Here is a 72,089-nt window from a genome sequence, read left to right on the forward strand (position 1 = left end):
AAGCAATTCCGCCGACCTTTTTTATGTCAACGGATGTCGAAGAAATTCGCTGGGTACGTTCCTCACAACACTTCCGTCATGTCCTCCGAAAAGCAGGTTCGAGAGTTGACATATTTATTACAAATGAATTTAATTAATTGTTTCCCTATCTTGCCTCCTGCTCAGTTACAAGTTTCTAGATCGAAAAGTTTCCAGATTATCTTCAAGTTTTCAGATGCATCTGTACACAACGACGGTCAAGGCGCCTCTGCAGCTTTTTACTGCCCTTCAACTCAAGTACGACGTACCTTTCAAATACCTCATCCAACTTCGTCAACAACTGCGGAACTAGCAGCGATTAATGTTGCACTGAAATACGTGCAAGATGAGTTAATTACATCGAAGGTTGTCATCTTTACGGACTCCCGTGTTGCCCTTAGCAGGTTACAACGCAGTGAGCTTGATTGTCCACTTGTGCGCAGCATTAATGACTCTGCGAGCAAAATTACATCACGTGGGGTATCTATCGTTGCTCAATGGATACCTTCACACGTAGGAATCGCCGGAAATGAAGAGGCTGATCGGCTCGCTTGAAGTTGCGTTCATAACAACTGTGACTGCCCAGAAATTTTGTGCAAGCTTGATGACGCTCGTCTGCTGATTCGTCGCCACCTACTCAAGCAGCATCCAGATCAGCGCGTCGCAAATGGAACGTTCCCGCCCCGTGTTCGTGGTCGAGGCTTGCCTCGTCGCGCTAGAGCACAACCACTCAAGCTGAGGGTTGGTTGCGTGAACGTGCACGACAAGGCCGTGCGGAAAGTTCATTGTGTACGTCTTGTGGCTGCTACGAGACACTTCAGCTCCTTATATTTGAGTGTCCCGCTTTCAGTGCCCAGCGCATGTCGCTAGTGAGAAACCATCATCTCCTTGGCCTGCGGTGTGCGGCACTCGAGGAATGTTTATACCCCAGTGGCTGTGCATCTAAACGTGATCAGGCCCATCGCGCCCTACTAACCTTTATAGAACTAACTAACTTAGGTTCACGTTTGTAGCATGAACATTCGATATTCCGTAGTAGCGTGTCCTTCAGTGACCGGTCCTACTGTGTGTGATCAGTACTGTACCCTAACGCTTCTTCCTTCGAAGATGGGAGGTGGCGGGTTCAAACACCTTATAGTGTACGTTGTGAACCGACTACCGGTGAAACGGTGATTACGTGCAGCTTTACTTGGCGTCTCATCATGGAGAACACAATTAGCCGCATAGCGAACTAGCCACGGATGTGGTTGACAATTGTGGAGGCTGTTCGACGCGGCGTCACTTTAATTCCGGCTGCAGAGTTCTACTTTAGTCTTTAGATTTGTCCTGTTGCAGTGTTCTACTTTGGTCTTTAGATTTGTCCTGTTGCTCTCCTTTCCTCTTTGCTTTTTCCTCCCCTCCTTTCTATCTTCCATTTCTGTGTTGCTGTCACCTCCCTTCAGAAGAGTAGGCAGGCGTTGTGCCCCTTCCGGTGGCAGTTGCCAGTCTGCTCCTCGCTTTCCCTTTCCTGTTACCTGTGTATATGTGTATATGTGTTCAAAACAAATAATAATAATAATTGTGTATGCCGTCAGGAGTGTTCCATGCAAAGCATGCGGGGATCATAAAGACGACAGCGACGAGAGCGTCGAGGTGTCGACGATCGTGAGCTGGTGAGAAGTTTCTGCATAGCATAGCGTGAGAAGTTTCTGTCGCAAGTAGTTGCGTTCCCTGTAGACTCGCAACAAATGGGAGGCAAGTGGTGTTGCTTTGTTGGCTGCACGCACCTCAGCCCTCGCCATCCGCACACACAGCGTGAGCCGATGCCGATTGCAATCAGCCGAGGTTGAGCCTATATATCACTGTCACGTAGTTCATGCATCTGCTTTTGGCGGACCTGAGTGACTGACATGAAGTTAGTTAAGCCATCAGGATGAAGAAAACTCCTTCTGTAGTTCTGTTTTGACCATACGGATTTGGAATAAACCATTTCTCATTTCGTACAGTGCACACAAAGAAAGCGAGAAGCGACGACACGGAGCAGTATCGACATCAGTAGGTTGCCGTTTTCGACGGAAAGCTGCCCGCCGCACACATCGGCACTTCGCTTAATTAAATGCGACTACGAACACGGGCGTATTTTTATGTATTGTCATGTAGACTCATTATTTAGCTACCGAGGCGCACTGCTAGCCTCGTATCCCAAATGGACAGCAAGCGTGGGCCCCTCAATACAGCAGCGTAAACAACCGCCTAGTTCAGCTGCCAACGGTGTCTATACTGGCATCGGCGGTCCCGCGAGAAAACTATGCGTTCTCTAACTGAACGATCATACGCGCAAAGTCCTCAACTATGTACACTTTGCAGAACATATTGTGTGCACGAAGATAATACGATGAAGATTTTGGTGCCTATAGATGTAGCCGTCTGCTGCTTTTCTTAGGCATGATGATAATTGTGCACAGAACAATGCAAATGTTAGGAAGAAAGATTAAGAAGAAAGGCAGTATCACCAGTTTTACTTGCGTAAACAATTTTGATCTGAGAATAAGCTGGCAATAATGAAAGCATAACATTGCTGACTTAAAATCGAAGAAAGTAGTTATGTAGGTAGTACGGCAGCATAACAACGTTCCCGTACTACGGTCTCCCGCTCGCTGTTTTCGAAGATGAGTGGTCGCTATATCAGCGCGATTCAGAGTGATACAACGGTGCTCACATGCACAAAATCTACCTGTTTTGATATGTTCTGACATTAATTGATGTCACCGATGAGCGGCTATCATTATATCTCAATCGAACGACGAGTGGTCGCTGTACCTGCCAATGTAAACAAATGCACCTTCGGTGCTTTGGACTGTCAGCGGCATTCTTGCGGGATACAAATGCGGAAAGTCGTGCTCCAGATCTTGCAGTGAGCATGCGAAGCGCTTCCCTGAAAAGGGGTAAATTACCTAAAATAAAAAGCAGCATATATCAAATCACTAGTTAGGGCTACCCTTGGTCTTCATGTCGCAGGGCCAGCACGATATGCAGCGCATGGGCGCTGGCTCTCGTGGTGGCGGGTCGAATGCGAACGGCGATTCGTGGCTATTGAATTCGTTAGAATCATAACTGTCAATACTTGAAAGATACGAAGAGCTGGTGCAGCTTACGTTATCACCCGAAGGTCCGGCGCGGCCATGATTCAGCCGAGCGACTGCTCTTCGCTGCCAGCGGGCGAGACCAGCATGCCTTGCGCGCCTTTCCCGGAGGGGACACTGGTTGCGTCTCACGAAGAGGCTCGCTCGGCTGCTTGATCAGGTTCCAGTTTCGTTTTCGCACTTCTTTGCTTATTCAAAATTATTTTCGAATTTGTGTACCAATTCTGCTATCAGCTGGACGCGTGACAGGGGCGTCTCAGGGACCTAACTGTTCCATTACCTTGACATGGTCAAAATATGGCCGGAGTTCCACTTTGATATGACATCAGGCGGCCGTGCAAGCGCTACTGCGCTTCTTGACATCAACCGGCGTGTGTGAAAGCCTGTGATTGGAACGCGTTTTCTGTCACCTGTTCTTTTTTGCAGCGAAGCTGTTAAAGGCTAGTTCCGCCAGGTTCGTGTCCATATGTAGACACAAAACTATCATCACCAAGATTGGCTCCAGCCTCTTCTTCTCCCGCAGCTGGCTCGTTGGCGCCTCTCGGCGCTGCTACGTGAACGTGCTCGTGCCATTGTTATTGAGTTAGTCGTCGTCATTAAATATAATTTATAAAAAAAAAGCAGACGTAATCAATTTTATAGCGAAGTTCTTAAGGGCCAGTTCCGGGATCGCATTCGTGTGTAGACAGAAAACCACTCATACGTTGGCTGATCCCGAAGATTGTGCAATGCCGGGCCAAACGGCAGCGGAGGTGAAGCAGGCGTTCAGCACTCGCCATACATGGGCCGATCTCCAAGGTACTGCAATCTCGGCCTTGCAACCCCTATATCTCCCACCCCAGTGCAGGGTAGCAAACCGCGAACTCGCCCTTGGTTAAGCTCCATGCCTTTGCACTTTCTCTCTCCCCCCCTCTCTCTCTCTCTCTTCGAGTACAGAAAAGACCTGCTCTCATCTCAGATTTTCAGGCGAGCACAGGCTTTGCTTAGAGCAGCAGAAGCTTGATGTGGGCGAGTTGGTTGAGCATACTTGACGAAAAAAAGAGAGCGCTACGAAGACGAGGACGAAAGAACAACAAGTACGACAGACAAGGCGCTATCCTTTCTCAGACTTCATTATCCTGTGCATCCTTTTGACGTGTCCCCAAGAAGGTTCCAGGCCACCCAGGAAGACTTGAACTTCGGGAGCAACAATTCCCTGTTTGAGGTAGTGTGTCACTATCCGAGACTGACAGGAGTTGATTGCGATGAGGTTGATGCACGTGGCGATGGGACATGGTTGAACTTGTGAAGACAGGAAAGAGCCCAATGTAGAAGAAATCTGAAGCAGCAGAAGCTTGATGTGGGCGAGTTGGTTGAGCATACTTGACGAAAAAAAGAGAGCGCTACGAAGACGAGGACGAAAGAACAACAAGTACGACAGACAAGGTGCTAACTTCATTATCCTGTACATCCTTTTGACGTGTCCCCAAGAAGGTTCCAGGCCACCCAGGAAGACTTGAACTTCGGGAGCAACAATTCCCTGTTTGAGGTAGTGTGTCACTATCCTGACAGGAGTTGATTGCGATGAGGTTGATGCACGTGGCGATGGGACATGGTTGAACTTGTGAAGACAGAAAAGAGCCCAATGTAGAAGAAATCTGAAGCAGCAGAAGCTTGATGTGGGCGAGTTGGTTGAGCATACTTGACGAAAAAAAAGAGAGCGCTACGAAGACGAGGACGAAAGAACAACAAGTACGACAGACAAGGCGCCTTGTCTGTCGTACTTATTGTTCTTTCGTCCTCGTCTTCGTAGCGCTCTTTTTTTCGTCAAGTTTGCTTAGAGCGCTGGGTGTCGTCCTTCGTTGAGGGCTAATTTTCTCATACAGCCCTTCCCGCAGTGGCTGCCGCCCGCTGTGCAGATTGTGTTTACTTGAGCTTCTGACCGCATGCAGCTTGGCAGCATTGGTCGCCATCGCCGACAAAGTGTGTGAGGTCGCAGCGCCGCAGGATTTGGTTTTCTGAGTGAACCATTGGCTGCACGCGCAGTCCTGTGCATCAGCTCGCGGCTTTTAACACGGCGACCCAAACCATGACTTGATTTCTGGTCTTCCGTATGACTATCCGACATGATGTCCAACACCCTGGGCCATGCGAGACGATAGCGGCCAGATGCGGCGTCTCGCCAACACTCCATGGTTCTACGCCAGTCTTCCATACGTTTCGTAGATTAATTTACGCCTTCACCCGTGACCTTACCTTTGTTTTTGCGGACGTCAGAGACACACAAATCACCAGAGACTCCCTGGAATCTCACCTGGCGCACATTCGGCATCTTTTAAAGTGGATTCAAGTGCACGGAGTTGTGATTTTTCCAAATAATTCAAAGTTTCATCTGTAAAATCTCTAGAATACCACGCGAACAGCGAAACCATCGAACTGTCACAATCTATGGGGACAGGTACTACCAGCCTTGGTTCCATTTGGCCAGTTCAGCGAATTATTGGCGTGGTGAACTTTTACAGACACTTCCTTCCTTACTGCATTTCTAGGCTATTACGCCAGCGTCTTCAGAAAACATTCTTGCGAAGGCGAGGTTCGCGGTGTAAGGATTGGGGTCGGGCATGAAATAGATGGTAGCTGGCCCATGCCGTCGTCCAACTCATCCACGCTGAGGACGTTGTTGAAGGGAAGGACTTGTTCTCATCGAGAACAAGGAATATGGGATTAATTTAAAATTTCTACATGAAAATGTTACAGCTCATCAGCCTAGCATGACTGAAAAGAGAATGCACACAGCAGCTGCGCAACAGCTGCTTATAAACACTTTGTCCTCCCTTGATCCCTAGTTGAGGGAAAACGGCCGTTCGACCTTCGACCTGGGAGCGTCCAATGTCATCGTAGCCGACCGGCCTTTGAGGGGGAGGGTTTACACACTCACTTCCGCACAGGTTTCACTGAACACACCGAGGCGAGAGGGTTCCACTCGCAGACAGAGGTCTTGACCCGAGCAGGCGCCTCTTTGATCCCAGAGCTCTCCTCGCAGACAGGGGCCGCCGCGTCTGGCCATTAACTGACCACTTCTAGGGCCCTTGAGACCCCACCGCAAAACATCTTCCAGGAGTTCCCCCGCTCCAAACAAACCGAGACGGCGACGGCGGACCCACTAACAATACTTGGTCCACCCACCGCTTGTAGTCATGGTGGCGCCGACGGGCTGTTGATGCGGCGCATTGTCGTCTTTACAAAGCGAGTCGTCGCACCGGGGTGGGAAGGCTCGGAGGTCGCTTCTCCTCTAGATTGCCAACCCCGCAGCTGCGGCGGGCTGGGAGAATTTGGTAGGTCGGTACCTCTACAGGCCGATCGTAACAGCGGTCGCAGCACCGATATGGACAAATCAGGCAGAGGAATCCTTTTTCACGATTCAAAGACTGCTTGCACAGGCAATTATCTTCGTGCACCTGTAGCACAACGCCCCCACTAATGTCATGGTAGGCGTTTCCGGTGTTTGAATACTTTGTTGGTGAAGCATCACAGTGACTGGGGTTCCTTTTCAAGGTACTATTGGACATGGAGACCCGATACAGCGTTTTTTGGCATAAGTATCTCGCAGTATTCCTTTCCGGAAAGCGCTGGCGCTACTTCCTCGAAGGACGGCGCTTCGAACGAATTACAGGCTGTCTCTTGTGCTCTGAGTCAAATTCCTAATTTTACTGGGTGCACTTATGTCATCGAATAAAATGTGAGGAGATTCAGACTGTATCGCATTTGATAAGAGTGCCTCAGGAGCAATTGCATGAGTCTTTTGCAAGGCTAGATCGGCCTGCAGCAAGCAGTGCTCCTTCTCTTTTTTCTCCATTTCTGTTCTGACGACAAACCTCTTATTTCCACACTTGGCTCGGGAAGAATGCCTTGTTCCCCGAGAGACACCATTCACCTTAGGCATTTATTACAACCCTGACTTCATGCCGAACATGTCAACGACGCTTGAAATGTGCCGGCAGTCTGCTGAGTCACGTACAATCGTCGTACTATGCAACTGTCGCACGAGAAGAATGAGAAGTGTCACAATGCCACGATGATGTGCTAAGACATCTAAGATCCACTTCAATAAACCCCGAATCTTCAGGACATTAGGCAGTTTTAGAATAGCGCTTGTCGCCTTACTGACGTGAAACGTAAGCGACTTTTCCGGACGCCATGGTGCGCGTCCTTTCAAGACTTTAAGTTTGCCGCACGGGAACGCAAACGTAAGGAAGAAGTTATAAAGGAAAGCTTCGTCTACTGCCTCGTGCCTAACGTATCTAAGCTAAGACGATCCATTAGCAATCATCCTGTTGCTATGCGGACGCGTTTCGTTAGGCCTACAGGTGTCGGAATCTTCGAATGGTCTCAGAAAGTGGACGCGCTATGCGCTCATAAATAATATTTTAGAGGAGTTTAGAGAAAGCAAAAGCTCTTTCTAATAGTTACTCGCGATCAACGCTAGTGAGAGCGCAGCCATCATGAGAATTCACGCAGAAGGGGGAGCCGTGGTTGCCGCCATGTTCGACAACGCTATTTCTTAACGTCCATAAATATTGCGAACGTTAAACTCACCAAATAACCTAGGTTATCATAGCACATGCAAAGTACAGAATCCCAATAACGTTCAGAGCATGGGAAGTGAGGGGGACGCTATTTACGTACGTAATGCGTTTACGTTTGGGTGGAAACGCAATCCTAAAAATTGTTCGAAGCTGCACATCATTAAAGATCACGTGCTATTTCTCTTCCGGCTATTCAGGACCTTACGTACTGGTGTAACTTCGGCAACGTATTTTCCAAAACTTTCTCAGCTTTTCTTTTTCCGGTGGTAAAGCTTCGGAAAATCTTGTCTGAGTAGTATGAGCACGGACTGGCAAAACTGAGCACCGGTATGTCTTCTATGTCAGAGAGTCTATATCTAATGTCACACCAAAAGTAAGCATCAGAACTCTTACCACAAGTTGAATGGTTCATGCAGGTACACATTAGACCCCTCCATTCGCGTTCGCCTTGGGCCCCTCTTTAAATGAAGAAGTTATGTCGTCGTGATCGTTGACCAGTATATAAGGTGGACAGTGGCCACGTCTACAAGTGCCATCACTGATGAAACCTTCGCCAAAGCTTCTGTCAGCGCTTGGGTCTCGCGTTTTCGATTTCTGGAATTGACTGCCGTAGAAAGTTGGCATTACTCTGCCACCTTTTCAGTATATCCTGCGTACGCCATGTGCTCACTGCGACCTACCAACCGCAAGCAAGCGGACTGATAAAACGTTTCTATAGCCACCTGAAAATAACTCCAAGCCTAGTGCTAAGCCATTGCACCGAGTCCATGCACTCTCCCTCGTTCTGTTTGGCTTACGGGCTTCTGTCAAGTAGGACCCACTATGTTCACCTCATTTAATCTACAAGAACACTATTTTTTTTGCCAGCAGATACACTTGGTACTCCACAACGCATAGAGTAAACTGGTTATGGACATTTTCGCTTCCGTACGACCACTCTAGACTCGTCACAAATAACCAAAGATGCCATTCGTGCTCAAGGGCTTGGCCACCATGGCTAATGTGTTCGTGCGCACAGACGCCGTTCACCAGTCGCCACAACCACTATATTCCGGCCCGAATTTAGTCGTGCGTCGGTCATTTGGTCATTCACGTAAGCCCTAAGGAGTAGTCTATATTAACAGGCTGAAGCCCGAGAACACGCATGAAGAAACTCGTGGTCGCTTCCACATTCCCGAATTTTACCGCGACTGCCATCATTTCGCGTTAGTTCAGTTCAGTTCAGTTTATTGTCCTTAAAGACCCCCAGAGGGGGTATACATAAGGGGTGGGTTTAACATAAGTTCCACATTTGGTACACTTTATTAGTTATATTCAAAGTGATCAATCACACGCTGTAGGAATAAAGACAGGCAGGTGATGCTAACAATGTCAGCAGGAAGGCCGTTCCAGTCTTTAGCTGCTCGAGGAATGAACGAGGCGGGAAAATGAATGCTTCGGGCATGCGGGCGTGCGACTTGCTGCGGCTGACTGGTGCGGTGAGAGATGCGTGCCGCAGGAACGATGTATGGCGCATGACGAAGGGTACTGAAAAAGAACTTGGGATTGAGCTCAAGACTAGCAATGCGTCGGCGATTAGATAGTAGTGTTAGTCCGGATTGTGTTTTAAGTGCGGAAATACTGACATCATATGAATATTGTGAGTGAATGAACCCAGTAGCGCGGTTCTGAACAGATTCAAGTAAGGTGATGAGATATGTTTGGTGCGGGCTCTAGATGGCAGATGCATGTTCAAGTTTTGCCCGAACAAGGGACATGTGGGCAAGCAGTTTTACGTTTTGAGGTGCCTGGCGGAGGTTACGTTTTAAAAAACCTAGTGTTTTATTAGCAGATGATATGATGTTAGAAATATGTTTATGCCAAGACAGATCATTGCATACAGTGACACCTAGGTATTTATAGGACTCTGCTAGTTCGAGAGGCATGCTTCTAATTTGGTAGGGAAATACCAGGGGATTACTGCTACGAGTGAAACGCAACTCTACATTTTTGTGCATTAAGTTTCATTAACCAATCGTCACACCATGTTAGTATGTTGGCGAGGTCTTTCTGCAGGGCTGTTTGATTGCAGGTGTTACGTACAGTGCGATAAATGACACAATCATCTGCGAACATTCAGATATTACAGGACACATGTGTAGGTAAATCATTAATATATATTAAAAATAATAGAGGGCCAAGAACCGGTCCTTGAGGGAGGCCTGATGTTACTGGCACAGGGTTAGATAGGTGATTATGTATGACAGAGTGGGAGCGGTTGCTAAGAAATTCAATGATCCAATTCAAAACATCAGGATGCAAATTAAGTCTTGTAAGTTTCAATATTAGACGTTGATAAGGAAACATTATCGAAGGCCTTAGGAAAATTGCGTCAGTCTGTGTGTTACTGTCAAGGTCAGTGTGAACATTGTGCAGGAAAATGGCCAGCTGTGTTTCACAGGAGAAACCTTTGCGGAACCCGTGCTGGGAGGGATGGAAAAAGTGATTCAAGTCAAGAAAATTCATGATAAGAGAGTAGATGACATGTTCCATGATTTTGCAGGGGACGCTTGTTGGGGAGATAGGGCGGTAGTTAAGAGGCGAGTTTCTGTTACCTGATTTGTGGACTGGAACGACCTTCTTCCAGTCATCTGGAATGAAACCTGAAGAAAGAGACTGGGCAAATATCAGACTAATATGCTGCAGAAATAAGCTTAGTGTTTTTTAATATCTTTGAGTTAATCTCGTCCATGCGGGAAGATGATGAACACTTGATTTTGTCAATGATCGCACAAATACCGTCTACATTGAAAGCAATGGCTGGCATTGACGAGCTTATACTAAGTGATGACGAAGCGGTAGGCGCATTAGATTCGTTTGTAAACACAGAAGCAAAGGCCGAATTAAACACGTCGGCGCAATCGGAATCATTAAAAATTTCGTTCGATTCGTTAGTTATCTTAATAGTGCGCGTTTCGCTATTGTTTATAACTCTCCAAAATTGCCTCGGGTTATTGATTAATAGGTTTGGTAGACTATTGTGATAAAAGGAGTGTTTAGCGTGACGCAGTGCGTCAACGTAGCTCTCTTCGGCTTCATAATATTTATCCCATGCGCATGGGCGTCCTCTCTGTTTGGCGGCGCGATACAGACGCTTTTTTTTTGTTTTCTAGGCGTTTTAAGGCCTTTGTGAACCATGGTTTTTGCTGATAAGAACGAGATGTGACTTTAGGAATAAATTTATTTGCAATATCACTTAGTTTGTTTTTGAAGCGCGCCCAATTGCTGTTAACGGAATGGTCTTGAAAAGTTGATTCTAATACAGGAAAGAATGTATTCATAGCTTCAGTTATAGCTTGGTAATTTCCTTTATCGTATAGACATATTGTTTTCTTAAAGGTATCCCGTGTCAACAAATTGAACGAAAAAGTGGCATGGATGACTTTGTGATCACTGATCTCAGGCAAATAAGAAATGGATGAAAGGCTGTCAGGGTGGTCGGTTAGTATGAGATCGAGGACGTTAGCAGTTTGCTGCGAAATCCGGGTTGGTTCAGTTACTAGCTGGGAAAGGTTAAAGTTAAGGCAGAAATTGACAAAATTCTTGGCCTCTGTGTGTCCGGATACAGAGAATGATTGTATGGTACGCCAGTCTATTCGTGGGGAGTTAAAATCACCGAAGAGCAGGATTTGCGCGTTTGGGCGGGTGGTTACCAGTTCGCTTATGGCGTTGTTAAGTTGGTGGCAGAAATCAGAAGTAGCACTGGGCAGTCTGTAACAGATACCAAGTAGCACTTTTTTTTTTGATAGGTATGCATTATCACCCATAACATCTCAAGGTCTGATGTAACGTTAATTAGCGAGCATGGCAGCTGCTCGCGAACAGCGACTAGTACACCACCACCACGGGTTCCTGTGCGGTCGTTCCGGTAGAGGCAGAAACCGGGCAGGTCGGCTAGAACTTCGCCATCAGTAACGGCGCTGCTCAGCCATGTCTCAGTTAGTAATAGTGTGTTGCTACCGGTTGATAAAACTATGTTCGACACCAATTCTCGCTTTGGGAGGAAACTGCGCACGTCCGTGTATATTATAGAAAGCGAAGCGCTATCTCTGGAGCAAGTCGGTGTTATGTTATTTTTCTGTTTGGGGTGATGTAGCTGCTATGCCAACTCTTTGACACTACTCGAGGCGGCATCAAAGGTGTATCTTCTTCAACTTATGAACAAAGTCTTAAAGCGGAGAGAAAACGGAACGCCTTTACCTTTTGCGAGCGCAACGAGATGTTTTCGGGAATTTCGTACTGATCGCGAGAACTCCTCGCTAATACTGTAGTCAGTGCCCTTAAGCTTTCGGCCACTCGAAAGGATGTTAACTTTGGTTTTATGGAAAGTAAATTTTGCTATGAGAGGGCGAGAGTCATTGGGGGATTGACGACCGATGCGATGTGCACGTTCTATTTCTTTTGGGTCGATGGTTAGTTGCAACCTATCGCGCCAAAGTTCCACAATCAATATTTCGGAGTCGGTAGTGGTTTCCGAGCTGGAAGGGTCAGGAATGCCGCAAAAAATTTGGTTGTCCCGCCGTGAGGGATTTTCGGCATCGTCGATACGTGCATAGAGCTCGGAAATACGAAAAATAGCCTGTTCAGTCGTGGTGCGCATTGCATCCACTTCGTTTCGAATGGGCAAAAGCATCTGGTAGTGACCCTCAAGAGCGTTCATTCGTTTGCTTAGATCAGTAATTGCTTTGTCGGTAGAAGTAAGTTGTGACTTAAGACCAAGAATTTCAGTGATCAGCTGGTTCTGAACGGCGGTTAGTTTTCGCAATTCGCTTAGTAGGCTTTCAGGAATGTCAGGACCCGGGTTTGTTTCCACATCACCGGCCAAAATCAGCAGGGCATGAATAATATGAGCACATTCGACAGCAATGGCGGCACAACAGTGCGGGCTCGGCAACTGCATCAGGAAATATATGCTAGATTTTTTAGCAAAGAGAGCATATGGTTGACTAACCTGCATTGCAAGAGCAAAAGGTTTAGCGAGCTGTGTAGATGCGCAGTCGCCGAGCCCACAAAGCTGTGTCGACGGCAGCCCCCAGTTTATATCTGGTGACTGCGTTGCCGTTGATGACGATGGGGATTGCCAACCCCGACTAAGGACCACCGGCCGCTACTTCTGTAGGATGTCCGGGTATGACGCATCGCTGGTACGGAAAACCTGGATGTTGGCTGGCTCGTTTCCTAGGCAGTCGACCACGCACCTCGACGAAGCTGACGTAGCAGCAGCGGTTATCGCAGGCAGCAGGAAATGCACGGTAGCGAAAGTGACGATCTGCATTGCAAGAGCAAAAGGTTTAGCGAGTCGCCGAGCCTTGTTCATCGCTGTGTAAATGTCCCCACTGGAAAATATACACTCTTTCTCTGAATCAGGGGGTTACGTGGTTCATGTTGAAGTTTGTACAACGCTGACTTCCGGACAAAAGACAAGGAAAGCACACGGGACATGCGCTGTTCCGTGTCGGGTGTAGCGCTGCACTAACTTCAGCGAAGACGCCTACCAACGCGCTCGGTTTTGCATCTTAATAGGACTACATGGCGGCACCTCTGTCCGGAGGAAGACGTGAGCGCGCGCCCGGCAATGATTGTTTAGTCTGATCATGATCTCGGGCAGGATTGCGTGGCAAAGATAGAGGAAAACATTGCAGAATCCACACACACAAGAACTACATCTACCGTGCGCCGGAAATCGACCTTTAAAAACCTTGGTATGCAGGAAACAGTTCTGGACAGGAACAGTGTTACCCGCCATGGTTGCTCAGTGGCTATGGTGTTGGGCTGCTGAGCACGAGGTCGCGGGATGGAATCCCGGCCACGGCGGCCGCATTTCGATGGAGGCGAAATGCGAAAACACCCGTGTGCTTAGCTTTAGGTGCACGTTTAAGAACCCCAGGTGGTTTAAATTTCCGGAGTCCTCCACTACGGCGTGCCTCATAATCAGAAAGTGGTTTTGGCACGTAAAACCCCATAATTAATTTTTTTTAGGAACAGTGTTCGAAGTCAGAGCTATGGAACACTGTGGGAAAGGGACGCGAGAAGTTCTAAGTTTTCGGAATAACACTAAACACGTGTCAAATTAAGCTTACGAGTGATCGATATTGATCCATGTCTAATAAGAACCAGACCAACCACTTCCCTATTATTAAGGTATTTACGAAATTTTTCTCGCGCGGGCTTTTCGATACGATTGTTGCTACGAAGAAGGAAGCCTTCTATCAAAAAGATAATGCGGAGTCGCTCGCATAAGTCTTGGAAACCGTCTAAGCATGAATGATGGGCTGTTGCCATACTCACGACGTAATCTTGAGAACATTCACGTGTTTGAATTTGCGATGCGTGGGGCACACCCTGATTTAAAACACAGTTTGGAGAGCGCAATGTTGTCCAGAAAAGCTTTTTTAACGCGAAAGTGTTAAGGACCCTGTGTCGCTCAAAATCAATGTCGGCGTCCGGCGCCGCCATCCCCGAGAACGAAAATCCCCGTATATATTTAGGTATACGTACGTACCACGCCTTCCTATATGACATGCGGTATATGCAGGTTATATTGCAAAACCATTCTATCACTAAAGTTTCTCATGCCCTGTCTTACATTCTTGAGATAGTTATTCCTCGGAATTTTGAAAATTGGGGCCCACGGACAAATGTCATGTAACAAAAGACCGACAGCCGATGCCTTTTGTGTTAAATGTTCTCAGACTGAAATATTAAAAGGTGCGTAACGATAGCGGAAACTTGAAAGTGAGGAAAATGTTCGCTTTAGTGTATAGCGTTCGCTGGCAGAGCGTTCTCAGCGATTTATTTTTAGCTGAACTGGACCACCTTCTCGAATTTGGCCTCGTAAAGACCTTTAGGTACGTGGATGACTTTTTAATTTTTCTTGACAGCAGGTCCGGGCGTTTCAAGACGCCAGCTACAAGCGCGCTATCCTTTATCCGTCAGGGCTTGTCATCTTTAGTTTCAACTCGTGAGTTAACGTCTAACGAAAGCCTACGCTTTCTCGACATCAGGTTTTTGTTCCGAGACAAACGTATATACTGGAAATACGAGCCTCGTGCCAACAAGGCACTGCTCCCGTATGGGTCAGCGCACTCAAAGCTGGTAAAAAGGGGCATTGCTAAGCTATGCCGGTCCAATTCCTTAAGCAAGTCTTGCCCAGAGCTCATGGCCGAGAGCTTCTCTGAACAGGCACTTCGCCTTAGGAACGCGGGGTACTCCACACATGTCCTCGTTAGCGTTGCTGAAGCCCTGTTGAAGCGTATGTCACCGCCAATAACTGATGCCTCTCAGTCGTCCATGCTTTAGAAGAATATCGCGATTATTCCGTATATCCACGGCATACGGTATCGACTGAAAAGGATTGGCCAGCGGGCCAATTTAAAAGTGGTTTTTTCCGCTGCCGATAAACTACAATCTCTGTGCAGATTGAGCAGTGGGTGTGCCCCCAAAGAGCCTGCTTGCTGAAAGAGACATCAGTCAAAGTTCGTTAAATGTGCAGAAGGAATAGTTTATAATCTGCCTTTGAACTGTGTGGGGTGCAGCGGTGGCGTAGAGGTAGAGCATTCGCCTCGCGTGCAAGAGAACCGTGGGTTCGAATCCTGATGCCGCGCAATTTTCCACCGGAATAAAAAAAATCCGCCTGTAGATAAAATTGCACGAACAGGCATGGAGTGAGGCCTCATCCCGGTGACCAGAACCGGTAACGCACTCCCTCACCAGAGCAGGATCGGCCACCCTGTGCAGTACGTGGCCCCAACCTCCCATATGAACACAACAATCAAACCCCGGCCCCTCAGTCTCCAACAGCTGCGAAGCAACTGACCACGGCGGCGGTCAGACCTGCGACGCAGCAGAGGCTGCTAAGAATCCCTGGATCCGGACAGGCCGCCATTGGAATCTGAACCTGGCAACGTTTAGCGCTAGAACGTAATCTAGTGAGGCGAGTCTAGCAGTGCTATTGGAGGAATTAGAGGGCAGTAATTGGGATATAATAGGGCTTAGTGAAGTTAGGAGGACAAATGAAACATATACAGTGCTAAAAAAAGAGCACGTCCTCTGCTACCGGAGCTTAGCGGAGAGGCGAGAACTTGGAGTCGGATTCCTGATTAATAAGAATATAGCTGGGAACGTACAGGAATTCTATAGCATTAACGAGAAGGTGGCAGGTCTTGTTGTGAACCTTAATAAGAGGTACAAATTGAAGGTCGTACAGGTGTACGCCCCTACATCGAGTCATGATGACCAGGAAGTCGAAAGCTTCTATGAAGACGTGGAATCGGCGACGGGTAAGGGCAAAACAAAATACACTGTACTGATGGGCGACTTCAATGCCAAGGTAGGCAAGAAGCAGGCTGGAGACAAGACAGTGGTGGAATATGGCATAGGCACTAGGAATAGCAGCGGAGAGTTATTAGTCGACTTTGCAGAACAGAATAAGTTGCGGGCAATGAATACCTTCTTCCGCAAGCGGGATAGCCAAAAGTGGACGTGGAGGAGCCTGAATGACGAGACTAGAAATGAAATAGACTTTATACTCTACGCTCACCCTGGCATCTTACAACATGTGGACGTGCTCGGCAAGGTGTGCTGCAGTGACCATAGGATGGTAAGAACTCGAATTAGCCTAGACTTCAGGAGGGAACGGAAAAAACTGGTACATAAAAGCGGATCAATGAGTTAGCGGTAAGAGGGAAAATAGAGGAATTCCGGATCAAGCTACAGAACAGGTATTCGGCTTTAACACAGGAAGAGGACCTTAGTGTTGAAGCAATGAACGACAATCTTATGGCCATCATTAAGGACTCTGCAATAGAAGTCGGTAGTAACACCGTTAGACAGGATACCAGTAAGCTATCGCAGGAGACGAAAGATCTGATCAAGAAACGCCAATATGAAACCCTCTAACCCTACAGCTAGAATAGAACTGACAGAACTTTCCAAGTTAATCAACAAGCGTAAGACAGCTGACATGAGGAAGTATAATATGGATAGAATTGAACATGCTCTCAGGAACGGAGGAAGCCTAAAAGCAGTGAAGAAAAAAACTAGGAATAGGCAAGAATCAGATGTATGCGTTAAGAGACAAAGCCGGCATTATCATAGAGATTTATACAGTACCAGCGGCGCCCACGACGATAATGGAAGAGAGAATAGTCTAGAGGAATTTGAAATCCAACAAGTAACGCCGGAAGAAGTAAAGAAAGCCTTGGGAGCTATGCAAAGGGGGAAGGCAGCTGGGGAGGATCAGGTAACAGCAGATTTGTTGAAGGAGGGTGGGCAGATTGTTCTAGAAAAACTGGCCACCTTGTATACGCAATACCTCATGACTTCGAGCGTACCGGAATCTTGGAAAAACGCTAACATAATCCTAATCCATAAGAAAGGGGACGCCAAAGACTTGAAAAATTATAGACCGATCAGCTTACTGTCCGTTGCCTACCAAGTATTTGCCAGGGTAATTGCAAATATAATCAGGAACAGCTTAGACTTCCGTCAACCAAAAGACAAGGCAGGATTCCGTAAAGGCTACTTAACAATAGACCATATTCACACTATCAATAAGGTGATAGAGAAATGTGCGAAATATAACCAACCCTTATATATAGTTTTCATTGATTACGAGAAAGCGTTGGATTCATTCGAAACCTCAGCAGTCATGGAGGCATTGCGGAATCAGGGTGTAGATGAGCCGTATGTAAAAATACTGAAATATATCTATAGCGGCTTCACAGCTACCGTTGTCCTCCATAAAGAAAGCAACAAAATCCCAATAAAGAAAGGCGTCAGGCAGAGAGATACGATCTCCCCAATGCTATTCACAGCGTGTTTACAGGAGGTATTCAGAGACCTGGATTGGGAAGAATTGGGGATAAGAGTTAATGGAGAACACCTTAGTAACTTGCGATTCGCTGATGATATTGCCTTGCTTAGTAATTCAGGGGACCAACTGCAATCCATGCTCACTGACCTGGAGAGGCAAAGCCGAAGAGTGGGTCTAAGAATTAATATTCAGAAAACTAAAGTAATGTTTAACAGTCTCGGTAGAGAACAGCAGTTTACGATAGCTAGCGAGGCACTGGAAGTGGTAAGGGAATAAATCTACTTAGGGCAGATAGTGACCGCAGGCTTACGAAAAGGGTTCTACTTAAATTGAGGACGACGCAACGAGCTATGGAAAGAAGAATGATAGGTGTAACGTTAAGGGATAAGAAAAGAGCAGATTCGGTGAGGAAACAAACGTGAGTTAATGATATCTTAGTTGAAATCAAGAAAAATGAAATGGGCATGGGTAGGACATGTAATAAGGAGGGAAGATAACCGATGGTCATTAAGGGTTACGGACTGGATTCCAAGGGGAGGGAAGCGTAGCAGAGGGTGGCAGAAAGTTAGATGGACGGATAAGATTAAGTAGTTTGCAGGGCCATCATGGCCACTATTAGTACATGACCGTGGTAGTTGGAGAAGTAGGGAAGAGGCCTTTGCCCTGCAGTGGGCGTAACCAGGCTGATGATCGTAACCAGGCACGGACGCGGCCAAAGTCCTTTTAACTCCCTTCAACCAAGGACGTCTTTATCTCGAGGGAAATGCGCACCGTGTCCCACGGCAGTCCTTTAGCAAAGGAAGTTTAAGAAAGTTCCTAGCGAAAGGAGATGGAAGATCTCCCTTGCAGACTGAAGGGAGATCTCTTGTTCCCAGCGTGCTTGAATTTCTAGTCAGGAAATCACCCTAATTTTTATTAATTTCGCTTTTACCAGCAATTATAACTGTCCTTATTGCATATAATATTGCATATTATACTGACAAAGATATTTGAGTTTAGCAGCTACATTCCATACTCGAACCGGGCGTTCTCGGAATGGCGGCTGCGTTTGCCCTGACTGCTCCATTTTTTGTTGTTTTGGTCAGCGCGATCGCACGTCTCGCGTATGCGGAATGAGTGAATTAGCAATATATAACGTGTTTCTTTCATGACTGCGTACGAGGTGAGCAGCGCCTAATGGGCCCCCAGCGGCAGCTTTCAAAAGCTCGCTTATAGGCCGTGTGACACGGAGCTAACTCCTTTGAGGTGAAACTCCCTTGCGGTCCTTTAAGGGAAGGAAGTTTGAAGGAGATCCGAGTTGCCCGTGTGACACGGATATAACTATGTTGGTCAGAGCGGACGATGCCTTAATGACAGGTTACGGGAGCATCGTTAGAATGTGATACAAACGAGAGAGGGTTTTTTCGTGGCCCACTGTAGAACTTGTACGCGTAATCAGGCAGGCGCCACAAATACGGTCACGTGTTAAGCGGTGTATAGTGCACGCTCAATCGTCAGCACAAATCGTAATCTGTTAACCCAGGAAATCATCGAAGCGGAATTGGTTGACAGGTATGGTGACACCTGTTTCTCAAAACGTCCATCGCCCTTTCCAGCAAGGAGCTATACTTCCTGCGCAGAGATAGGTACTTTCTGCAGGTTGTGCACATGTGATGTCACTTATTCTGCTATATATGCGATCACTTCCTTTAAAAGGAAACAATGTTGTAAGTATGCACTCGTGTGTCTCAGCCTCCCCATCGTCCTCGTCTTGTGCGCAAAACGCTGCATGTATTCCTGGTAAACATTACGGTTACATAAGCTGCAGTTGTGGGGAAGCGTGACAAGCAGTCAGAAATCTTGGAATACTATCCCGTTCCACTCTTAAAGGCGAAGCTTAAGCGTCCTACAAGTTTTTTTCCCCTTTTCTTGCGTAGAGCAAGCGTAACGCTCATAAGCTTCAGCATCTCGGTTTGTGAATTTCTATTCTTGCAAACGCTTAAATGAAATTACTTCTTATCATGTTTACACTTTTTCTCTATTCCCTACTGCATGCAACTGGTGCGCTGAGAAAATGTTGCTTGTGCATACCGCCATAATATGGTAGCTTCAGCGCCAAACTCTTTGTTTTCATGCTTATGTATCGACTATTTTTTGAGTTGGTAATAAATATCGCTAAGAATGCATAACGTTAAGAAGGTAGGAGCGCCAACAAAATTAAAAACGCCCTACCCTAACGAAACAGGAATTTACATTGGTCTTGGAACGTCTGTCCATGAACGTTTGTTGCGACTACACAAAGCATTAAATCCAGCACGATCACATGTCCTTCAGAAAGCTGACGTTTGCTTTAGTCTAAGCTCCAGTTACAATCCCTGCACCAGCGACAACAGCTACTACAACGCACTCCTTGAATTCATACATAACTCAGGCGTTACAGCTCACAAATAGAGCATTATACCACGTGGGAAGCCTTCATCGAAGTAAAGGAAAGGAACAAAAAAATCTCAGTGCCCTTCCACTCTGCGAAAACGGATGACCAGCGAAGCTGTGTATGTGGGACCCTTAATGGCGAACTGCAGCTCTGCCGAGGTTCGGTCCGGCATTGCACTATCTTCGGGATCGGCCCACGTATGGGGAGTGCTTAATGCCTGCTTCACCCCCGCCGCGGATCTGCCTGGCATTGCACTGTCTCCGGGATCGGCCCAAGTATGGGGAGCTATTTGCTTACCACAGCGACACGAAAATTTCCTTGGACGGTAGAGGTATACAGCTCCGCTATAAAAATGTAAAAGCAAAATTCAAAAGCCTCAATATCGTATAGTTAGAACTGTGGAGATTAGGGAAGAGTGGGTTCTACAAACATGGCGTCCGGGACAGGCGGAGGCCAGCATAGCTGATGAACAGATCTTGTTACGCTTCTCTGATCTAATTTTGTCCCATTACACGCTTTACACGTCTAATCAAATTCATATGCTTGTTCATTACACGCACAGCTTGCTTCTTCGCGTCGGCCTCTGCCGGCAAGCTTTTGTGCCAGCAGTCTGAAGAATAGGACCGTACACTGCACTCAGTAGGGTGCGGAAAAAGGCAACTCATATGATATGAGTAGCGTTTGTGGGCATCTAAAAGCTATTTCATTGCGTGTAAGGAATGAACCGAGAAACAAGGACAGGCATGGACTGTGCGTGGTTTAAACGAAAATTTGATTACAAAATGTGACATACCGAGATTTGTGCAAGAGCTCAATAACACAAATCACATGGAAACAAAACAAGGCAAAATGACTGCTCGTGATGCGTGTTCGTCAGTCAGAGTTTTATCCAACCAACTAGCCCAAAACTATTTATTTGTATTATATTGTGTAAAAGTATTATGTTTTCCTAAATGCTTGTCTGACAGGCTTTGGAATGTGCTACGCGTTGTGCAGGGTCTGCAGTACGCAGGGACTTGGGTATGATCTATATTCATTCACAATGCGTATATGCTTTTCAAGTGCAGTGAGATTTGGTGAGTTTTTTGCTTGCTTGCTTGCTGACATCTTGCTTTTGTTGTATTTTCCTTTTTTTTCTTCGCGCCTGATTTGCGATGCGTATGCATATGTTGTAGTGCTTGAATATATAAGGAGGAGGAGGAGGAGGAATGAACGTTTATTGTAACAAACAGCGAGAAAGTGTCCTTTCTTCGCCCTAGGTGGGCGGCTCTCTTAGGCCAGAAAGCCGTTGGCTAATGCTGCAGCCCGGGCCCGGTCCACCAGACTTCGCTGATCTTCCAGGCTCTGTGCCTTATTCCTCCCACGTTTCTTCGATCGCTTGTAGCGGTTCTGAGGCATCATCTTCACTGTTTTTCTCGCGGTGCGGGCACACCAACACCATGTGTGGGAGCGTGTCTGGTACGTCACAATACCGGCATAGGTATGAGAATTTGGTGGGGTGCATTCGGTGCATGATAATTCCATGTACATACGTATTTGTTTGTAGTCTGCGGAGGGCGGTGGCTTCTTCCTTGCTTAATTTTGGATGAGGTGGAGGATATTGTCTTCTTTCCAGTCGGTAATGTTGCAGTATTACGGCGTAGTTGATGGGAATGTCCTCCACCCTCGTCGCTTTCCGGAGACCGTGCGGCAGGAAATCCCGACTGGTATGCTCTCGGGCGACAGCATGTGCTGCTTCGTTTCCTGCCAGGTGTTCGTGGCCTGGGGTTCATGCGACGTAGGTGTCGGGTAGTTCTTGGCGTCTTGTTATTTCTTGTAGAATCTTCACTGCTGCGGCAGAAATTTGGCCTTTTCGTAAGTTTCTACATGCCGTTTGCGAGTCGCTCAAGATGATTGCTGTGTCTTTGCATGTGGCGATGCCGAGGACGATGGCTACTTCCTCCGCCGTTTCTGGATTTCTGGCCGGTATGGTGGCAGCGATTAGCTCCCTCCCTCGGTTGTTGGTCACGGTAATTGCGTATGCTCTTCTACCTGGGTATTTTGCCGCATCTGTATATCTCGTGTTGCGGTTCTTTGAGTATTTCTTGCTAAGCGCTCTAACTCTTGCTTGTCTTCTGTCTTTGTGGTATGTTGCATGCATGTTGCGAAGTGTTGGAGCGACTGAGATAGAGTCACGAAGAAGTGGCGGCAATCGGGCTTCCCGTCTGAGTCTGCTATGAAGTTTTCGCTGTATGCGTGCTTGCGAAGTACTGCTCTGCCTGTTTGAGTCAGCTTAAGGCGTTCCAGCTGGCTGGTTCTGTGCGCTTCGCTCATTTCTTCCCAGGTGTTATGGAGGCCAAGTTTGAGGAGTGTCGTGGTTGAGGTCGTACTGGGGAGTCCTAGTGCGCTCTTGATTGCTTTTCTGATGATGATGTTGAGTTTTTCAATTTCAGCTTTCTTGAGGAGTAGATGCGGGGTGCCATATGTGATCCGGCTTATAAGGAGTGCTTGGATTAATTGGACGGTTTCTTGCTCTTTAAGTCCTCTTCTTTGGGTGGTTATACGCCGAATGAGATGGGTTACTTATGTTAGGGTCTTCTGAAGCTTCGGAAGTGTAGCTGCCCCAGAATCGTTTTTATGTATTGTGAGGCCAAGGATGCGGAGGGAGCCAACTTGAGGGTTATCGATTCCATTGAGTCTGACGTTGGGATCTGGAGCGACGTAGGTTGGTGGTCTTCCCCGGGTCCTTGCCTTGAGTATAAGTAGCTCTGATTTTTCGGGGGCGCACTGGAGACCGCATTTTGAGAGGTGCTGTTCTATCTGATCGATTGCCTCTTGGACGGTAGTTTGCTGTTGGCCGGTTGTGGACGCTTTTGTCCATACCGTTATATCGTCGGCGTATATTGCATGGCTTAACTCTTCGATGCCATCGAGTTGTTACGGGAGCTTAATCATTGCGAGATTGAACAGCAAAGGTGAAATGACTGACCCTTGTGGAGTTCCTTTGTTGGGCATTTCGAACTTGTCGCTTCGGATGTTGCCTATACCCACCGTAGCCTTGCGATCTTTGAGAAAGTCGTGTACGTATTGGTAGGTCCGGATTCCGCACTTTGTATCTTGGAGATTTTGGATTGCTTCATGGTTCACATTATCGAAGGCTCCCTTTACATCTGTTGTTAAAATAGAGAACTTTTTGTGGCGTTCTAGGTGGTCCAAGAGGTCTTCCTTGAGCTGTAGTAGTATATCTTGTGCTGAGAGGAGCTGTCGGAAGCCAAACATTGTGTCGGGCATGAGTCCTGAGTCTTCGAGGTATGTGGTGAGGCGATCATGAACCATGTGTTCGAGCAGCTTTCCAGCGCAGGAAGTAAGGGAGATGGGCCTTAGGTTGCTGATTTGTAGTGGCTTGTTGTGTTTTGGGATCATAATTACTTTTTCGTGCTTCCATTCTGCTCGGAGCACACCTTTTTCCCAGCAGTTATTAATGTAGTCGAGAAGTCCATTTAGGGCCTTGTCTGGGAGGTTTCGTAGGATCTTGTTGGTCACCTTGTCATTTCCTGGCGATGTGTTACGGGTCAATTTGGCAAGGGCGGCATGGAGTTCAGGAAGCGTGAAAGGGCTGTCGAGGGTGAGATTTGGTTCGCCTTTGTACGGTCGGGGATCGGTAACCTTGGGGGCATTGTCTCCGACAAGCTTACGCTTGATTTCTTCCAGAATTTGTCTGTTCCTGGATGGAAGTTAACGATTTTCTTGAGGTCATGTCATTGCTGGGTCTTGGTTCTGGTGGTAGCTAGAAGGGCTCGCAGTATATGCCAGGTCTTCTTCGTGCTGAGTGTGCCTTGAAGTTGGTCGCACAGTTTATGCCAATTCTGCCTGCTGAGTTGATCTCCGTATTCTTCTGCTTGGTTTGTTATGTGAGCGACCCGTCTCTGCAGTTTGCGGTTAAGTTTCATCTTTTTCCACCGCCTCAGTAGTCCTCTTCTGGCATCCCAAAGATGTAGGAGGTGAGAGTCTACGGCCGGCATGTCCATCGTGAGTTGGATGACTTTAGTGTGCTTCTTCGCCGTCTTGACCACTTCGGTGAGCCACTCTTCAATGTTTTCGATGTTTTCTTCTATGTCATGTTCTCGGAAGGCCTTCCAATCCGTCAGCTTTGCCGTTCCTGTTCTACTCGGCTTCTTATGGTGCAAGATTTCAGGCTGAAGGATGTGGTGGTCGCTGCCGAGATTTTCTTCCAGTCGGGTCCATTCCGCCTTGAATATTCCTACTGTAAAGGTGAGGTCGGGATTTGTATCCCTGGACACACTGTTGCCTATTCGAGTCGGTAGTTTAGGATCATTCCAGAGGGTGAGGTGTGTTTGTTGCGCCGAATTGTGCCCTCGCGCTCCTTTCTTGGTCGTGTGCTGGTAACCCCATGCTGTGTGGGGGGCATTAAAATCCCCCTTTATTACGAGTTTATGTCCTTTAGATAGTTTTCTGGCTTGCGGATGAAGTTTACAAAGTCGGATAACGGATCCCTGGGTGGGCTATATAAGCATAGTACGTATAGTCTTTGGTGTGTCTTCTTCTCAGTTAGCACTTCCACTAGGGTCTGTTCCACGGTTGTTCCCTGAATTGTGTGATCCTGAGTGGTGAGATTTTTCTTCGTCAGGATGGCTGTTCTCTGAAATCCGGTGTGTGTATCATATCCCTGTATGCGCAGATTGGTGTAATAAGTTTCTTGGATAGCGATGATATCTGGTTGTTCCAGTTTGGTCAGTTCTTGGAGGTTTGTTCTTATGGTTCGGATAGAGCGACAGTTCCATTGCCACAGCTTCATTGGGAGTTGTGGTAATCTCTTCTTGGTATTGCTCGCCACCTTGTTCGATATCGTTCTCTCCGCCCCGGGCCATGGATTCCAGTAAGTACTTGGGAAAACTCTATTTCCGCTCTGATGCTCCTTTTTTGCTATTAAGGGTATTTGGGGCTGGTCAAGCTGCTACGAGCAGCTTTCTTCCCCGCTTTACCCCCGCAAGGCTGTATTTAGTTTTTTTATGGAAATAAAAAGATACATACATACATACATACGTACGTACATACGTACGTACGTACATACATACTTACACACATACACACATACATACATACACACATACACACATACACACACACACACATACATACATACATACATACATACATACTGGATTAACAAGGTGGAAAGCTGGGCCAATTTGCATGTGCTTAAGTTAGATTAAGCCAAAGTCGAGCACGGAAAATGAGTGTACAGGTATCCGATATAAAAAACTAATATTTTGGACGTTCTTATCAGAAATAGCGTTTGCGAGTTTGGTTTCTGTCTGCCCTTCCTACACCAGGTTTCGTGTTCATTGTGCTATCAAGGTTTCATTATTGCAGTCCAGTTTTTCCGTAGTAATTAGCGCAGCTTAAGCAGCGTCACCTCTTGGGGTTACATAGGTTCCCAGCAAGACAAGCTCAAGCTAGTAAGCGACATACGCAGTTCCCCGATGGAGAGAAAGATGGTAAACTGCGTTCGCTTCTTCTCTCCATACAACGTGTGGGCCTTGCTGCTATAGGGAGAATGCGCCAGCTGAAGCAGACGGCAGGCACGATGACTACCGTCTGCTCTTTACTGCTGCCCGTCTACGATGGCGCTTCACCCGCTTTGTCTGCCGCTTGCTTTCTTTCTTCCGCTGCTCTCCGAACTCATATTTGGCGCCAGACACCTCGAGGCGGGAGTACGGCTGCACCACAGTCGGCTTCTGAAAACGAATGATGGCTGATGCTGCAACCGCAATTTGAGGTCAATGAGGCACCGGCGGGACGAAATGGCGACCATTTCCTGCAGTCGGTATTCAACCACCAGGGATACTCACATCTTCGCTATATCTAAGAGTCAACGCCAAATGTCTGTCCTTGAGTTCCTCTGACATAACTACTGTCTTTGATTTTAAGTCAGCAATATAATGCTTTCATTTTGCCAGGTTATTCTCAAATAAAAATTGTTTCCGCAAGTAAAACCGATGACATAGCTTTTATTCTTAATCTTTCTCCCTAACATTTGCATTCTTTTGTGCACATTTATCATGCTCGAGAAAAGCAGTAGACGGCGACATCTATAGGCACCAAAATCTTCAACACAGCTAATAAAGCAAGTGTACGTAGCATGGAAGTGATAAATGTAAGACTTCGCGAGTATTATACGTTCAGGGAAAGCGTTCGTCTCATATGTGTAGTTTTTGTGCACATCTGCTGTTCTTCCTTCACAATGCTTTTTGCGCTAAAGGCCTGCTATGAACGACGTGGCCGATACGTTGTTTTCCCGCACAAGAAGACCGATGTGTAATAGCGTCCAAAAACATTTTGCAGAAGTACGGTACATGGAAGAAGACTAAAGAACGGAGTTGTTACATTGAAAAAGAATCCCCCAGTTGTAAACAAGCGTTTAGCTCTGAATGGCGCATAAGGTGTTTCTTTTATCGAATGGATGGCAAACTCGGAACTCGAAACTAATCTCCACCACAGTAGTGTTAAAGAGCTCAAATTTCCAATACATTATACGACATGACGGTCCTAACCTGCCACCTTTAGAAATATAATGGATGTTGACCAATAGCAAAAGAAAAGAAAAGCGATCGAATTGAGATATCTTGTACTGATGTATCGAGCAGAGAGTTATATCGACCTCCTATAGGGAGACTGCACTGTGTCTGTGAGCAGTTGTTTTTTCTTGCCCCGTGTATTTTCCTTTGGCGGAGAAAAGAAAATACAGCCAACATCGGTCTGCTTTCTTTAGTGAGACGGCCAGCCAGCTACTTCGATCAGCAACGCGTCGATGAAAGGTCCAACAAAAGTGGTCTGCCTGCAGCCCACTTGTGAGTCGATAAAGAGCAGCTCTGAGTAACTTCGAGCTCGGTCTCTCCCGCGAGGGCTTCAATGTTTGCAGAGAGACATTTTTTCTGGAGGACAACGCGCATCAGTGTTACGCTATGTAATTGAATACCAGCCATCTCAGTATGCTTGTCACATCATTGGATGCTTGGTACTACCGTGGCCTCGTGGCTACAGCAAGCACTGGTCGCGCATGCAATGAGCAAGTGCGGCAAACGCTCCATTTTTCTTTAATACGGAGGATTTCATAAAGGGACTGCAGGATGCAGTGTTACAGGAGGATTTCAAGGTGCGAACTCATACCTTAACGTAAATTTGAAGGCATCACATTACGCCTAAAATTTTGGAACATTAAAACCAAGAAGCACAGTTAGAGTCCATAAGTTCCTATGTTCAGTAATATGCACCTGTTGTAATACAACCATAAAAATACTGGCAGTTGTACCTAGAAGAATAGGTGCTCTGAGTACTGTACTTACTTGGGTAAGGCCCGACCTCACGTACGGCCGGCAAATCCCACTTAGACGGCAGGTTAGAGTGCGAAAATGCTGCAGGTTTACAGTAGTGTTAGAGCGCGAAAGCTGGGAAAAAAAGTTTCACTAAATGTCACGTACATACTGGCACGCTCATTAATTCTCGCAAGCCATTACAGATGGCACTAGTCCGTGACCACAAACCTGTCGACGACTGTAAAAGCGTTTATAGTCAGCCGCCAGCGGTTACACTTGTTTGGATAGCCGCTACCCTGAGCGCAGTTTGACGCTTCAGGGATCCGCCACAAGCGTGGCCTCGTTTAAGCTCCACACCAAGTAAAAAACTCTGAAAAACAACTGTGCGGACCTTAGACTAGTCGAAACTGTAATTATACTTAAATATGTTCCTAACCTAAGAGCTTCTTGCCCTATGTCTCCCATACCGGTGCAGTTTCTTTAGAATTAGCCGTGTAATCACCAGCCCGTGCGAATACACTGCTCAAGTATGAGCCAATAATGCAGGTCACCATCTATTTGCTGGTACAAGGACCGTCGAAACTTGTCCGCACTTCTTTCGTGTCCCAGCGCAGCATAAAAAACATCCACTGGCTACTGCACTCATCGAGAAACACAAACTTGCATCAGTGTAGTGAATGAGGTGCACAGAAATCTACTGCCAAAAATGACGGCAGGCTTGTGCTACCTTGCAGATTACCAACCCAATTTCCAGTGAAGCTGCTTCGTTCGAACAGTTCTAAGAGCTGGAGTAGTATGTAATTATCTCACTTACTTTAAAATGTTGCCCGTATGTGACAGCTTCGTTTGAAACTGCGTGCAAGAATTTGTGCCACTCGTGATATTCTATTATATGCGCTCTGGTGCGCTTGAATACGCAATTTATTCCACAGGATCTAATCAAACCAAATATTTTTAATTTTGCCTTCACAACCCATACCGTGCCTTTTACTTTCGCAAATATAAACGTTATGTAACGTAGAGCTTCCTCTATACACTGGGAAACATAGCGTAAAATGGCCATAGAGCGCTTTCGAGCACTCGATAAACGAATGTTTTGCAAAGACTGTATGTAACCTACCTGCATTTACTTTGCACCTGAATTTGCCAGTGCTTCCCTTCACTTCCGATGAAGTTTATCGTGGTGGAATTTGTAGTTCTGCCAGGAAAACAGAATAAATTCATTATAGGACACGCTCATGACTATCCGGAGATCGTTTGGTCTTCGGATAGCGCTATCGACTTTAGGTCGATGATTGCGCCGTGTTGGTTCAGAAAGTACATTCCTAGAATTGCGTCTCGGGAGCACTGTTGAAAGATAACGAAGGTGGTAGGGTAGGTGCGGTCATTAACGGTAATCCTGGCCGGGCAGGTTCCAGTTGGTGTTATCAAGTGACCCCCAGCTACCCAGGTTTGAGGGCCTTCCCATGCAGTCTTAACTTTCTTCAACTGGGCGGCAAGGGGTCCTCTCATAACGGAGTAATCGGCTCCTGTGTACACTAAGGCGGTGACTGCGTGGCAGTCGAGAAGCACGTCGAGGTCGCTGGTTGTTTGTCTTGCGTTGCAGTTAGGTCTTGGCGTCGGCTCACGGCTGCGTCTTGTTGATCTTAAGCTGGAATGTCGCGTCGGCAGGTCGTCTTTCGTCGGCGTGTTCCTTGCTTCCAGGCTTTGTCAGGATGGCGGCGTCTCGTTGATATATCGTCGAGAAAGACTTCTCGGCGTCTTCGCCGGCAGCGGAGGATCTTCGTCAGTTCGACGAACAACCGCACCTCCATCGGTTGCTGCTTTTAGTTTTCCGGATATGGGCTCGCTGACGGGCCCTGTGCTGGGCCAGTGTATGGCCGGCGCTGCGGCGACAGGCCTGGTGACGGAGAACGGGACGGTCGTCGAGGGCTCCACTGAGTGGCGGCGAGATAGTCGGCGATGTCGCGAGGTCGGTCGCCAAGCTGTGCTCGCGGCGCGTTAATGGTGAACCCTCGCAGTGCCATTTCTCGGTCTTAAGTCTCGCTTCGTTCGCGCGTCTCCAGCCAGGCTTCTTGGTCTTCACACGCTGATCCGTGGAAGATTGGTGGTTCCCGAGGTTTTAATAAGAATATAGCTGGCAACATACAGGAATTCTATAGCATTAACGAGAGGGTGGCAGGTCTTGTTGTTAAACTTAATAAGAGGTACAAAATGAAGATTGTACAGGTCTACGCCCCTACATCCAGTCATGATGACCAGGAAGTCGAATGCTTCTATGAAGACGTGGAATCGGCGATGGGTAGAGTGAAAACCAAATACACTATACTAATGGGCGACTTTAATGCCAAGGTAGGCAAGAAGCAGGCTGGAGACAAGGCAGTGGGGGAATATGGCATAGGCACTAGGAATAGCAGGGGGGAGTTATTAGTCGAGTTTGCGGAACAGAATAATATGAGGATAATGAATACTTTCTTTCGCAAGCGGGATAGCCGAAAGTGGACGTGGAGGAGCCCGAACGGCGAGACTAGAAATGAAATAGACCTCATACTCTGCGCTAACCCTGGCATCATTCAAGATGTGGACGTGCTCGGCACGGTGCGCTGCAGTGACCACAGGATGGTAAGAACTCGAATTAGCCTAGACCTGAGGAGGGAACGGAAGAAACTGGTACATAAGAAGCCGATCAATGAGTTAGCGGTAAGAGGGAAAATAGAGGAATTCCAGATCAAGCTACAGAACAGGTATTCGGCTTTAACTCAGGAAGAGGACCTTAGTGTTGAAGCAATGAACGACAATCTTGTGGGCATCATTAAGAAGTGTGCAATGGAAGTCGGTGGTAACTCGATTAGGCAGGATACCAGTAAACTATCGCAGGCGACGAAAGATCTGATCAAGAAACGCCAATGTATGAAAGCCTCTAACCCTACAGCTAGAATAGAACTGGCAGAACTTTCGAAGTTAATCAACAAGCGTAAGACAGCTGACATAAGGAAGTATAATATGGATAGAATTGAACATGCTCTCAGGAACGGCGGAAGCCTAAAAACAGTGAAGAAGAAACTAGGAATTGGCAAGAATCAGATGTATGCGTTAAGAGACAAAGCCGGCAATATCATTACTAATATGGATGAGATAGTTCAAGTGGCTGAGGAGTTCTATAGAGATTTATACAGTACCAGTGGCACCCACGACGATAATGGAAGAGAAAATAGTCTAGAGGAATTCGAAGTCCCAAAGGTAACGCCGGAAGAAGTAAAGAAAGCCTTGGGAGAAATGCAAAGGGGGAAGGCAGCTGGGGAGGATCAGGTAACAGCAGATTTGTTGAAGGATGGCGGGCAGATTGTTCTAGAGAAACTGGCCACCCTGTATACGCAATGCCTCATGACGTCGAGCGTACCGGAATCTTGGAAGAACGCTAACATAATCCTAATCCATAAGAAAGGGGACGCCAAAGACTTGAAAAATTATAGACCGATCAGCTTACTGTCCGTTGCCTACAAAATATTTACTAAGGTAATCGCAAATAGAATCAGGAACACCTTAGACTTCTGTCAAGCAAAGGACCAGGCAGGATTCCGTAAAGGCTACTCAACAATAGATCATATTCACACTATCAATCAGGTGATAGAGAAATGTGCGGAATATAACCAACCCTTATATATAGCTTTCATTGATTATGAGAAAGCGTTTGATTCTGTCGAAACCTCAGCAGTCATGGAGGCATTAAGGAATCAGGGTGTAGACGAGCCGTATGTAAAAATACTGAAAAATATCTATAGCGGCTCCACAGCCACCGTAGTCCTCCATAAAGAAAGCAACAAAATCCCAATAAAGAAAGGCGTCAGGCAGGGAGATACGATCTCTCCAATGCTATTCACAGCGTGTTTACAGGAGGTATTCAGAGACCTGGATTGGGAAGAATTGGGGATAAAAATTAATGGAGAATACCTTAGTAACTTGCGATTCGCTGATGATATTGCCTTGCTTAGTAACTCAGGGGACCAATTGCAATGCATGCTCACTGACCTGGAGAGGCAAAGCAGAAGAGTGGGTCTAAAAATTAATCTGCAGAAAACTAAAGTAATGTTTAACAGTCTCGGAAGAGAACAGCAATTTACAATAGGCAGCGAGGCACTGGAAGTCGTAAGGGAATACATCTACTTAGGGCAGGTAGTGACGGCGGATCCGGATCATGAGACGGAAATAATCAGAAGAATAAGAATGGGCTGGGGTGCGTTTGGCAGGCATTCTCAGATCATGAACAGCAGGTTGCCATTATCCCTCAAGAGAAAAGTGTATAATAGCTGTGTCTTACCAGTACTCACCTACGGGGCAGAAACCTGGAGGCTTACGAAAAGGGTTCTACTCAAATTGAGGACGACGCAACGAGCTATGGAAAGAAGAATGATAGGTGTAACGTTAAGGGATAAGAAAAGAGCAGATTGGGTGAGGGAACAAACGCGAGTTAATGACATCTTAGTTGAAATCAAGAAAAAGAAATGGGCATGGGCAGGACATGTAATGAGGAGGGAAGATAACCGATGGTCATTAAGGGTTACGGACTGGATCCCAAGGGAAGGGAAGCGTAGCAGGGGACGGCAGAAAGTTAGGTGGGCGGATGAGATTAAGAAGTTTGCAGGGACGGCATGGCCGCAATTAGTACATGACCGGGGTTGTTGGAGAAGTATGGGAGAGGCCTTTGCCCTGCAGTGGGCGTAACCAGGCTGATGATGATGATGATGATGAGGTTGTTTCAGCAGAATGGGGGACGCTGGGGCAGCCATTGGGGTTGCTGACTTGTGCTTGATCTGTCTGGTCTTCTCGGGAAGAGGTGCGTATTCCGGTAGCAGGCCTTGCTGCCTACGGCTAGCTCGCTGGTCCTTGGTGACGTTGGTATTGTCCTCGGGCTTCGGGCTTGGATCGCGGCTTTGCGAGCGCGTCCGGTACATGAACACAGTAGCAAAACTCTAAATGGCGAAACTAAATCTTTATTGGGCGAACTTGTGCCCTCAAAAGCAATTTACACTTAAAGCACAACGATAGCGGCGAACACAGTCGGCGATCGTCGGAAATCTGATCAGCAGGCCAAGGGCGTCAGCTTTTATACACCAGTCGTCGAATGTTCCAGAGTAATCTCTGGGACCCGCACGTATTCCACAAAGTTCTACACCATTTGCGTCGCGCATACATGCCATCAGATTATAGAAGCTTCGGTGACAGACAGCGGATTGAACCATGGATAACATTCCAGAAACTTCCGATACGTGCAGGCGCTTCCTGTGTTGTGCGATAACATTTGTTAGATGGTGAAACCTGGCCGCCCGACAAATATAAACAAGTACACGTGTCAATATATATATATATATATATATATATATATATATATATATATATATATATATATATAATATACTACTATACAACACTATGGAGACTATATCAATATTAGAGCTCTATATACACAAACTAGGTATACAAATATAAAACAGCAATAGCCACAACAATGACAAGAGAACAGGAACAAAGCAAATCTAATTCCACAAACTCAATATTATGTTCTAACAAACCAGATTTGAAAGCATCTTTGTACAAACAATAGTGGCATCACCGAGTCTGTTTAGGCAATTAAAACATGCGTTTATGTGTTACTCTACACTCTGTTTACAGTAGTTAGACCTCAGTTTTAGCTCTCTTTGCCTGTTTTTCTGACTTTTTGAGTAGCGTGTATGTTCTGGTGTCAATTAAAGACACTCTGGCGCATTTCGTTCAATCCGTTGCACAAGTTTGAAGTGGTGCACTTCGTTAGCCTTCAGCATAGAATATTTTTTTAATCAGTCCTGTATATGTCTCTAATGAGCCCTTAGTATTGTTCAAGTGCTCTTAACATTCTCTTGTGCGCAGCTGATAACTTTCTGCAATTACTTGACGTGTCCTGGTGTTAACAGCGCAAACCGTAGACGGGAGACGAGAAGACGACACCATAAGCGCTTGTGGTGTCGTATTCTCATCTCGTGTCCCGTTTACGTTTTGCGCTGTTAACACCAGGATGGAAAGCCAACAAGTCCTAGCTGCTATCCTTGACATGGTTGTGCAGCGCACCAAAACACAATATCTCAAGCGGGAGTAGAGAACGCGCAACATAATTTAGTTTTCAGCCAGTTAGGTATAAGGGAGCTGATTTTCTACATATACGCTATAGTTTTACTCAGTTCTGTTGCGCAGTTGTATGTGCTTATTTCACGTTAAAAACTGACTGAACCGCACCCCTAAGACTTTCTGGCTCTTTACCTTTTCCATATTTTTGTCCTGAAACGTAATAGTTGTAAAGCTGTGTGGCTTAATTTAGTAGTCAAGATCGTATATTTAGTTTTATTAGAGTTAATTCGTAACCTATTACACCCTAACCAATGTGACAGTTTAATTAAGTAGTTATTTATGTCGGGTTCAAGCTCTTGAAGAGCGTGATGTGTGGTGCGCGACATGGTGCGGTGATCGGGACGGTCAGGAGCAGATGACAAGGAGTGCGCGCGCCGAGGGAAATTCCGTGCTGGAGACAACGCCGAAGAGCGTCAGGCACGTGAACGCGCGGCACAAGAAAAACAACTAAAAGAAGAGCAAACCAATTAGGAAAGACCACGGAGCGTCAGGCAGCCAATAGAAGAATGCCTAATCAGCCAGAGAGAAGAAAAAGCGTGGTGCGCTGGCAGAGGAGGGGAGACGCCGGGCAGACGCCGGGAGAGTTCCAGGAAGCGACGCCAGGAGGAGGTCAACCACCGGGAGTTGAAGACGGGCCGTCGGGTTCCGGACCCGAGCAACCAGGACTTCACCCGACCGGGGCCTCCTGCCAGCCCGTTCCTGTGCGTCGCCCGTCTACCCGAGTGTGCCGTCAGCTCCTCAAGGTCGGTGAGCTTCTGCGCCCGTGGGCAGGACGAGAACAGTCGGGCTACGGGCCCCGAGTTCTACGCCAGCTGCCCGGCCAGAACGCCGCCCCGTCTGTCGTGTCGCCTGCTGCCCGAGGCCGGCGTTCGAGTTTCTGTGCCCGTGGGCAGGACAAGAGCAGTCGGGCTACGGGCCCGAGCTCTACCAAAGCCACCTAGAAAAAAATGTAAGGCCTCCGCATCACCTCCTCTCCCCTGTCAATACGTCACGAGAGTCGGATGGTAGCGGTGGATGGGCGAGCGCTGCGTTTCTAGAACACTGCGCGCGTTCTGAAAACAAATTTTATCCGTGGCTGCAACGCTAGAGCGGCAACGCGTGGTGCATTTTGCTTGGTGGCTTTGGTGGGGCATGCTGCACCGTAAACGCGATTGCTTTTCTTCGATGGTGCGTGGTTCGTCGTACACGGAAGCGCAACGATGCGTGGCTGTGGTTGCGCACCAAACTGCAAGTCCAATTATGACGGAGGACAAGTGTCCGAGTGCACAAGTTTCCATCTGACCGAGCCACTCGGGAAGCATGGACGAGAACAGTTCCTCGGAAGGACTTCTCGCCAACGAAGTACACAGTGGTAAGTATTTCTTCTCTCTATTGTTATTCTGGGTTTCCAGACGAATAGGTTTCGTCAGCATAGTGCGCAATGCATTCGTGCACGCGTGCACAATAGATGGGTCTCTGCACCTGTCAACGCGTTTGTAAATTCAACGTTTTCGTCGAGCTTCATACCTGTAACGGCTTGTTTTTTTTTTATTTCAGCTCTGTGAAAAGCATTTCTTGCCATCGGATTACTTGAAGACGACATCTTACACGGACGTCAAGACAGGAAAAGTGGTCGAAGTTGCCATGAAAAACATCCGTCTGAAGAAAACTGCAGTTCCGAGCTTGTTTCGCAATTGCCCTGCCTATTTATCGCGTCCGCAAGTGTGCGTTCGAGAAGCGCCGGCTGCCAAAAGAGCGCGCTTGGAAGCAACATATTTGCAAAAAGCAATAATGCTTTCTCAGCAAACCCAAGCAGAAGAAGACGCCAAAAATCTGGTTGGTAGCTTTGCGGACTTGCTGAAGGCGTTGCCAAGCTTTCAGTGTTCGGACTTCTGGACAGTTTTGAACAAGGGCTCCAGGGTTTTCTTTTTGGACTTGTCACTTCAATCTGCTCCTGAAGTCCGTACTTCGGTGATCGTGTCCACAGACCTGCGCGTCGAAGTATTTTTTGGTGAAACCGATGTGAGGAAGTGTGGTGATGTTTTAGTTCCTGAAAAGCTGTGCGACTTGAGAGATTTGAAAAGTGTGTTACACATGATCGAACAGACACGTAAGAATATCAGCACTGAGCGTTCTGAAAAGGCCCGTCATCTACTGACATTGGTTTCGACATTGCTAGAGGAAGTAAGTGGAAAACATTTCGCATGCGAGTTGCAAGAATGGCATTTGGAAGTGCTTAAATTCTTGAAGAGTCAAGTTGATCTTGTTTTGAATGATGCTGGCCGATATCCCCCCAATTTATTGGTTTTTGCTAGCCTTTTGTTCACAATTTCACCTCATGCATATAGATTCCTGAGAAGTTCGATGAAGCTTAAGATGCCGCATCCTGATACGATCAGAAGACTGTGTTCATCGTACGATGTACGCCCTGAAACGGAGCAGCAAGAATGTAGCTTTCTTTCCCTATGCAAAGCGTATTGTAAGCACATATAAAGAGCATGAAAAGACTGTAACGTTAATGATTGATGAGATTCACCTTCAATCATTTTTTGATTACAAGGCTGGGTTGGTTACTGGTGCTGCGGTAAATTCATCGACTGCAGCAAAAACTGCCCACGTATTTGATACAGAGCCTGCTTTCCTCAAACAAGGATGTTGTACACATCCTTCCTGTGGCACAAATCGATGCTAAGGCGCTGCACGACTTCCTTCGGAAGATTGTTCTTGATCTAGAGGCATCTGGTTTTAGAATAATCGCAGTGATCTCGGACAATAACTCCATAAACAGAAAAGTCATGTCCTACTTCGCTAATCCGGCAAGTGTCAGCATTGTTTACCAGCATCCTGCTGACCCATCACGACCCCTGTTTTTTGTGGTGGACCCAGTTCACATACTAAAGTGTATAAGAAATAACTGGCTGAATGAAAGAAACATTGGCAAATGCATGTACTTTCCTGAACCGAAGAGTGATGAGACTGAACCAAAGATACTTACAGCATCTTTCAAGGTATTATGCCAGCTGCACGAAGCTGAAAAGCATGAGCTCTTGAAGCTAGCACCAACGCTCACTTTGAAGGCACTGAACCCCTCAAACATGGAACGGCAGAACGTTAAACTGGCCTTAAAGATTTTTAACTCATCTACTGTTGCTGCTCTCAGTGTTGCAACGTTGCAACATGCAAAGGAAACCTCTCAATATGTCGACGCCATTTTGACTTGGTGGAACATTGTTAACGTCAAGACGCCAAGGAAAGGACAGCGGTTGCGAGATCAATTGCAAGGTCCAATAGTTTCATCGTCATGTCCTCAACTAGAATTCTTAGAGAGAATAGTTCAATGGCTTGATCACTGGAGAAGCCTCGAATATGACAATGGCCGCTTGACACGTGAAACGCACATAGCTTTCAGCCACACTACCCATGCCTTGCACGAACTTGCCATATACTGTCTCAAAGAGCTTCATTTCGAGTATGTTCTTTTGGGCAAATTTCAAACTGATAGCTTAGAGGATCGCTTTGGAAAGTACCGGCAATTGTCTGGTGCCAATTACCACGTGTCTATAAGGCAGATATATGAATCTGAAAACAAATTGCGTTTGCAGAAGGTTCTGGACCTGCCAGATTTGGACATTCTACTACCACCGAGCGCGAACACGTTGGAGACAAGTGTACATTCAGGAAACGGCCAGTTTCAAGTCACTGTGACCGACTGCGACATTGAGAAAAAAACGTCAGGGCTACCGGCACTAACCTATGTTGCCGGCTATTGTGCCCATGCAGCTCTAAAAAAGCTGACATGCGCATCTTGCAGTGAAAGCCTTGTGATGCAAGACGTCGATCTAGATGACCCTGAGAATGCATTAATTACGAAGATGACAAGGGGTGGCCTGAGGTTTCCACGAGCAGTTGTAGTTAATGCTGTACTCTTTACTGAAATTATATTGGACAAGCTCAGGACAACAGAATATGCCGTACGATTTTTCAGCCTTCCTAGGCAGAAAGATACTCTTGTCGGCCTTGTGTTCGCTACCCTTCATGACTTTGAGGATGTCGATGTGTGTGATTTCGGTCATCCTGCACAGGAGTTAATGGGGCATGTTGTAAGTGCTGCACCGAATACACTGCTGAACAACTTGTGCCGCACAGAAAACGACAAATTACGCAACGCCAAGAACGACCGAAAATTGCAGACCTTGAAGGCCTGAGATGTTTCTCATTATTTATTTTTTATTCATGAAGCTCTGTTTTGTTGAACATCTACGTATGTTTGTGTTGACAGAACCCTTGTAAAAAGAAACCTGTGGCGTAGCTAGGACTTATTTGCCTACATTATCAAAATTTAAACCCTGCATTTTGGCCAATTCGAATGTTATTTGAGTGCATTGTGCTACCTGTTTATGATTCGAACTCTCCATGCTACCGCAATCCATTAATTGCATGTTTTCCTTTAGGACTGAGAGTAGGCCTCTCGTTTTTTACTTACTTTTCACCATTATCTCAGTATTTTATGAAGACCAATAAGGCCTGCAAACAAGGCGGGTGGAAATAAGATAACCACAAGAAATGGTACAACAAAGACGGAAGCTTATTCTATTTGAGAATTAGTTGTGCGTGACCCTATAATAATAAAATTTTAACAATAATATGAACCTCGATATTCGTGTGTCCAGCGAGGACTGTTTTACGCAATGCAAGAGTGAGAATGATAATTGTATATGGAAGATTTAAAGTGTTTGTTTCTGAATGCAGTTCTTATCATTTGTGAATAAAGTATATTCTATGTCTTCAATATGCAGTTTTCCTCTTTCTTTCTTTCCGTCTAAGGTTAAAGTGACTAAGCTGCATGCAGTTTGCTTGTCTTAGTCCCGACCAAACATCACAAGCACAATAAGGCAGGTCGTGTTGCGATACACGCAAAAAAGAAATGTCGCCAGGCAAGTAATCTAAGGAAGGTATGAAATAATGTTGCTTTCTATGGTGGTGTTGACTGCGGTGAACCAGCGGCTCCCCCTTATTTTTTGCGTCAGCTATACGTGTCTTGCTTTCGAACCGAAGCATATGCATTTATAAGGTGCTGGCACTTTAAGGACAGCACTAATTTTCCCATGCCATAGTATCCGCGACGCGCAAAGAGACACCCTGTAAGCGCAACGAACCTAGGCGCGGAGACGCCGACGGCGTCGACTGTCCGGCTCATCCGACTAGCGTGACGTCACACCGGCGTGCGGAGGCCTTCCTTTTTTTTCTAGGTGGCTTTGGCTCTACACCCAGCTGCCCAGCCAGAACACCGCCGCTGTCTGCTCGTGCCACCAGGCCGCCTGCTTCACCTCTCCAGACCAGAGCTGGCCAGCTCCGGTCGCCCGATCAACCAACTTACACCACGACCTTTGGTGAGACCAGCGCCACTCCTTTCGTCAGCTCGTCGCCGCGTCGCCGCGTCGAGACTGTTCTGTGTCCCTGCCGTCGGGGCAAGCCCGGACTCGCGCACTAGTTAGCTCCATACTAGCCCCAAGTGTGTTTCTTTCTGCGATGATGTCTATCTGAGTGTTTCTTTTATGTTTCCTATTTTCTTCTATCTATCTTAAGCCTTTTTTAGTTATATTAAAAGGTTGTGTGTGTGTTCGAACCAACGGCTTTGTCCTCAATTGGGTTCTCTGAGGCTCCGCCTAAGAGAACCGTTAAAACATCTGAGTGCACGAACCTTTGTCCATATTTGGGCATCACAAAGAGATAATCCACTGAGAAAAGCTCTTGTATACATACATTATTAGCTTAGAAGGGAGTGGAATATCACACAGATCAGTAATACACATTAAAATAACGACCCCAGGATTGATCTCGGCGGGACACCTTTTTCTTTATTTCAGCATAAGTGGATTAGCTATCGTTTGTGCTAACATACTGATAGCGTTTAGTTAAACAGTTTCTCCAATATCTTGAGCACCACGCCACGCACACCGTATTTGTTATGCTTGTTCATTAGCCTACCATGGCACACAGAATCAGACGTCTTTCTAAAATCTAGATATAGGCCCAACATATAGAATATATTTTCAGTGCTTTTAATTAAATCATGTTTAATATTAAAAGCGTCATTTCACTTCATTTATTTTCTTCGAAAGCCAAATTGCATATAATTAGCTCTGTTTTGACAAGGATCGACGCACCCTGATATCTAACGCACTCTGAAATACTTTGGAGAGAACCGGAACGACAGAGATAGGCATGCGATTGGACAACTGTAGCTTATCATCTCTTTTAAAGAAGGGCATATTCCTGCAATTTCTCAAAAATCTGGTAAGACACCAGTTTCGAACATTCTGTTGATAAAAAAGGGACTCGCCATCCCGGCCGTGCGAAAGTGGATGTCCAGCGAAGTTGTTGCAAAAGCATCACTGCAACTGCTGAGGGCAATGCTTTATTGCAATGCAATGCAATAATGCAATGCTTTATTGATGGTTCGGATGCTTGTCTTGAGCTTGTTCTTTATTAAAATGTACGCTGTTCTGTGCGTTGTATGCGTGATTCCAATGAATCTATACACTCTTCGCTTCAGTTTGTTGAGCGCTTCTAGCATGTGCACTACGAGAGAGATGAGCCATTGCATTTTTGCTTGCTTGCGAGGGTATGAGCCATTGCTGCTGATGATAATTTTTGTTCCCGGACGGACACGAAAAAGTACACGCAGAAACTTCTCCGGGAGTTCTCTAAGTATGCGTAAGCATTGTGCCACTTGCTCATTTCCACGCAGCCCGGTGTTGTAATCAATGTTGTGAAACTTGATCCGACGAGGATAAACCCTTATCAACTCTCATCGGTTGTTATCAACCTCATCGAACGTGATCCTACCCTTATCAACGTTTCGGTCCTTATCAACCTCGATGTCCAGTAGAGCTGTTGCAAAACCACCAATACATTTGCCGAGGGGTGTGTGCAGTGATTTATTGATGGTTCGGACGCTTGTTTCGGGCTCGTTCTTTATTGAAACATAGCTGTTTTAGGCTTGTAGCGCAGCTCAGAAAGAGCAAAAAAGGAAGGAGGTAGGGGTAATCAAAGGGAACGGGAAACAGAGTGAGCGCTAAATATTTCGCAGACAACTGATGAATTTGGCGTCACCCGTTTTGACTGAGGTTGCCACGGTATTGCCAATAGTCAAAGAATGTCTTGCGCCCCTTGACGTTACCTACGAGCTCCCGCAGGATCATACGATCCTGTTTTTGGATCTGCGCTTAGCTTGTTCGGATATTCATGCGTGTTGCTACTATGAACCTCGTGCTAACAAACCACTTCTTCCGTTTCATTCTGCCCATTCTAAGTTGGTCAAGAGAGGCATTGCTAACCTTTGCCTTAATAATGCTTTGAAAAAGTCGTGCCACCATAGTGTTTCGTCTAGCTTTGCCTCTCAGTGCGAACGGCTTTCGCAGGCTTGTTATCCCGTGTTCCTACAAGTGTCAGTAGTAAAACGAATTCTAAGAGAGTTTAGAAAAGACAACCAGCACGCAGATAATCCTGCAACTACTCGGGGTCCGACAAGCATCATCCGTTATATTCATACGGTCTCACATAATCTTAAGAAAATCGCCAAGCGAGCGTATGTATGTTCGTGTAGTGTTTTCTGCCCCTAACAAGCTTATGAGGATTTGCAAACTCACTAATCCGAATAAGGTAGCTCCTCGTTCCTGTGATAAGAATAACAAAAATAATTTCGTTAATTGCGCACATTGTGTTGTTTATTGTTTTCCACTCAAATGTGGAAAACGTTACGTTGGTCAAACTGGCCGATGTATGAATGACAGGCTGCGCGAACATGGTCGCAATGCCAAGAATTATATAACAGCTGCGGGGTTTCTTGCGCAGCACTGCAAAACGTGTGGTTGCGAACCTGTCTTAGAGGAATGCGTCATTCTAGGTCGTAGTCGTAATCAGCTCACAAGAGAAATAATCGAAGCAAAGGCTATCATTGGTCTGGGCCATGCATGTGTAAGCTCACCTTCATTATCATTATCAAGCAATGAATTGGCGTATCTCCGAGTCCAGCCACAGGCTGTCTGAATATGTTTCACTTGGTTACTGTCGGTTTTGTTGCTTGGTTTCTTTGTAATCTCTTGATGTCACATGGTTTGCCGAGTGTATAAGTAATGTTGTGTCACGAAATAAAGCATCAGTTGAAAGTTAGCGCTCACTCTGTTTTCCGTTCCCTTTGATTACCCCTACCTACTTCCTTTTTTGCTCTTTCTGAGCTGCGCTACAGCCTAAAACAGTCATGTGGTACCAACTCGCCGAAACTGCCACGCTTTTGAAACATAGGCTGTTCTCTGTGTTGTGTGGGTTATTTATGTAAATAAATTTCTTTCTCTCTCTCCCTGTAGCCTCAGCCTTACGTGGGCATGAGCCATTGCATTTTCTGCTTGCTTACGGGAGTGTGAGCTATTGCTTACGGAGTGTGAGGCATTGTTTAGGGGGGTATGAGTCATTAGACAGTTTTAGTTGGGCATCCAAAATAGATCTGCGCACGCAAGAAACCCGCGGTGGCGACAGTGCGCATGCGCAGTACGCAGGAGCGCGCATGGTATCTTGCGTGCGCCCGCAGCTTTTGAAAAGGTGCGTAGCGTTCGCTGCGGGCTGTGCGGGCTTTGCAGGACATTCTCCCGTGTTCTGGCGGGTCCACGAGAGCGCATTTTTCGATAATGCTCTCGCCGAAAATATGACTCCGGCTTGTGGCTTGACTTCGTGGTAGCTGGTATTGGCTGCACAGTTTCAGAAGGTGGCATATGGCAGCGCTGCGTAGCACACTACCGGCTCCTGCGCGTGTAAGTCAGCAATCCCCTTCTCAACTTCTGCGACCTGCCAACTAGTGCCGCTTCGCGCGCGTGCGCTTCTCTACGTACGCACGGCGTCGCGCACTGTGTGCGTGGGTGGCGGCGGACGCCCAACTAAAATTGCCTATCTAATTCGTCATACGTGGCGGATGGACAGGATTCTTGCCGGGTAGGCATAGAAATGCTTACGCATTTAAAATGCCGACCACCGAGAGGCTAGCAGCTTCGCTGTAATATACGTTACGATAGGAGCTACTATATCACCTACCTAATTTATTGGCGTTGGTTTATTATCGTCAAAGCCAGCTGCTGCATTATTCTTGATATTGTTACGAAAGATGTTTATTTGCACGGTGAAATTATATCCTGGAGGAAGCCACAGGGAAGGACCAGTCGACGTGGAGTACAGCATGAGCTGACGCACCCCACTCTACTTTTTCTCTGGCTCAGTCGCGCAGTGCTGCGACATTTTTTCCCGGCGGGCAGACGAAGTTCGCTGAGCGAGATAGAGGGACTTGTGATGGTACTTCTCGAGTCTGGCCGCGTGAACAACTTGCGTCGCGCGTGAACGCCGGCTACTTGCCGTCATTTTGGCGATGTAGGGGTTGAGGGACGGACTTTACGATAAAAAGCAAACTTGGGAGGCTTTATTTTACATTATATACAGAGAGGTGAGAGTCAAGTAACAGTCGTACAGTCATTACGGGCCGGCAGCAACTCGGACGCTGCGGCCCGCGGCAAGAAGTTCGAGAGAGGTGAATCAGGGAATGCTCTGGTCTCTCTGGAATGCTTCTTTTAAACCCTCCGAGGACTGGAAGTCGCCTCAAGTTCGGCCAATGGGAGAGTCCGCTCCGATGACGCCACCTTCGGCCAATGGTAGGCACCCGTGCGGTTGGTCACACCCGGCGGCTCCCCGCGGTCTTGCCTTGCTGTGGTGCAATGCTCTCTTCAAAGGCGGCGAAGGGGGGATTATTGGGCTCCATTGTCCGAGGGCCCACCTGCTCCCGGTGGTACGGCCCCGCTGTGGTGGCAAATGCCTTCTTCAAAGGCGACCGTTGCGACGCTGCCAGGCCTTCCCGGTACATCACAGCCGTCTTGTTTCGGGACCCACTTTCCTTGCAACAATGCCGGGCGATCCCTTCGTTTTCTGGAAAACTCAAGCATTGAATAGCTACCGCGGCGTACGAACTTGTTGGCACGTGAACTTGTGGGCTCGAGCGATCCTCTGGAATGTGTCATCCGTGTTTCTGCATCCCTTACTTAGAAGTGGCGCGATTCGAAGTGGTCTGGGGAATTTGAAGTAGGCTCAGGAAACAGCCCCATATCTAACAGCGACGACATGGTTCACGCCACTTGCGCGATTGAGTATAAAGAGTGGTCCAGAGTAAGTGGCGAGGAACTTGCGGCACAATCCCCCTTTGCGAACAGGTGTCCACAGCCAAACATAGTCACCGGGAGTAAAGCTGCCAGGTATATGTCGGGCATAGTAGCCAGTCTTGCTGTGGCCGTGTAAGGACAACGTCCTAAGGTACGCCAGGCGGCGTGCTTCTGCAGCACTACACAGAGTTTGGGTGTCGAAGGATCTCCTTTAGACGAGGAATTCTGAATAGTGTTTAGGGTTGCAACAAGTCGGATAAGGTTGATAAGAGCAGTAAGGGTTCGTGAGAATCGAATGGATTGCGATAAGGTTGATACCGATCGATAATGCTTGATAAGGCTTGAATCGAGTCCGATAAGTTGATTGCAACGGTTATGGGTTAAGGCCGCATCTAGTCCGATAAGGTTGATAAGCATTTATACTGGTCGGATCAAGTTTCATAACATTGATAATGACATCGGGATGCGTGCAGATGAGCAAGCGGCACTGAGCTTACGCACACTTAGACAAGTCCCAAAGGAGCTTCTCTGTGAATTTTTATAGTAAATAGAATATATTTCTTGGGCTCTTTCACCCGTTTTCGTGACTGCTTTTAGGTGGTTGATGGTACATCGTGGTGGTAACTGGTCGGACTTGCGATACAAAGGCGCTGATGCAAAGGGCGCGTGCTCTCGTGCGAGAACTGTATGGTGTCTGAATGTTTGCACTCGGCAAGGACAGCCCTCCTCTTCTACCGCCGCCCTCCACTAATTCCGTACGTTAGGATGAGACAAACCATGGTCAAGCGACAAAAGAAAATGCTGCAGAAATTCTGAGAATTGTCTACTAGTGTTTAAGCATTCTTTGGCTCGGCTGCTGCTTCGATTTTGCTTACTTATTTAGTTAGCTTATGCATGTCTGCCCATCGCTAGCAACCACCAGCTATTACACTATTATAAATATTACATGTGTTAAATTTACCAATTATGCATTTGTTTTGCAGGTATAGTGTGTCGATTGAGCCAAAATGCCGTCACAAGCGTTTTTAGAGCGCAGCTCTTAGGCGCCCGTTCCTGCGTCGGCGTCCTACGTCGTAACCGAGCGAACGAGCATAGCGAAAGATGAGGGCGAATGCGGAGCGCTGCAAGGGATAAAAAAAATCACCGCCCAAGCACTCCGTACAGATGGTTAACCAGCAAAGCTGAAACGTACGGCCCTCTCTTTATTGCGGGGTTAATCCCGATGGTTCATTAAACGAGGGCTGCCGCATCCTCGGTACGCAGTTGCTGCTTGCGCTCGGCTACACGAGCCTGTTCTTGTGGCCGGGCAGCAGCATCGGCACGACCTAGACGAGCTCGTTCCCTGTTCTGCTCGCTGCGTTGCTGATCGAAAGCTGCGTGCTCCTAAGGAGTACGTATGGCGCGTGGCCTACCCATTTCGGAGCCAGAGACACTGTTGCGTGCGTGCTCGGCTGCGACGGAGAGCAATCAATTAATTAAATTATGGGGTTTTACGTGACAAAACCACTTTCTGATTATGAGGAACGCCGTAGTGGAGGACTCCGGAAATTTCGACCTCCTGGGGTTCTTTAACGTGCACCTAAATCTAAGTACACGGGTGTTTTCGCATTTCGCCCCCATCGAAATGCGGCCGCCGTGGCCGGGATTCGATCCCGCGACCTCGCGACCTCTAACACGATAGCCACTGAGCAACCACGGCGGGTGCGACGGAGAGCAACGACGTCACTACTGGTGCAGCTAATCCAACACTACCTCCGTAGAACAAGGCCTTCTTACTCCGATCCATGACGTCATGTTAACTGGGACTACCATAGAATTTAATTGGGATGCTCCTGAGTAGGCAACAGTGATTTTCACGTCACCGCTTTCATCACGCCAGCCTTGTCAATGGAAATTTTGGTCCAGGCAGCATGACGTCATGGATCGGAGTAAACAGGCCTTCTGCTATGTAGGTAATGTTGGCTAATCGCACGCATCTCATTCGCTCTCCTTTTTTTCGCGCATGCGCATGGGGTTGCGCAGGAAGAGTTTTCAGCGTACAGGCGACCGACAGACGGACGGACGGACAGACCAATCGGCTAGCCATATACTGCTTCACTGCAAAAACCTGGCGAGAGCTAAGAGAGCACGAGGAGGAAAGCAGAGGAGGAGGGTATGGCGAAAGCGGGAGAAGAAAAGTGTAGTGCCGCGCATGATGGGCTTCGTGGCAACGATGGCTACGAGATGATGCCAGAGTAGCACACGTCGTCTGTATGGAAACAAAACAGTGCATGAGTGGAGGTTGTCTGCGGCGTCTGCTGTGAATCGCACCCACGCGTCACCCACGCGCTTCCTTTCGGGCTCTCCCCATTAGCGAGGCCGTTGCGCCACGCTTAGCTGCGTTTGTAACGTGCCATGCGAGACAGATTGTCTGCGTCAGTCAAGATATCGCGAAATGAAAACGCGTATACAACTTCCCTCAAATTTCGCGTTATGGAGCATCGTAATCGTGGGTGATTTTTTTTTCTTTTTGCCACGACACAGTTTTATTGTATTTTACTTTTTGTTACGATCTTGACGCGTGGACGGCGACGTCACCGGTTTCTTTTTTCACTCTACCAATAATTTACTATTACCCTATTATAACTATTACATGTTAGCTTGACCAACTGTGCATTTAATTTGCAGATGTAAGGCGTCATGGGACGGACAGATTTTGATGGGTTACTCGCCAGAGAACGCTTAGGCATTATTAAGTCGGTGACTCACAAATCATTTCCTAACTTTAACCATGTACTTCAGCAAATACAAAGAGAAGATATATTGTGTATTTTGCAACCAACGTCCAAATACAGCGCTGCCACAGTCTTCCATTGAATCACTTCTGATCTTAATTTTATAATGAATTAGCGCATCTCATCAATAGTGAAGGAAACACGACGAACACGACGACACCAGAGACAGGGCAGCGCTAAAACGCACTGTTCACGCACTTTTTCCGGCTCCCAATAAGCTTGAAAAGCTTTCTAGGCTCAGAAATTCTAAGATAGCAAGCCCTGGTTGTGAATAAAGTCATTAGTCATGAAATAAGCCAGAAGGCAGGTCGAAAGATAGAAATTAAGTCAGAATTCAGAAGGTTGAATTAAGTCATGCTTGCAGATTGTGCACGACATGTTGTGCACAGGATCACTTTGTCTTGTGGCGAATATTGCGTTAGACAAACAGGGCGCTGCCTTAATGAGCGGTTGACCTAGCATAGCAACAATGTTAAAAATAAAAACTCCGGAGGTGGTCTTCTTGTTTATGACTGCAAGGGCTGGGGCTGCACCCCTGACTTCGTCAGATGTACGGTTATAAAACGTCAGCAGGTAATAGACGAAGTTGAAGCCACAGCAAGACTTGACAGATGTGCGCAAGCTCGCCGCCTATACATTTACCGTTTAAGGGACTGAGGTTTCTTGGCTTCCGGCACGTGTACAATAAGTTGTATGTATATTGTTGTCTGCACTGAGTATATACGGGCATTCACAGGTGTCACGAAATGGATCAGTTGGGAGTCATCGGGAGGGGTTCTCCTTGTTTACTTCATCCTTCATAACATGCACTAATTAATGATAACGTTATACTCGCCGACAACGGTAACTCGCCCATATTGCGACACTTTCAATCTTCTCGCCTGAATGCGTCATATACGCTTGTAGTAATTGGAGCATTTTCTTTTCCATATCTTCCTGAATTCATCGAGCTTTGTGTCCTTTTACTTACTGTGTTTTACACCTCTTAACTACCCGCCGTGGTTGCACAGTAGCTATGGTGTTGGGCTGCTCAGCACGAGGTCGCGGGATCGAATCCCGGCCACGGCGGCCGCATTTCGATGGGGGCGAAATGCGAAAACACCCGTGTACTTAGATTTAGGTGCACGTTAACGATCCCCAGGTGATTTAAATTTCCGGAGTCCTCCACTACGGCGTGCCTCATAATCAGAAAGTGGTTTTGGCACGTTAAACCCAATAATTTTTTTACACCTCTTAAATTGTTATTGGCACAGTTTATAGATATTAAATTTAACATTTCCCGATTTCTATAATTGATAGCTATGCGCCATGTGTTTTTGATACTTCGTACTTGCTGATCTCAGATTTGTATCCTTTATTTTCTTTTTTATTTGCTGCCTTCGTCATTGATTTCTGTACTCGCTGCAGTAGGTATTTGTGCGTTTCTGCTAACTTGCATACTCGCCCATCCGTCATCTAAGATCCATCTTACAGGGATGTTTGAAGCATTATAAATAAAGAATAAACAAATAAATACAAATTTGATGAAGCGATAGCAGCACCCAAGACACAACATATCTAGATTCAATGCACTGTTAACTTTTCACATGACAGGGGGGCTAGCAGCGCCGAATTTATGCATAATATCTATTAAAGATTCGTTGAATTTCGCGCAATGTAAATGATGAGTGGAGCCTTGCCTGTAACTTCTTGCCAGCGAGAGGCAGAGGGAGAAAAACTTATTTATGGTTAGGTTTTCACGGGGGGGGGGGGGGGGGGGGAGGGCTCACTTCAAAGCTTCGCTTGCCAATTCGATCAAATCCGACTCAGTTAGGTGGGCCAAATAATTTCCGGGATGGTGGCTTCAATCAACCATCCGGCGTTTAAGGGTAGAGTGAAGTTTAAATCGTGGGGAAGGCTGTGAGGTGACGGGCCGTAGTGTCAGAATTTGCACGGAGTGTCAGAGTATTTTCCTTAGTACGATGTGCATTTTGCTGGGTTGTCACTGGCAATACTTGATATCAGCTAGAGCCGAGCCAGTATTTCGTGAGCCATGTTGATGCCTGCCGGCGTAATGGTCACTGGCTTCGGTTTACATTGGCACTTACCTTGGGAGAGATTTTTCTATTCTCTTATCAAGACTGTAAGAGTAGTTGCATCGGTTGTGTGGTTGCTTGGTATGGTTCCGTAACCTTGTCACGAACTAGGCTTGTCCCGGGGGGGGGGGGGGGGTGAATTGGAGAAATCGAATGAAATGGGGCGAAAAAAATTGTCACATCCCGCCGGCGTGGCTGCCCTGCCCGCGTAGTCACCCAGCCTCGTTGTCGGCCGCGGTGCTTTCCATTCTCACTCAAACGCTTTCACCCCTGAAATCTACCTACCTCGTTGACACAGCTTAAACGATTGGTCTTTCCTCGACAGCCTGATTATGTTAAACTCTTAAAGAAAATGACCAAGACCTGAAGCATCCTCTTCATTTTCGCTGAACGCTGTAAACATTGTGTGCTACGGATCACGCGTTTAACTCTTTGATTTCTCACGTGGAATGCTGGGATTACCATATTCTCTGAAGTGGCACACGTTCTCCGACAGCTGCGACGTTTGTTATTTTACCGGTTATTAAGAGAAGACATTCCACAAACTTGCTCTTTGCTATGGCCTTGTTTTCATAGGCGAGGATTACAATACGATGATGACATGAGCCTTCGTTTCTTTTGTTTATGATGAAAACATTTTGATTGTGCCCGAAGATATCAGAAACAATATACGTGCTGCCGAAGAACATTGTCATGCGCTCATATTGAGAAAATCCTTGAAGCGCGCAATCCGAACCGACAAGCGAAGCGTCGAAGAATAAGAAAAAATGATGTCTCATGTTTCTAGTTCTGCAGTGAGGTTTTGTAAAAAAAAAAAAAAAAGCTCATTTCACGACAGAGTACTCCCTGTTTAAAGATTCTCAGAGAGCACGAGAAAAAATATGGGAGCATAATATGCTCACCTATTTTTTCTCGTGCTCTCCGAATATATCTCCGAATATATCCCTGAATATATCGTGGCATGATATATCATTTCACGCCCAAGACAGCATATGGAGAGGTTTCCTCCGTATGTTGATATTGACACGTGTACTTGTCTTTGTCGTAGGACACGTTTCGCCGCCTAACAAATGTTATCGCACAGCGCGGAACGCGCCTGCATGTATCCGAAGTTTCTGGAAAGTTATCGATGCTTCTATCCACTGTCTGTTGTCGCCGAACCTTACGTTATCTGATTTCATCGCGTGACGCGAATGGTGTAGAACTTTGTGGAAGACACGCGTGACCAAGCGATTAGTCTGGAACATTCGACGACTGCTGTATAAAAGCCGACGCGCTCGACCCGCTGATCAGATTTTCGACGATCGCCGAGCGTGTTCGCCGCTATCGTTGTGCTATAAGTGTAGCCTGTTTTGTGGGCACAGATTCGCCCAATAAAAGTTAGTTTTGTCGTTCACAGTATTGCTACTCTGTTATTCAACGTTACCACCACGTGACAATATAGTGGTTTTTACCCCGTACTTTGGAGAAGCAAATATCAGCGAAGTCTTCCTTTACGAGCACTGATCCTCCAGGCCGTGTTGTTTCTAATTTGTTGTTGCTGTTTTTTAAGTAATATTTGGCACTGTCATTTTAGACTTCACAATGCCAAATCTCCATTTGAAATAAAGAAAAATTATAAAAATAGCTCACTTTTATTTCTGGCCACGGAGAGTACATTCGTCGAAGAAAATTATTAAATGTTACTTGAGTGAAAATTCGTTTAGTATAGTAATGAAATAGTACTTAGTTCAAACGGCACATGAAAACTTGCTAGAGCACATCGAAAAGCTTTGCATCGAGCTTTCGGCGCAAAAATCTGAATTTGGAGTTATTAAATTCGGTGTAGCAAAAGTTATAGGTATACGTCCTCGTTGGGTTGAAAGTTTGCCTTTTGTGGAGGTTTAAAGTTTTTAATGTCTTATTATAAAAAGAAGTTGCAGAGTGAATGTGCTGCTCGCTCATCTCCCTGCAGTTTTTCTTATTTATGCGCCTCACGCTGCTTGTCCTATTACATACTGAACTTCTGAGCGTCGGACGTGGTTGCAGCAACGGCTGTGGCACTCCTGAGACTACCAAGCGTCCCGAGATTGTCTTGTATTACACTAGACCAACTCCTGCAGATGCAAGCTGTGGTGACTAGTCTCGAGATACCCTCTGGTGCTGGACTGCAGCTTCGTACGGCCACAGACCACAACAGCGCTCCGCCCTCTTTGAATTTCTTGCTTCCACCTGCACACGGTCTTCCCACTGAGACCATTTCCTGCATCGACGTCAGCCTGCCTGAAGTTCAGGACGATTTTTTTTTTATATTGACGCGTGTGCTCTATGCAGACAACGATGATGTGAGCATTAACCTATTCCGTCTAGTAGGTCATTGGGATTTGGTGAGGACGAAGTTATGTCTATGTTCTCTTTGTTTGAACTGTTTCATATGAACCGACTAGAAATTTGCCTTGATGGAATTAACCTCTCCCTCAATATCAGAAAAAGCACCGTCCTAGTTTTCCCTCAAAGCGTTCCTGTGCAAATTTCGATTCTTTATCGACCAGACAGTATCTTACTGGTGAATTCACTTAACTATTTGGGAGTAATGTACACCGGAAACTTTAATTGGAGTGCACATGTAGAGCATATTACATCAAAGGGAGCACGCGCAGTAGGAGTACTGCGTAGACTCAGAAGCATCGATCAGGGTTGTGTCGCCAGTTTCCATTATGATCTATAGCATGTACATTGTGTTCACCCGATAATGAAGTTTGGCTGCATTTTGTTTTCTGGCGGACCTGCATATAAAATTCAGCCTCTGATTCTATTAGAACGAGAGGCGTTACGTTTATGTCTTGGGTTTCCTAAATTTGTCGCTAACGATATCTTATATCAAGAAGCATGTCTGCCTTCTCATGCGATTTCATATTCTAACAGTGCAAACTTTTCTAAATATATATGCATCACCATAGAGGAGATCACAATATGTTTTCGTTAATGAACCGGCCTCTTTTTTTAACTGTCAGTGGTATCTCTCACGTTGCGCTCAAGTTGTTTTCGCTGCAGATTTTTTTAACCCATTAAACATTCACCTAAGTGAGGTGGCCTTACTAAATTCCTCGGTTGCAGATGCTAAAACTGAATTTAGTGATGTTGTTCCAAATAATGCTAAATATCTTCCCTATCAATATCTGAATAATATTCCGGAAGACCACCTTGCACACCTGGATACAAAGACCGTTATAGCAACTGATACTTCCGTCTTTGAAGAAAAGGCAGGTGTGGGCACTGTATCACCACATCTAAATTGGTCTTCTTCGATTCGGCTACCTGACTTCACGCCTATATTTCAGGCAGAATTATTGACAAATGTCTTAGCTTTACGGAAATTACCTCCATCTCTGTCATCAGCCATAATCTTAACTGATTACCATTCCGTCTGTTCTTCACTAACCACATACAAATTGTCAGATTCAATAAACACTTCATATTTTCTCTTCTCCCAAGACACTTACGTCTCGTTCGTTTAGTGTGGGTGCCAGGACACAAAGGCCTAGCTTTAAACCAATATGCAGATACACTCGCAGTAGCATCCCACGATGGTCCTATAATCCCCATTTTACCTTCGTCAGGTTTCCTCACTGCGGCGCAATTAAAAACAATACCACTACAAATAAGTTCGCGCAATCATCATTGGCAACATCTAATTTCCGGCATCTCAGTTGTTCTTGGAACAACAAAGGCGCTCCTCTAGAAAAATTGAAGTAACAATTAAAAGACTACGGTGCCAAGTCCCCCCACTAAACTTTTACCTCCACAGGTCTGGTCTGGCTATATCGCCTTTGCGCCTTTTATGCAGTGAGAGTGAATCTCTGAAACACTTCTTTTTAACATGCCGCCGATTCATTAGGCAACGGAAAACATTTTCACAAGAACCCTTCCAAAAGCTTAGCTTGAATTTGAATCTTCCTGTAACCCTTTCCTTTGGGGCTACTGTACTGGGTTACAGCCACAGGAACGTTTGTGAAGCCCTCTGCATCTTTTTATGTGAGACAAAACGAATTGCATGTTCGAATTCTTCAAAATTCTTATAATGTTCCCAAACTTCACAAAAATATCTAGATAATTGATTATTCATATTTGTAACAGTAGAGACTTTATATCCCATTTGCAAGATACTTATTTTATTTCACCCTAATTTATTTTTAAGAAATGCCATAAGTTTCTTCACCGCCCGATTCATGGCCGATCCCCCAGAGCGGGTTGCGCCATTTCACTAGGCAACAAGAACAAGATTGTCCTGCTGTTCTTGAAGAACGTCTCCCTGTCTTCTGTCCGTGTTGTACCGCAACACTGGTAGAGTTGCTGGGTACTAACCGCGCCTGATGTTCCGGAGTCCTTCTGGGAGTCGTTCATCTAGGCCGGACACATGTTCACCAGTTACGCCACCCGTGCATCGCTCCAGTCAACTACTGCTAGGCCGTGGCCCGGAGTTCTCCCCTCTTCAAGCAATTCTCTGCAGGATCTCCACCCATCTCGCAATGGCCGAAATCAGCCCACCGCAAGCACCCCAAAGCAGCCAGTTTCAGAGTCCACAACATGTAACCGTTCTTCATCCGCTCGTTCCCGATCCCTATTGCGGTGCAGTCTTCGAAGACATTGAAGACTGACTTGACAGGTATGAGCGCGTGTCACAGAATGACCAGTGGACTGAGCATCAGTAGCTTTCCCACGTCTAATTCGCCCTTGACAACAGTGGCCGTACTTGTTACGAGAATCGCGAAGCTAGCCTAACGACATGGGATGACTTTCGGCAGAAGATCACAAATACTTTTGCTATTTCCGACCGGCGCGACCGCACCCAGCAGATGATGGAGCTATGGCTGCAACAACCCAATGAGTTTGTCACAATGTTCGCCGAGGACATGGCCCGCCTCTTTCGTAGAACCCATCCGAACATGGCCGAAAATAGAAAGTTGCGCTACTTCATGCGAGGTGTAAAGGAGCAGTTGTTCGTGGGGCTTGTGCGGAATCCACCAGTCACCTTCGCTGATTTTATCAAAGAGGCTACGGCTATTGAGCGCGCCCTTCATCAACGATGCAAGTAGTACGATCGACTGTCCACTGGCACCACAATCAGCGCCGCCGCAGTGACTGCCCAGTATCAGCGCCCTTTGCGTGAATTGATTCGAAATCTCGCCAGAGAGGAAACTCAAAATGATTCTGATACCGACAGTAGATATAGAACCGTAGAGTCAATCGCCGAAGTGGTGCGCGATGAAATCAGGCAGGCATTCATGGAAACCAATCTTCAAGACCACCAGCGTCACATGAGTTACGCAGCCGCTGTCGGAGTCCACCACCCGTTACAATCACACCACCGTAGCACCAGCCTCCGACAGCCGCTCCTTCGCCGCCACCGCAAAAGGAGGCCTCGACGTCCATTCCGGTGTAGACTTCGGGAGACGGTCTTGCAGAAGCATGGTTCGGCGCACGCTCAGAACATCCGCGCCGCTCGCCAATTCCGAGCCAAAGAGGAAGTCGCGGAAGCCTTCTCCTTTCCGCGCCGAAGTAACCCCGCTATTAAATGGCGTTAGCAGAGCCACATTCGCGCCATCTCTCGCAATGCGCTTCAACCGCACCGACTGCCGCGGGTAGAAGGCCACGTGGCGAAGCCGGATGCAGGAGACGTGAGCAATGCAGGAAAACAACATATCAGGGGGCGCGTGAGAGTCGCGCGTGCCCCACATCCCCCAACCTTAAATCACTACATATTCCGGCGAAACGTGTCACACGGTCTAGCATCAACGCGTGCTTCGCGAACAAGGTAGTACATGCAACAGTGGCCGCGCCGAGGAAATGTCCACACGCTGTCCATAACATGCGAGCCGACATTGTCCTTGGGTACACCGCTAGCGTCCACTGGTCACAGCAGCAGCTCTGCAGACTCGACGGCACGATTCCAGGCCAGGACTCCGGAAACCGTGACGCAGTAGTCGGCACGAGCAAGCGTCACTCGCGCGACGCAGTAGCTGTTGATGACTGCCAGCTCTCTTCTCTGCCACCGAGGGCTGCGAGCCGGATACAGGCGGCCGCCGAAGTCGCTGCGCCGAACTGGCCACAGCGTCACCACTGCCCGGGATGGCTAGATCGTAGTCCGGAGCAGTAGCGCAGACGATGTGTTGGTGACAGCAAGCCAGGGGTGACTCCACTCACGCTGCGTACATTCAACGCACTCGGCAAACACTAAAGTAATGCAAGGGAGAGGAATTCTACATGCGCATCGCCCACGTGGTACGATGTTCAACTCGGCAAGCGAAACACCTGGCGGCTACTCAGATGCTAAGTTCACATGAGCGAAGCTTGCTTCCTTGAGTCGAACAAGTTTTTTCAATTCGTGCGAGCATAACTACAATGAGGGAAGCAAAGTGCAACAACTTAACTCCACAGTCCACCAGGTTGTGTCCCTCCACGTGCGATAGGCAGCTCCGTAAAACCTTAGGCCTAAAGCGTCGCTACCCTGGCAACCGGCATCCAAAAAACAACACCCAAAATGGGAGCAAAACATGCAGCCGCGAGTAGACGTCAGCTCTGTTAGGTGGTCCTACCTCGCTCAGTGCACACAGCATCCGAGTTGACGGCGCCCACCGTCCCAGACGGTGTCGGAGCGCCCTGTACCAGGCCGCAGTACCAGTCAGCCCGCAGCGGCACCCGTGGCCCGCGGCCACCCGGCTCCCAGAGCCCCGACTTCATCAGAGTCAAAGAGATAGAAGAAGCTATTTACACAATAAATTCGGACCACCCACGAGGCTTCCGTACTCAATCGCTTCAGGCTGGCCAATACTCCGTGGGCGCTAAGCCTCACTCTCCCACGATGTAGACCACGTGGCTCTCGTACCGACGAATGTCATTAAAAAAATCATTTGCGAAAAGGCTTAGCATGTTGAAAAGTTGAACCACATTACAGCCACCGTCGCCTCGCTCAAGAAAGTATGCCGCCGACGCCAGAGATCAAAATCCACGGTAGCCCTACGCTTCGGTTCAAACAAAGGTTTCGAACGAAGCAAAACTGTTAAAACTATCGTCCAATGCCCCAAGGGGTCCAAGTTTGGCATCCAGAAGTGGGGTTCTCATCCGTGCTCTTGGGACAATGGAAAGACAACACAGTAGTGCAAAAAATCACAAGGGCATTTATTGCACCTTCCATAGACTAATGCCTGCTAGTCGAGTTGCTATCCATAAAACATGCCGATGGGCGCTCGACAAATTGCGGAAGTCCGACTCACCGCGACCGGATAAGGTGCGTTCACACGAACGGACGGAGGAGGAATTTTCGCAGCGGATGGCGCATCACGTGACGCGCGCGTCATCAAAACGTGCCGCCCTCGCCTTAGCCGGCCTCTTCCGCTCGCGGTCCGGATTGAAAATGCTCGCCGGTATTTCCATCCGTCCGTTTGGCGGTCGTCTGGCCTCAATTTAGCGTAGTCAGCGTCAAATCTGCCAAAATTGGGCGGATTTGCGTGGCTACGATGGCGTGTTGTCGGCTTGATGCCACGTGTGGTTTTGATGTGCAGGAGTGACCGCATGTGCTTTTGTTGTGGTGCAGCGGGAAGGACGAGTCGTGGTTGCGCGCGCATCTCTATTTAGACCGGGCAGCCTGCGTGACCTGAACATGAGTGAGGTGCACAAGAAAACGCCAAGTGACGAGGCAACCGTCACTTTTTTGTTCTTGTTGAGGGATTCGCAGCGCTGTTGAATATAGAGCGCGCTAATTATGCAAGCGCGCAGCTGCGTAACAGGCTAAGGCAAGAGATCTCTCACGAAATAGTTCAGCGGCATGCAGAATCAGCGCCTTACTCTGTCGGTATGTATAATTTGCTAGAACATAATTTGTGGGATAATGACGCACTGGGCAACCAAAAAATAAAGAGAGAGAGCAGGGCGCTCTGTCCTTTCTGCGCTCAGCCCTGTCTCTCTCTTTTTTTTCTTTTGTGGTCAGCAGCATGTTACCAGTTCAATATGAACCATGTAGTCGAAACATTTACTTCATTTTTGGGAATGCTCTTCTAGATTTGACCCATTATGTTTTCTTCATCTGATTGAACCTCTGCAGAGTTTCTAAAAACGTTGTTCGCGAACAAACGCCGCACCTTCAGGAGTTTTCACCCAGAGGAAAAGCATCGTCTCCTGCAATAACCGGGGGCATATGAAGATCCGGCGAACTTGCCACTTTCACGGTTTTGGGCAGTCCCGCATCGTAGTTCAATTGCTTTTCGCAGAGGTATTGACTGCCAAATTCCGCCATCAACTTGTGAACTAGGGGCGCCAATGTCCAAATAGCGAAACCTATAGTTTGCATCAACAAGCGCAAATAGCACTATGCTGAAGGTTTTCTTGTAGTTGAAATATAAACAGCCTCGATCTTTTGACTTGATTATGCACACATGCTTTCCATCTATCGCACCTATACAATTTGGGAACTGCCACTTTTCTTTCAAGTCTTGCATGACGGTAGACCACTCTCTACCAGTCTTGAGAGTCTTCGAGAATTCGTCTTTCAGCTCCAGGTAGATTGCCACACACGTCTCTTTTATGAGCTGGTTGACAGTTAAGTGTCTTACCTTGAACTGTCAGCTTATGGAGTAGTGCGTTTCTCCTATTAAAAAAGGAACAAAAATTGTTCGTTACACTAAAAATTAACAAAGAAAGACAGAACTCCGCATTCGAATAAAATACGCACATCTGACATTCACACTGGAATCTCTGTGAAGCGGCTATTTTCACGCTATGAAACTAAATTCCATACACACAGTTGTCTTTATTTCACCACATTTCCAACATTCTTATGCAACCTGTTTATACGATGTTTATGCGCCGTGCCGGTCAAAACGATTTAGTAATATAATGTTTATGCGCCGTAGTATTCGCTATATCTACGCCGAAATACGCGAACTGTTCATTGCGAGATGTCAAGGCAGTCATGTCACAACGAAGATGTGTTTGCCATTGTACACACTGCGCAGAGATGTAGGACGCTAAAGATTGCTTTGGTTCTTTTTCTTTTGTTTCATTGCTGCGTCTACAGGCTAACAGAAATAAGTGCACGCGCACATTTCACGCGACGTGAAGCACGCACTTCACAAGAGAGCAGCAGCAGTCACGGTCGAGAAAGCTGGGGGATGCCTTCGCTTTTAAAGTCAGCGCTCCTCATCAAAAGTGACACTTGATACTTCAAATCGAAGCAAACGCTAGTGCTTACCTGCGGCGAGGAAGCGAAGAGTGATTTGAAGCCGTGTCTTAACTGGCACAGATGGTCCCACGATGGTTTCTTGCCGCTGGATTGTATGTTGAACGCGGGCCAGAAGTTCGAAAAACTGCGTGCTGCTGACGCGCAGTAGGCGCTTGTGTTCGTCCGGATCACACTCGAGCAGCTCTTCATAAAGCAAGCTCTCAACACCAAGCGTCGTCTTCGACATCCGTGGTTTCATACAGCATAATCGTTTTCTTTTTACAGCCTACACCTCGTCGTCTTCACTCACTTCAAGTAGAACAGCCAACGGGGGCATACGCCGCCTCCGACAGCCGTCCATCTTGGAATGCACTCTTGTACCCGGCAATTTGGAAACGTGCGTAGCGTTGAAGTCTAGAGTGAGCACGCGGATTCCGCAAACGTCCTCCGGCTGTGGGAATGTGACATAACTCGGCTGCGCCGGATTCAAGTGATGACGTCACTGTTTTGTCCGCGGAGCAGGCGGGATTGTTCCCTCGCGTGTGTATCCACCTATAACGAGCGAATATGTTCGCCCCATGCTGGACACCATGCCTGCTCGCTCGCGCGTACGGTCACGCGAATGGTGGCGCGTTCAAACAATCGTGTTCGTCCATTCCGGGGTAGGTTTCGCGAGACGGTCTTGCAGAAGCATGGATCGGCGTGCACGCAGAACGTCCGCGCCGCTGCCGATCCCGAGCCAAAGAGGAAGACCCTTCTCCTTCCCGCGCCCAAGTAACCCCGCTGTTAGGTGGCGTTAGCAGAACCACACTCGCGCCATCTCTCGCAATGCACTTCAACCACACCGACTGCCACGGGCCGCAGGCCACGCGGCGAAGCCTTATTACAGGGGACGGGAGCTATCGGGAAAACAACATATCACGGGACGCGTTAGTCTCGCATCCCCACACGTTTGAGCCAATGTTGATCCTTTTCAGCGAAGGTTAAGCTTGGCGCCGTCGTGTTCGTGCGCCTGCTACCGGCGGACTTGAACTGAAATGTCAACAGTTAGGACGAAGGAAACTGCTGTGATAGTTCAGTTCTGTCCTTAGCGATTTGAAATAAACTACACTTCGCACGGCACGTGCACAATAAGCGGCTAGTGGCGACACAGCGCTGTGCCAACATCTGTACGTCACCGTACCCGGCTGCCGGTCGCATTCGCTACGTAGATGGGTGGGTCTGTACGTGTTGTTATACTCACAACTTTCTCAATTGCAGCGATGTACTTTACGTCTGCGTCGAACAGGAAACAAGCGACGGTGCATTCGGTATACAGCAGCATAAACAACTGTCTCGCTCAGTTATGCCAATGGTGTCAGTGATGGTATCCCAGTTTTCGCCAAACAACACGGCCTAAAAATGAGCACTTAATTTTTGTGAGCACAGGTTTCGCAATGTTTTATGGCACGCGCATACTGTACGTATGATGGACATAAAGAAAAGCGAGAATCAGCAATAAATAACCAGGCTTAATATGTTATCTGGATCACAGTTGCCGTTGTTCAAGTGGCTGAGTCGCTCATATTGACTCGTCTCAGGGTTGAACAACATGGCACATATGCGCAGATATGTATGTTTTGCTACGTTTTGACATTATTTCATATCAGCGATGCGCCTTTTCCACAATATTTGACGCTAACAACGATCTGTGTCTGTAGATGTCGATGTAAACAAGTGCAGCGCTTTGATAAACCCGGCGCGGAAGGCTGCACTCGAAGACTTCTTGAATATGCGAAATGTCTAAATTATGTTTAAAAATAATACAAAAAGCGAGGTCCAAGTGCAAAAATCATCGACAGCATACTACAAAGCATCCGTGTCGGCGAAGGTAACTCAGCGTGCCTCTATCGGCCGCACTGTTAGCACAACAGTGCACTCAGGCCTGCTCACACAGTGGTCATTGAGTGCTTCTTGGCTTCTAGGAACGATATTCTGCCCTGGAGAAGCCATTAATAATGCTTCGCCATCCACGATACGCAAAGTTGACGCGTACTCAACGCGGGCGCAAGTACGCAAATCAACCGGCAAAATCCCCGGCACCCTTCCGAAACGTTTCCACTGGCGTGCGGCAGAGGGCAGCACAGAAAAACGAAAAAAAGGGCGGATTGTAAGCGGCGCCGCCCGCACCGTCCTGAACTTGTGCACATTGTACGCATGAAGCCGTATGAGAGCGAATGGCTATTCGAGAGGCCCTTACTTCTTCGAGTGAGATTTCTGGTCTAGCATCGGGGCGATGCTCTTTAAGGGAGGGACAAGTTACGTGTGTACTCTATGCAGATGACCACAACGATGGGAGCATTAACGGACCCCGTCTGTTGGGTCAGTGGGATTTGGAGAGGACGAAGATGTGTCTCTGTTCTGTTTGTTTGAACAGGTTGCCCTGCTGTTATTGAAGAACGTCTCCCTGACTTCTGTCCGCGTTTTAAAGCGTCAATATGTCAGAATCCTCTGCTACTGTTACTTATATGGATGCTACCGCAAATTTTTCAGGCGGCTCGGAAAAACACACTGGAATACCGCCTCCAAAACGTTGCCGCGGATCCAAAAGCTCGCTCGTGCCAGTGAACTCTTCCAGTTGAAAGCACGCCTGTGCCAACCGTAACCGTCATATATAAGCCCAAAACTCCCGAGCAAATTACCATGCGCTTCAAGCTGTTCACATTGACGACAGCCTTTGAAGCGGCAGTACGAGATGGAGTACTGCAAGTACGGCCTAATAAGCGTTAGACATTCCTGGCAGTCTATACACACCATGGAGAAGCTTCGGAACGCCTTCTTGAAATACAAAGTACTGCTGAATTACCTTTTCAGGCCTACGAGTCACAGCCCAGCAATCGTGGAGTAGACGTCATCAAGGCAGTTCCTGTAGACCTTTATCAAGCCGTACCATTACAATTCTTCTTAAAATGACACCTGTCAAGCCGTATAACGTCCGTATTGTGTTTGCCACAGAAAGTTCTCCTGAGTACGTCATTTCTCACTACATACGTTACCGAGTGTACGAGTACATTGAGTCTCCGAGACAGTGCTCCAAGTGCCAATGCTCCAAGGCACGTTGCTGGTGCCTGCAGGTTGCGAGCAAGGTGCCCACGCTGCTAGGGCAATTGCAATCGATCTGCTTATGGAAATGAAGACCCAGAGTGCCCCAACTTCTGAAAAAAGCCCGAATGCATGTCTGCTCGCCGCGCTATTTTGCGTAGAAACTGTTAGTGTTATGGTTTCATTTTAGATGGCTGTCCGTTTCATGGCGCTACTTGCGCCATACTGTAAAGGCGGAGAAAATAAACAACACAGGATCAGTTTCAAAGCTCGATCCCGAGTGCACGGTCGTGCTATAGTTCATGTCGTAGGTTTCTGTCCATTGGTCAATACCGGTGACGGCGACGTGAGAGTTGGTCGGCCTCTCGGAACTGCTCGGCTGCACTCGTAACAGTTAGACAGTTACAAGATGAAACACAACGTTTGGTACTAGTCGGCAAAGGCTGCTTTACGCCAGCAACAGGAAATTAGGCAGTGACCAAGCAAACACCCCTACAGCTGGCAAAAGATGCACCTAAAAAGGCAGTTATAACCACCTCTAATCCCCAACAAGTTGAAGACACAAATGGGTTCCCGTCTCTACCGACTCGACTACCAGCTCCAACTGCTCCTATGGAAGTTGCTCAGGAAAGCACAGCTGCCCGTCGAAAACGACACGAATCTCAACTTCCTGGATTAGGAAATTATCATGCATTAAGTTGCAATGTAGAATATTCCCACCCCCATATAAAAACCTAACTAAACGCCAATAGCGACGAAAAGCGCGCAGAGGACGAGACACAAAATACCAGACACACACGAACAGTACGAGCCCTAACTTTCAACAAATTTTATTTTTCACATACATCACGGCCCAACCGATTACATATCCAATGTCACCTGGACAAGCTGGACCGGAGGTAATGACGGGCCTTCTGTTACAAACTTGATCACAGAAAACCGCTGTCAAGAACATGGAGCATTTTGTGCAGCCTGAGAACCACGCCTACTAAACAGCATCCTATCAGTTCTATTGCACTATCCCGTAACAGCAACGAAGCGGAGATGGCGGAGACTTTCTTCGCTAAGATCACTGCTGCAGCCGTTATCGCAACATTGCACTGAGCAGAACAGAAGGTTTCAACGGCAGTGAGAACAATTGCAGTAGACAAACAGTTTTATATCACGGAGATGCTTGGCGTGTTGGCGTTGGTGAAGAAGGCGACATCTCCTGACCCTGACAGGGTCAGCTACGCAGACTTATCGCCTAAATGCGATAAGGCAAAGAGGGGCCTCCTCGCCATCTTCAATGCCAGCTGGGAGAGTGACCTTCTTGAACCTTGCTGGAAAATAGCTCGTGTTATCCCTGTCCTCAAGCCTGGTAAGTCTCAAACAAAGTAAAACTCCTATCGTCCGATAGCTCTTCTCAGTTGCATCGGCTATCTTATGGAGCAGATAGTACTGACAGGCCTGGACTGGTTGCTGATGAACATGAATGTCTACCCTTCGCAAATATCAGGATTCAGACAAACCATGGCAGAAGTGTCGCAGAATCAAACGCCAGATCTATTGAGGAGTAGGTGTTATGTGTAATGCTATAATAAGTCGGGAACTTTTTGTTAAACAGGAATGCTGCGGAGGATAGAACGAATTTTTCAATTACGCGGCCTCTTGCATCACAGCGTGAGTCCCCCAAGAGTCCACTATGAGCATTAAAATCACCAACCACAATATACGGCTCAGCGAATCTGGTCTATTAGTTTTTCAAACTCAGTAATATCGAGCCGCTTGTCTGGTGTAATGTACAAAGACCATACAGTAATAAGCATATCAAGCAAAATAGCTCGTACGGCTACTGCTTCATAAGGCGTGGTAAGTTTGAGGTCAACAGTCTTTGATATTATTATTGCCACACCACCTGATGCAGCATGTCCATCATCAGGGTCCTTCCGAAAAATTCCAAACTGATTTAGAAAGTTCGAGCCACTTGATTTTAAGTGCGTCTCCTGAGCACAGAACACTCTAGGCTTATACGTAGATAACAATTCTTTGACGTCATCTAGGTTATGCAAAAGCCCTGTAGCATTCAATTGCAATATCTGAACACCCATTATGACAACGGTGTTTTCGGGAGTGTTGTGTGTAGAGTGATAATGTTGTTTCGGTTTTGGCGGAATCACTCGAGGATCTTTTTTTTCTTCTTTACATCCCTCAGGCAAGCTGTGCTTGTCCTTTAGTGCCGCTGGCACCGATGTACATGCGTCAACCTCCATCTCCTCCTCAGAGGCAATGGAGGCGGGGTCACGAGCCTCTGGGAGGCGTCTCTCGGGCCTCGGTTTTTGCACAGTAATGCAGCCCTGTGAGAGCAAGGTCTGCGTGTTCTTGGATTTGGTAGCACTGGGTGCTGCCTTTGTGGGGGCAGAAAAAGCCCCCCGTGGTTCACTGCGTGTGACCAGGGCGAGTTCTTTAGGCCGTTGGAAGAGTGCCCCCTGCCTCGTCACAGCGGCAAAACTTTGGTTGTGAGGGAATGTAAGTCGCCTTCGCGCTTCAAAGAATGTGATGTTTTCCTTGGTCTTAAGGGCAATAATTTCTTTCTCTTTTTGCCAGATAGAGCATGACCGTGAAAAGGCAGGATGATCCCCTTCACAGTTCGTGCAGTGTGATTCAGCATTACAGTTATTAGATGGATGATCGTTAGAACTGCATTTGGCACACGTTAACTTTCCTCTGCATGGCTAGAGCTGTGCCCGAACCTCTGGCATTTGAAACAACGTCAAGGATTGGGGGATATAAGGCCTCACACGACTTTTCACATAGCCTGCTTCGACTGAGTCTGGTAGTGTGATGGAGCCGAATGTCCGGATTACATATTTTGTGGGAATTTCAGTGTCATTCTGACGGATCATGATTCTTTGAACTTTGGTCACGTTTTGTTCTGCAATACCTTCAAGCAATTCTTCATCACTAAGATCAAACATCAAGCACGAACACTTTTCATTGAATGGTGCGCCGTGACAGTTACGTCTATGTCACCAATGCATTTGAGGTCTTAAAGCTTTTGAAGTTGCTCTTAGTTTTTCAGTTCCAGAAGGATGTCGCCACTAGCCATCCTTGTAGCTTTGAATCCTGTACCTAATGTGTCTCTTAGGCACTTCGAAACTTTGAAGGGAGACAGTTTTCTGGCTGTTATATTGCCATCACTGTGGATCACATGGTACTTCGCAAAGTTGTCATAGCTCTTGAAAAAAAATCGAGTGGTTGCTTCGTTGCGACCCCTTTTAGAGGATGATCAGTTAGGGAAGTGGAAGGAGTAGCCATAAAAAGCATTTGTCTTCGGCAGCAGTGCCAGCCGCCCACCACCGAGCCCAACTTGGGGACGCCACAAGGCTTGTATCTCAAGACTTGCGCACGCCAGCTGTACGCCACCACTATAACCGTACATGGTGTAACCAAGGCTGGTTAGCCACGCAAGGTTAACCCCTGGCGCCAGAAAATTAGAGTGGAAAAGGAGATAAGGAGAGGAGTGGAATAGAAGGAAAGGTGCAGAAGAAAGATTATAGATGGAGAGGGGGACAGGAAAAGGTGACTGCCGATTTCCCCCGGGTGAGTCAGTCCGGGGGTGCCGTCTATGTGAAGCAGAGGCCAAAGAGGCGTGTTGCCTCCGCCGGGGGGGGGGGGGGGGGCTTAAAGGACCAAGCACCCAGCATCGGCTAAACCCCCAGGAACCCCTTTCGCCAGACACGGCTAAGCCGCACACGGCTATACTCGGGAGGGTCCAACCCTCCTGTGCTCGGATACGTCGTGTAGCAACCCACCAAACGCCTGCTTACGCAAACGCCCCTGCGGGGACTTATTTCCGGTTGTTGACGTAGGGAAAGGGCCCCAACAAGTCCATCCCGATCTGCTGAAATGGTCGGCAAGGAGGCGTGATACACTGTAGTAATCCCGCTGGCCTTGTCAGTGGTTTCTTGCACCGCTGACAGTCTCGGCATGTGTTGATGCAACTGGCGATGTCGGCGGCCAGGTGCGGCCACTAATACTTTTCCCGTATCCTCGATAGCGTCCGGTAGAATCCGAGGTGCCCAGTGGTCAGATCGTCATGTAGGGCGTGCAGTACTCCTGGACGCAGCGCTGTGGCAACAACAAGAAGGTAGTTGGCGGTGACTGGTGAGAAGTTCTTTACTAGTAAGTTGTTTTGAAGTGAGAAGGAAGAAAATCCTTGCTTAAATGTCCGCGGGACAACATCGGTGTGCCCTTCTAAATACTCCACGAGGCTTTTTAGCTCCTGGTCTGCTCGTTGCTGTTCAGCGAAGTCTTCCACGCTTATTATTCCCAGGAAGGCGTCGTCATCCTCGTCATCTTGCGGCGGCGGGTCAATGGGGGCGCGATAGGCAGTCGGGATCAGAGCGTTTTCGTCCGGTCTTGGATGTTACAGTGATGTTGTATTCTTCTAGTCTGAGGCTCCACCACCCCAGCCGTCCTGACGTATTCTTTAAGTTCGTTACCCAACACAACGCGTGATGGTCGCTGCCGACTATGAATGTCCTGCTATGTAGGTAAGGGCGATATTTTGCTGTAGCCCAAACGATGGCGAAGCATTGCTTTTTGGTCGTAGAATAATTGCCTTCCGCTTTTGACAGCGATCGGCCAGCGTAAGCTATGACCCGTTCAAGTCCGTCTTTCCTCTGGACAAGGACGGCGCCGAGGCCTAGGGTACTGGCGTCAGTGTAATTTCTGTATCGGCGTACTCGTCGAAGTGCGCAAGTACCGTTGGCGACTGCATGCGTCGTTTGAGTTCTTGAAATATGCAAGTACACGTGTCAATATGAACATCAGCATCACTGATGGCTCCGTTACACCTACACCATCTGTCATTGGTGTCCGAATTCCGCCTGTGAGTGGTACCATCTCTGTCACTCTGTCACCGCACTTCAGCTACAGCCACTGAACTAGTTGCACTGCGGGCAGCTTTTATTTACATCATAGACCAGTCAGCTGAGTGCTAGGTCATCTTCACCGACTGAAGAGCAGCCCTTCAGTACCTAAGTCCTCACTCACGCAGGAAGAACTCGTCATGGACGTCAGATACTATTGCAGTGAAGCCTGCGAACTTCATAATAGCGTTGTGCTGCAGTGGTTACCAACCCACTGCGGAATACAAGGCAACATCCAGGCTGGCTGCGTTACGCCAGTCGTGCGCTGGCCAAAGCGGAACGCAATTACAGCGTCACAGAAAAAGAATGCTTGGCCATCGTTTGGGCACTCGGGAAGTTTCGCCCTTATTTATATGGCAGGCCTTTCCATGTCGTTACTGACCATCACGCCTTTTGTTGGTTATCCTCTTTAAAAGACCCGTCTGGACGCCTTGCCCGCTGGGCTCTGTGCATTCAAGAATACGACATACACGTCATATACCGCTCAGGTCGTAAGCACACTGACGTTGACGCTCTGTCCCGCTCTCCGCTGCCAGCCGACACGGCCTCCCTCTCCACCATTGAGGCGGTATCCTCGGTCGACATCGCCACCTGCGCATCAGAACAGCGCAAAGATCCTTGGGTGGCCTCTCTTCTGGATCTCCTTTCTGGCTCGCCTGCATCTCCCATCTCCCGCTCCCTGCGTCGCCAGGCTGCCCACTTTGCTGTCCGGGATAACCTCTTGTATCGACGCAACTACCAGCCCGATGGTCGCAAGTGGCTCCTGGTTATCCCTAAGACTTTGCGCTCCGACATGTGCGCGTCTTTCCATACTGACCCACAATGTGCACGGGCAGGCATTTTGAAGACGTATGACCGCCTGCGGCAACGTTACTACTGGCGAGGAATGTTTACTTTTGTCCAAAAGTTTATCCGCTCGTGCCCACAATGCCAACGCCGCAAATTTTTATTACAGCCGCTTCCGTGCCCTGCTCGTGCCTTCGACCGTGTGGGAATTGACCTGTACGGGCGCCGCTACCGCTAACACCCGCTGGCAAACGATGGATTATTGTCGCAGCTGATCACCTTACACGCTATGCTGAAACCGCTGCTCTACCTGCAGCGACCGCCAGTGACGTTGCATCCTTTCTGCTCTATAATTTCATTCTTCGTCATGGCCCACCTCGGGAGCTGCTGAGTGATAGAGGCCGTGTGTTTTTGTCGCAGGTGGTTGATGCACTGCTTGCTCAATGTCGCATAGTTCACCGGACCACCACGGCGTACCATCCTCAAACTAACGGGCTTACGGAGCGTTTCAATCGCACCCTAGGTGATACGCTCGCCATGTACGTTTCATCGGATATATATGTGTGCGTGCGTGCGTGCGTGCGTGCGTGCGTGCGTGTGTGCGTGTGTGTGTGTGTGTGTGTGTGTGTGTGTGTGTTGTTTAAGTATTTATTTATCATAATCATCACCCAGCACCTGGAGTAGCATGTCAGGCGAACAGACAGGCTAACGTATCCAGCATATCATTAAAGCTTGTAACGCTATCGACGCTCATCTATATAAAGTGTCGAGTTGTCGAGTTGTCACTATTTACTGCCATGTCTTTTTGAAGAAACGAAGATACAACGACGACAAGATACATTATTTTCATCTCGGCGCCACAATCTTGATCCATGAATGTTTGTTGGTAGGAAGATATTCCGTCACTTTCGCACAATCAGGTAGAACGGCGGCTTACTATTCAATAAACTGACAATCTGTTTAATAATTCTGCCAGCTTCCCCGCGCACTTATGGCGCCTACTACTTTTCAAAAACCAGCAAAAATAAAGTATCAAGACGCGAGAATAATGAAGTTGAAGCGCGCGAAGTGTCGATTGCAAGTGAAATGGTAGTACATTGTCCTCAGCACCATTTTCACTTTTATCCGCCACCAGTACTGAAAAAGAAAGTTCTTGCGCCATACACTCGGGCCCGTACGAAAACTAAAGATGCAGAAATGCGCGGGTCACCCATTCCTCCTATCAGATGCATCTGAACCCCAATTCAGCCCTTGTCACTAATAAAAAACGACGCTGCACTCAATAAACGAGAGCGCCTTTGTTGTTTCAGAACTAACGCGACCGGAGTAGAAGTCAGGCTGATGGCGCCGCATCGTTCTTCTGAGCGAGCCAACTGAATGACGCATTTACCGAACAATGGGCTACAATGGTTCCGGCGGCACCTCGGTTTTTCTTCTTGTTTTCGCATGCATTGCATTTCTAAAGCTGTTCTTTGTTCGACAAGCTGCAGTTTATCGATGGTGTTCAGAAGAATGACCGTACCGTTACCTTCTACTACTACGAGAAGTTCTCGCCAACTATTGAGCCGTCTGAAGGCACATCGTGAACTGTGGGCAGACGACGATGAGAACTTGTATTTACGTGCATGTCCTCTTGAGTGCCACCGCGGTTAGCCAGAGACTATGGCGTTGCGCTGCTGAACTCTGAGTAGCGGAGGCCGGCCGGGCCGCTGCTTACCAATGGGGAGGATGCAGAAGCACTAGTGTACAGTGTATCGGTTAAACGTTAATGAACCTCGATGAGTCTAAAATATTCCACAGCACTCCCCCTCCCCCCACTAAGACATGCCTCATAATCAGGTTGTGGTTTATAGCATATCGTTATTTGAACTTCTTAGGTGTAAACGTTGCTCACCGGTGGAGGGGGGGGGGGAGAGGAATCATACATATTTGTTCAGAACAGAACGCGTTCGGTCGCTGCAACGTCACAAAGTACCCGGTCCGCAGAATTTGTGAGAATGGGAGGGAAAGAGCAGCCAATTGGCAAGCGATGAACACCCCGAAAAATTGCGTGCCTCTTGTCGTCTACTTAGGGACACTATACTACAAAACGAAATGCTTCTCTCTTTCAAATGAATTTAGTTTCTGTATGAAAAAAAAAACTTTTTGCTACTCAAACACACACATTCTCACGTAGTAGTGCCAGGGTCCTTCAAAAGTATTCAAGGACCCTGGTAATACGTATGACTACAACAATGTATTAATATTATTTATTCTGCATGGTCGCTAGAGGTGGTGTCGCGCACAGCCAAAAATAAGAAGACGGGAACAGTGGCGCACTTTTCAAGACGCAACATGTGTCGCACCGCAATCTCCGACTGGGCCCCTGGGTATCGGCCAATCAGAGCGAGCCTCAAAGCGGAGTTCGTTTCGATGATGACGATGAAAACGTTTTATTGAAAAGGGGAGAGGAGTTATGAGAAGGGTAGTCGGATTCTTATTCCGGAATTCCGTTGGCTAAGGCCGCCGCCCTGGCTCTTTCCACGAGGACTCGCTTGTCCACGAGGGTCGAGCTGGACAGGGCCGCCTCCCATCCTTCCCACGTTGGCTGTTGTATGGTCTCTAAGGCATTATTATCCTGGCAGACCCATACCATGTGGTACAGCTTCGAGAAACGAAAGCGACGCCGCAATTCGCTTTCTGCCATTTCAAACGCACCTCCAACCGCTGTGCTTGCTCTTCGAGCACGCCAAAGCAACAACCGAAGCGGCCATTGCAAGCGCCATTTTCTTGAATTAGACTATGGACTAGAGCACGGAGGCACCTCCTTAGATTTTGCTTCCGCCACGGACTAGGGTGTATTAGACATTGGTTAAGTGGGACGAACGGCGCTCTCTCGCTGAGGCGACGCGTGCGGAAAAATTTTGCGAGGGCGCTGCGAGCGAACTGGATTGTGTGGAGACGCGCTTCGCGGCATATTCTTCGTCATTTCGCTGAGGGCGCTGAGGCCGATTGCACGCGCACGCTCTTATAATGGTGCCTTATTTCAACGCCAAATTTATACTGACAGCTTTTTGCTACGTATGCATATTTGACGCATGGCTTATACAACACGACGCCTACAATTTTGATCTCGTTGTCAAGTGCGTCGTCTTCCGTGGACGCTGTCGCACACCCAGTTTTTCTCGCAAGACGTCTGTGCAGTAACGTCTTTTATGGCTTCACTTGATTTGGTGCGCCCGCGACTCTTATCGGTTGGTACCGATTGTAGTTTTAGCCTGGTTAACTGCTAGATTTAACAGTTTTCAAAAAATAACAAGTGATTTTTGCCACAGAACCCGCCTATCTGAAGCTAAGTATATAGGAAAACTTTACAGCTATCGCGTCATTTTACGTGCTCTTCTTGTTGGTGGAATATCAATCAGGGATAATGATCAAAGAAAACAATGTTATAGTGAAATAAACCAGGTTTGTTGACTGGAAGAGATGCAGATCACCAGTGCACGTCTAGGTAGATCTTAGGGTACATAGACATATATATAGAACAGATACATGTAAGATAAAGATTATCAAATATTCTAAATGCACTGATTGAAAAAGTGAAAACTCCCAACCGCCTCCCGTTAGGAGGTCTTGACAGTAGCTCGTCAGGATTAAATAAAGTTCGTTGTCTGTCTGTCTGTGTGTCTGTTTGTCCCAACCGGGATAAGCGTGTTTCTTTTACAAGCTGCACCAGCCCCAGGTGAACCAATAGACTTTCAGAAAAAAGGAATCAAGACAATTATTGGACGTTAATATGAACAGTGTTAGGGAAAATATATTGTATATGTACTCAGACGAAATCGGGGAGACCGCGATATCTATAGCAATATACGTGGTTTATCTATGTATATCTATATACGTGGTTTCTCTGGCGATCTCCTTCAACGTGCCAGCAGGCGAAATGAAGTAGAAACACATAGTGTAATGGAAATTGTTTGCTATTCAGATCGTATTGGACTTCAGAATTCACTATTTAAAATGATCGAATAGCCATTTCCGTTCGAATGTAACACAGGACAGCACATTTCAAGTCTCGAAGGTGAGGGCCGATGCAAGTGAAGTCTCTTATTCCGAAGGATTGTGCTACTGGAGAGTCGTGGCTATTGCGCAGAAGCGCACCAGTTGCTGAGAGAATTAACGCACGGGTGCTAATCAGTTCTGCTGAGCCAGTTCCTAGCTTTCATGGAATATAAACGCTTCGTTTTGGGCCAGGCTGTATATCTGCTAACTTGAGTCATGCAAGGAAAACATTTTCTTGACAGTCTGACCACGTCTGCAACGCATTAAAAGTGGGTGCCCAATGTGGAACCGCACTTATCTTCTTCAACGACCAGAGCAGATCTACAAAATCTCTACGTTTATGTGGGGCATGCTGTCATATAATTGCTTCATTATTGTCCTTTTGATAGGGCACCAGATAACTAAAAGCACCCGTTTATATTGCAGAAACTGCTTAGTTGAGCGGACATGCAGTTGAGAATTGCATTACCTTTAGGTATGAAATATAAGAAAAACGTAACATGTTATTTCTCAGAACTCACCCTCGAGATAATTTATTTCATTTACACCCCTAGAAAAAAGCCGAAGGCCGCAGCTACCTTCTTTTTGTTTTAATTAAACACATTCTGGTGTTTCACGTCTGGCGATATGATAATGAGACACTCTGTTCAGTTCTCACCACCTGGGGTTCTTTAACGTACACCTAAAGAGAAGTCCACGAGTGGCTTTCCATTTCGTTCCTATCGAATTCCGTGGCCTTGTTTCCCGCGAGCTCCAGTTTAGCAACGTAACTCCATATCCCCTATAGGCTACAGCACCCCATTTTCTTTCTCTCTTTCTTTCTTTACTTTTTTTGTTGTTGTTGTTAAGCATGGACTAGACAAAAATGGCTGTGGCTTAGCTAAGGTTAAGCCCAGGATGCGAAGCATACTAGAGTAGAAGTACTCCCAGATACACTTGCAACTTCATCCTTTACCTCGGACTCTGTGGAGGAACGCTGCTGTTTAGCCGCGTACTGTGCACGTCGCTTGGCAAGCCGAACTTCTCGTTCTTCGGCCGTTTCCGTGGCTCTTTGTAACTTGCGCTTTGCGGTCTGACGAGCAGCCCTTTCCTTTCCCGCCATCGCGCTATACAACTGGCCTCGACGAGAGCGCGCCGCTCTTTTATACAGCTGTTATGACGCCAGTACCCTAGCGGGAGGAACGGGAGTTAGGCCGCAGCACCGGCTGTGCGACCGCAGGCGAGCGCAAGAGTTGAGCCCGGCTTGCAGCTGTTGTGACGTCAGTGCCCGAGCGGGAGTTAGGCCGCAGTACCATCGGTGCGACCGCAGGCGAGCGCACGAGCTGAGACCCGGCTATGTAGCTACGCGGCCGCAAGCGAGCGCACGAGTCGAGCCTCCGCTTTTGCAGCTGTTATGACGTCATATGGTAGCTACGCGGCCGCGCGCGGCGCAGCAAGGAAGAGCGTGGTTGTGCGGCTAGTATGCGTCGCATAAAAATTTGGAGGACGCTTAAGCTTCGCCTTCAAGAGTGGAACGCGATAGCGTTATCGCACCCCGTTCGCAGCGTCGCACCCCGCCGCAGCGTCGCCGCTGCGGCGGCGACGGCAGTTAGCGACGTGGCG

At 47.4% G+C, this 72,089-nt stretch overlaps 1 long non-coding RNA gene across 1 annotated transcript; it reads left to right on the forward strand.

The window, feature by feature from the left end:
• Positions 1 to 34,009: 34,009 nt before the first annotated feature.
• LOC140219921 (uncharacterized) lies at positions 34,010 to 39,051 on the forward strand. Its single transcript, XR_011896194.1, has 2 exons — positions 34,010 to 34,797; positions 34,983 to 39,051. It is a non-coding gene; the product is annotated as an uncharacterized lncRNA (long non-coding RNA).
• The last annotated feature ends 33,038 nt before the right edge of the window (positions 39,052 to 72,089 follow it).

The sequence above is a fragment of the Dermacentor andersoni genome, chromosome 8 (genome assembly GCF_023375885.2).
Source record: "Dermacentor andersoni chromosome 8, qqDerAnde1_hic_scaffold, whole genome shotgun sequence".
Classification (NCBI taxonomy): domain Eukaryota; kingdom Metazoa; phylum Arthropoda; class Arachnida; order Ixodida; family Ixodidae; genus Dermacentor; species Dermacentor andersoni.